We start from the raw sequence: 65412 nt of genomic DNA, 5'->3' as shown, positions 1-65412 counted from the left end.
CTTAAAAAATAAACTCTCTATGGCAGAAGGGAAGATTATAAGAAGACTCGTCGGCGCCCCTAAATGCATTAGCAATAATAGTATAAAAAGGGATCTTAAAATTGATGACATCAACGTCTATATAAAAAATTTAAACCAAAATTTCTACGATGAAGCAAAAACCTGTACCACCAGCAATTTTAACTCACTCCTAGATATTGAATTAATTGACGACAACACTAAATTTTGCCCAATCACTGCCTTTTTCCTTAGGGATATGACGTAGCCCTAGCACACGAAATACACTCTCGATTTGTAGTGCTAAGCACCACCTCTTCCCCCCATCTCCAATCCACCTCACTACTCCTCATCATCGAATTACTACTACAGATGGATCGGTTAATGCCGCTTCGCGGCAGCGCACCAAGATTTATGTAATTTCTACCATTCTACCATTCTATATATGATAAATTTCTCACATTTAAAATAGAATTTGGGTTCAAGCGGGTTTTGAAAATTAATGGTTTTTATAAAATCAATTTCAAATAAATAACGCAGTAAAAATTGTTTTCTGAAAAACTCACAAAATTTCGTTGAGGATGAATATACTAAAATCAGGTGTTGTGTTATTATCGCTGGTAGCTAAGAACAAGAATGTAATTTCTTATTATAGCCTTGTAAAAAAGATGTTCATTTTAGGTCAGTTGAAAAGTTAGTCAGAATAATTGAAATTACAAGACATATGCAGTCCCTTGCGGAATAGTTAGACGCATAATAAGATTCCATGTAAAATCTTAATTATCAGGCGATACTATACGGCGCTACTGTTTTTACGCGGCTGAAACTGGTTTACACTTGTTTATGTTCGTGTATCAATTGGTTAACATTGTAAGACCATACGGTAAAAATAAATGCAAATAGGAAGTATATAAAAAATCTCCTGAATAAAAACCCATTACATGTATGTTTAAATATAAAAATATTGCATATAAACTCGTGCAAAACACGTAAATATTAAAAGACTTCAGTGCCTCCAATAATTTGGTCTAATTATTACAATATACTAATATAATACTTGATATACTAAAATCATAGTATAATTTATATAATATATTGATATATTATAAAAATTAGACGGCGAATATATGATTTATTACATAAATAAATCGACGATATATAATATATCGTCAAATTTAACCCATTGATACACGAACGTAAGCAAGTGCAAAACGGTTTCAGACACGTAAAAACAATAAAGCTGTATAGTATCACCTGATAATTAAGATTTTACATAGATTATTACAGTGCGTCTAATAATTTGGCCAGGAACAGTAAATACATAAAATTTTCAAAGTTAGAGAAAAAACACTGTAACTCACTCACTGAGAGCAAAAAATTTACTCCCACATTCTAAATTGTAATAAACTGTTTTCTCAAAAATTTTATTTAAAATTTTGTCCCTAAATCAGTTTTCAAATGTTTTCATTGATTACTTGACTTCAAGATTATTTGACTTCAAACTAACACATCAAGTTTCAACTTAGTAACTGGTTCCCTTTTTAAACCCATACTAGCATGTGAATATTTATATTTCAGTTGGAATTTAAAGAATTCAACAATTCGCCCAGACAGTTATTGTAGGGTATCATTTGTCAATAAGTTTTGTTATATGATGCAAACTGAAATTTTTGGAGAGCCCTTTACCATTTAGAGCTTTCAATAAAAAGTACAAAAGCTACTTAGAAAAATTGCTCTGGAATTCTTTTACATTTTCTAGATATTTAAATCTGGCTTTTTTTCTTTACTAAATAAGCCTTGGAAAAAATAGTGGAAAAATTCAGATAATTTCTGAGCATCTGCAGAATTAAAAAAAAATTGCTTTAAATGCCTGTATTCCGCTCAATTTGCAGCGAAATGTTTAAATTTTAAAATATGTTACTCATTAAAAATTGCTCTAAGAACTTAGTTTTATTTCATTGAATATTTCTAAATTTTTAAGGAAAAATTGAGGCAAATTAAGTTTACATCTCCCCGAATATTTGAGCTAGGATTAAAGAATTTTGTGCAGTTATTGCATATAGTAACCAAAGTAATTCATACTAGTTGCAAGCTTATTTATTTATTTATTTTTTGCATAGGGTGTTGAAAGCTTTTCCGTTCGTAATTTATTGCCTGTTCTAATCTCTAAAAACTTTAAACTTGTTATGAATGAGAAAAATGTTATGCATGACCTAAACACTTAAAATAATTCGCAAAAAAATATTTCTTGAAAATAAAAAAAAATAATGAGAGAGTTCAATCTAAATTATTCTTGTTTCTTGATATCCAAGATAAAGCTTCCACTTACCTCTCTTTTTTATAAACAGCCGTGTTTTCCTTCGGTAGGTAAATTTGATGAGGCTTTGGTATTACTGACATCATATTTAAATCTGCATTAAATCTAATTTATAATGTATTAAAGATTAATATTTAAAATGAAATGATACATGAATTACGTTAATTAAAAGGGTGATGAAAATTAATATCTTTAGTTCCATTCCAGCTAACAACAATTAACTTGAAAGTTTTGAGGGATCTGATGACAGTTTTTATTAAGAGGGACGTCCTCGGACGTTCATTTGGGCGCGGGAGGTCTTTGAAATCGAGACAACTCTTAATGAGTGACAAACAATGAATTCAGTCACTTACTTCGCTTTATCATCTGCTCTTAAACCTTTCGTTACTCTAAATTAAAAATATTGCAGCAAAATGTCTCAAAACAGGACAAACACACAAAAGAAAGAAATATCATCAAATTTATGAAATATTCAATGTTAAAAAAATGCACATAATGATTGAGAAATAAATATGTTTGTCATGCGATCGACAAATAGCAACCTTGCTCAGGATTGTTCACATCTCAAAAATAGCGACGTATCGTCGGATACCACGAGAAGACCAAAAATTTCTTTTTGTGAATGTTCATAGAGCTCCTTCATTAAAAAATTAAATTTGATAACTGCCTACATAGTAACTATATACCCCATGATGTAATCTAACGAACATCTGCTTCCAGCCATTGGGTTGGTGGGGAAGCAATTAAAAATTTACAGTGCGTAACAAATTTAGCAGAATTTTGCCTCAAAACATTTTTCTACCTGAAATTTCAAGTCTTTATTATGGAATATAAAAATTAAGAATCATTAACAATCGTGCTTAGATAACTCAAAAATCAGTCTTGTCACTTTTTAAAACTTATGGAAGACTGCACAAAACTCAAAAACTGCAAAGATGACAGAACGAAAATTTTTAGAATATTAAAAATCAAGGTTAGACAATTTTCTTTAGGCAAGTATGGTTTTGAAAAAATGCATGGATGTGAGCAGGTTTTAAATTCTCAACATGATTTTTAGAAATTTTATTATTTATGCCAAACGCCAAAGTTTTCAGGCAATTTTAGCTTTTAAGAAAATTAAAATCTGAAATTTCTTTAATTTGCAAGAGCTTAACATAAGTGCAGGTTAGCTCCTTCAAAAGTAAATTCATTTCAAAAAAATTTTAAAAAATTAAAGTTTTAAATTTTGGAAAGTCAAAAATTTATACACTGATGCTTTTTAAATGAAATCGATATAAACAAATTATCGGTATAAATTGTCTGCTATGCATCTCAAACATGTCATAAAGTCAAAACATTGCTTAAAGAGTTTCCCACTATAAAAACTTCCTGAATAACAATACCAGAAAAAATTAAACTAAAACATCAATGAAAGCTAAATTAAAATATTAGTAAAATTAAATTAAGAAAATACATACCTCGTTAATACGTTTCTTGGACTAAAATAACTTTGGAAAGAATACATTTGGAAATTTAACTTTAGCAAAAGCAACATAGCTATTAAGCCTAGATAAAAAAGCAGCCTAGATAAAAAAGCTAGTGGATGAAAGTAACCATAGTTTGGCGCACTTCGGGCTCACAATTTAAGAAATTTCACGCAGGAAAAAAGTAAGTAGAGTGCAGAATAAAGATTTCACCCAGAATAAGTTGTTCCAATGATCAGATTTTCAGTAACTAGGTAAAGATCATAATGGTTTAAACTTGCGACCTCAATTATGTTATGTTAAGTGACAAATAATTAATAGCTGTCAATAATGAGCATAACTGAGGTTACTCTTTTTGAACCATTATGGTTAAAGCTCTGAAAATCTGATCATTGAAACGAAAATACACAATTAAATTCATTTTTCCTACGGTACAACATTGAAACGGAAATGAATTGAATCTTAAAATATTTGATCGAAGTTTAATAATGTTCCCTTATTGGAAAATTTTAATAGAACATTTAATCTATCCAAGTAAAATGCTAGAATAACAAAAAGACCAAAACTAAAATTACGTGTACAATATATTTATTTAGATCAATTACAAAACAACTGAAGTTGAAATTTCATGTAACGTAAAAATCTTACAAAATAGCCACTTTTACAATAGTACATCGAACAATTTAATACAATATCAAATATATCTAAATACGATATAAAAAAATTTACTAGGAATTTAAATTTGATGGAAAACATAAATGTCGCATTTTATTCCTTAACAAATCTTTCCCAGAAGTAATATTTTTCTATATCTGGAAAATATCGCTGAAGAAATTAGTTAATTCAGAGCAATATGAACGTCTGTACTCTACAATGCTAGTAAAGCGTTGGGTGGTGTTTCGGAGCACGAACCTGCAACCTTTTGTTCAGGACCTTACTCTAGACCACTTCAGCCCTTTAAAAGTTAATTTATCGAGAAAAACTTAGTATCTAATTTAACAGTTAGATTTCGTTGTACGCGGTACTTCAGGTCACGGATCTATCATCACAATCCAGGACTCTTACTGCACCATAGTCTGAAAAACGATTGGACGAAGTTCGAAAACTACCAATTCGGATTTCAGTGGAAGAGAGATTTTCGCTTCATAACACATTTCTCTAATACAATGACATATATTTGCCAAAAGTCAGGATTTCTTTTCGTAAATATCCAACGAAAGTGTATGTCCAAAATCTCTTAGTAGACGTTCATAGTGCTTAACATCCTCTATGATTAAAAAATTAAATATGAGCTTTCTGCTCACTTCGTTATTAATGACCCCTTCCATTATTTAACACACAGATATAGGCACAATCTCCCAACTATTTAGAGCCAGTGTGACTAATAAGAATTCATAAAATCTATTATTGTCAATGTAGTCGAAAGCCGATTGTTCAAACATTACCCCATAGTTCAGCTGGCATTTCAACCACCACTAAAAAGCCGTAAAGCTAGCGAGTATAAAAGAAAACAAGGGATTGATAACCGTAATAGAGATAGTAAGCAAGTTTGTGTCCTGAAGTCACTGAATAACATCAGTCATTACGATCTAGAAGCATAAATGAGCTTTTTATTGTTGTTAATATATGGCTGTTTTTAAGTGGCCAAACGGTATTGTCCGCCACACATTCTGTAGCGTGGAGGTATCTTTGCTGTTCTTTTCTAAATTGAACTCTCTGTTTTTCTACCTAACAAAAGCTTATAAGATGAGCACATCAGCTTTCACATATGTTTTTTTCTTTCAACAACAAGCACTAAACTTATTGTTCTTCATCATGGTTATTTTGCGTTGCCTGATGAGCACTTTGTGACCAAAGTCAATGAGGCGAGCAATATCACCCATGCCACGCTGTCACGTTCATAGGGTGGGCCACATTCACACATCATCCAAAACAGAGTACAGCACACAGAGAAACATCTATGACCTGAACGGGATTCGAACCCGCAGCCTTTTGTGTCATCGTTAGGTACGCTAACCGCTCAGGCACCAGGCCGGCGCCTGCTTGCCTGCCTGCTCATATGTGCACAAGTAAATAAAATAAACGCCTGTTTAAGAAAATGAGCATATCTCGAACTCCTGTTTAATAAAATGAACACAGCTCAAAATAGATAAGTAAAAATGATTCTCGAGACTCAATAAGTGTAAGTGAAAGCATAATGAACGTAAGTGTTTCAGAGCTGAAAATGTGTATTCAAAATGCGTATTTAAGTAAACAGACCTAGCATTTGATTCTGTTTGTCAAACTACTCTTACAAGCATTGTTTAAAAGAATTAACCAACGAATCAAAGTAAAATCTTGATGCGTAAGTAATTTAGTTTCTATTTTATTACGCATTTTATGATATATCTATTTTGTAAAGCACGTATTTTCTATTCCATTTTTTTTAAATTCTCATTTTGAGTTCTATCTGTTTTCTTAAACTCGAATTCTAAGCTATGTTCAAAATTAAAAGCTCATTGATGAAACACTTACAGCTAGATGCTTCACATGCACCTTTAGAGTTTTAAAATGTAAGAGCTAAATTTATTTTATTATTTTTTTTTTAAATATTCTTTTTTTGTTCTAATATTTTAGCATGTATTTACCCGGTATTTTCTCCACACTTGAGAAAATAAATCTTAATTGTAGAGGATTATTTGCCTGTGATCTCCGTTTAGTGTTGTGGCGTAATTACCACTACAATTACACAAGCCTGCGAAATTGAAGTTTTTGAAAAATACAAGAGAAGTTATTGTTGATTTATATGTTTTTTGATGTGCTGATTTCGAATATGACCTTAATTTTCCTCAATCACGTCAGGATTTTTTGTAAAATCGGTATTAATGTTTTTACTAAAATCCTATTTGGAAAGGAATTCTCTCAAACAATTTTGCATGTACTATCTGGTAACTGTCGTCTTCATTCATTTTGATCTATGTAAAATTTAATCTTGTAAAAGTAAATTGATTTTTGAGTGATTGGCTAATTTTTTATTGGTTTAAATGAATAAAGATTACTGTTGCCAGATCGCACAAGTAACGTCTGGTCGAGAGAAAAACAATAAGCTCCTTGAGTTTAAACTTTATACATCAGTTTCTAGAAGAAAATCACCAACATACATTTAATTTATTTTTATTAATATAACTGACGGAAAATTGACGATTGACCCAGAATAGCAAATATTGTGCACAATTTCTTTATAATCAGGATCCTTGTAGTTACCCAGAAATTTACTCACGAAATCTTTGAAAGTAATCCAAACTTCTTTCTCCGTTCCTGTCATGTTAATCTCAAAATTTTTTCATGAGTTTGTGGATATCTGGACCAAAAAATATTACCCTTTCAACTTGGCTTGGGATAAACCTGGAAACTTTTAGCATAGGTATTTTAAACAATTTCCATCTTTTGGAACAGCCTTGACAAACTGCCTCATTACACCCAATTTTATATGTAGCGGAGGTAACAATGCTTTTTTTGGATCAACTAAGCTGTTTCGAGTACCTGGGTCAAGATTTTGCCTTTTCGGCCATTATTATGTTGAGTCTTGTCATGGCTGTCCCATTCGCAAATTAAGCATGGGAATCTTGTAAATCCACGTTGTTGGCCAAGAAGCATGGAGATGACTTTCAAATCACAGCAAATGGTCCAACTGCGGTCGATATATTTTATTTTGTCCAGGATGAGAGTCAGGTTTTCATAGAAATCTTTTAAATATACCTTGTGTCCAACTGGTACAGATGCATAATGGCTCCCATGATGAAGAAGGACGGCTTTGAGGCTTCTTTTGGATGAATCTATAAACAGTCTCCACTCATCTTTATTGTAGATGATATGAAACTTGCTCATCAATCCAGGAACATCAAAACAATAGACCAAGCTCTCCTTTTTATCAAAGTATTTGATAAATTCTTTTTCCCGATTCCTGTACCAATAAAAAGATGTTCCTTTAGCTAATAATTTTTTTTCTTTCAGTCAGGAGCTTAACAATTCAGCAGCCTCTTTTGAAAGGCCCAGATCTCTAGTCAGATCATTAAGTACTATCTGAGAGAAGGGCTGAGGCGAACCGGCTACTGATGGCTTATATTCGATATCGAAGCCTTGAACTTCTGGATGTTGTAAGTCTGAAGACTTTGAAGGGATGACTGGCAATTCAGTTCGAGGCACCGGCACATCAGGTTCATGAGGAACGGGACGTATGACCAACGGAATGTTATCAGGAAAAGATATAAGACTTTGATTTTTTCGGTTATATCCATGAACATGACAGGAACAAAAATAACAATCAAAGCGGTTTTGGGGCTCCCTCCAAGTCATAGGAATTCCATATCGTAAAGCAGTCTTCTTTTCTCGGTAAGCGTAGATCATTGAGGCACTGCACACAAGCTTAATGAGGAGAAACGATTTGTCCTGGTATCCGAGTTTCATGCCAAAATATGTAAGATAAAGTTGTCTTGCATAGTCTGTAATGCTCCTCTTTCGATTTTTAACAACACTATATTCGCCGTGTATATAACAAAAGTCATCTGGAAAATTTTCACAATGTCTCGAACTCGAAGCCATGTTTTACGAAACGTAAAGAGAGAAAATCAGACGTTAAAAATGCGTCAGAAAAATGACTCCCTATTACGCTTGCTAGAGTTTCTGAGAGGTCAGCGAACCTAGATAAGAATTCTCGCGAAGCTATTGGTAGAGAAAGATTGGGACCGAGAGAGGGACGATGATCGAAAGATGTCATAGAGGGGTATTTTTATAGATTTAACCTAAGTAGAATGCTGGTCAGGTAAGAAATTCAAAAACGAAAATTTTGTATGGTAAGTATTCATAAAAATTCCAGTAAAATTGAATTTTTCAAGAAAACATGATGTGATAGAAATTTTTCATTATTGTTTTTCATTTCAGCACCAAAAAATACATAAAGTTCAGCTATCAGATCCCTTGTATTTTTTTTTTCATCGCAGGCCTATGTTATTAAACATCAATTCGCTAGTATGTAAGACAAGTTACCTCCATTATTTTCGGGGTACTGTCTCGAACTGGAATGATCGTAAAGACACGGTTCCCAGTAGGACACCGAAGTCAAGCGCTATTGGCTGTGGTCAGTAAGCGGATGAGTGACCACTTTGATCAACCAGCGAAGGGACAGAGGGTGCGCGATATCAGTTTCCGTTAAACTGTACAACCGTAAAGTTCTCGACTTCACGCGCAGGTCGTCGGGCTACCAAAGCAGGACAGCCATCCCGTCTGCAGAGGATAAAAATTGCGATGACATGTCTCCGGATCATCCTCAGGGATGTTTCCCAGACCGCCGCCAATAGCCCATTGTGCAGCTCTAGTGCGACGTAAATAAATTACCTACCAATTCTGGGATACTTTTTGTTAGATGAAGGTTGACATAGTCGAAGGATCCTTTCCCCACTTTGGTAACCTGGGGTCGTGATATGAACTCGAATACATCGAATGTAACGTAGTTTTATCTGGGGTAGAATTCGATGAATGGATACCACTAGTTGATTCAATTCTTTTCATCACAATCTTCTCTTACCACACCTTAGATCGAACTTTTCTGATAAAAGCTCGGTTTATTAACGGAATTTTTTCGATTATGTTTTAATGGTTCAAAATGCCCTCTTATCCAACGGTTTCAAATCCAGAAAAGTCCACACACGTTTGGGTGGTTGAAAAGCGTGGTGTGCAGGCCTGATAATTCATAGCCACCGAGAGTCAAAGGCCTCTCAATAGATTTGTGACGTCATCCTCTGAACGGCTAGCGAAGCATAAGTTAACCCGGTATTCAGATTTGTATTAAGAGAAAACTATAGTAAATAGCTCAAACTTTGGAGCACGTAATATATTTTTGCTTTAGCTAATTTAATAGCACTTAAATTTTTTAAGTGGTGAATTTTTAGTTTTTTAAGTTATTTTTAAAGTTATAACTCAATAAAATGAACATGTAGGAATTCTTGATGCTTTTCAATAGAAATGAATGAATAGAAATGAAATTTAATAAGAAATTTTTTACTTTTAATTTTTAAATCTTGATTCCTCATAACTATTTTTAATATCAAAAGAATAAACCTTATTTAAGTGTATAATTTATTATTTTCTTATATGTAATTATATATTAGATTTAATCCTATTTGAAAATAAGAAATGATACATTTTAATAATGAAGCGAATACGAGACAAATAAAAATATGTTGTTGTATCATGGCAGAAAAGAGACAAATAAAGAAATAATAGTTTTATTGGCACATTTATAAAATTTTTATTTTACATATACTCTTCCAGACTTATAAATCCATAAAAAAGGGAATAAAATGAGTATAGTACATATAATCTGGATCAGACTCAAAATTTATTTATCCCTAAGATTGCAAAAATCTAAATTTAAATTTTATTTATCTTTTTTTTTAAAAAAAAGAATGTTTCTTTTTTAGCTTTAGTATAGATTATTATATGGTAGTTCAAAAAATAATAAAGAAAATAATAACATAACAATTTGATAATATTTTTTTGTTGCCAGATTTGTACAAAAATATATTATACAGGGAGGAAATATTGATTGGATAATTATAGGGAAAAATAACATATCCTAAGAAATTAGAGAAGATTATTTAATATGAACTAACTACATTGAATATTAATTAAAAAGTTGTCTCCTTATTTTCTAAAATATACACACTCGCAAGTAACGGCAGATTTTTAGATTGGTTAGCATCGTGGAAAAAATTACAGGGTTCTGAAATTGTCCGGGTTATATATATATACATATATGGTGTTTTGGAGAGGAACGACAGTTTTTTTCGGTGATGGAAACATTTAATAAGAAAATGAATTATTTACACATATGATGATATTTAAATTTTTTAGAAATATTAAGTTGAAAAGTGTGGGCCGTCTGCCCCGATGATTAGAACAAGAAAATGGGCCGTCAGCTCCGGTTACATAAACATAAGCCCCGTCAGGGCTATGCAGTTGATTGTTCAGCAACAAAAAGAGGACTGAGTCTCTGAGTTCAAAAAAAAAAAGGAGAGGCGGTGGTGCGGGGAAGTGGTGATGATGGTGAGGCGGGGAAGTTGTGACACTGGAATCATGGCGGCAGTGGATTGGATGAAAGATGGATCTCCTCTACACTCGTTCCTGACTTCTTGTGTCCTCAAAAGCATGAATGAGTTTCTTGAAATAATAAAAAAAAGAAAGCAGTATCTAATTCTACATAAGCATTTATTTATTATTTTTTTTTTGATGATGCTGATTATGAAGTCCAAGGCTTCATGAAATTTACTGCAGTGGATGTGATGCTTGGCCCTTCATGGCCAGGGATTTTTTGGACGTCATAAAAGCCTTTAGGTTTCACAACCATCATCTGGTAGGGTCCAAGATATTTTTTTCTTAATTTAAGTCCAGTTCCGAATTGGATCCGTTTCATAGCAACTAAGTCTCCCTGTTTGTAGATGTTTGGTTTTTTTCTACGTTTGTTAAAGTTTTTTCTGTTCTCCTGTTGCATTTTCAGTATATTCTATCGCGCTTTTTCTCGTAGTTCGTTTCTTTCACTTATTATAAAAATCTCATATTCGTTGTTCAAGATTTCTTTGATGTGCAGGTCAAGATTGTTTTTTAGTTTTACACCAGTTAGCAATTCAAATGGCGTACAATTTGTGCTTTTGGAAACGGTACTGTTAATAATAGTTTGCACTGATGGGACAAATTTATACCACTTTTCAGGTTCATCTAAGGATAATTTTGATAATATGGGAATCAGTATTTTGTGTATTATTTCTACCTGTCCATTTCCTCTACTTACACCTGTTGTGATTTTATAATGTTCGATGTTTTTATTAGCACAATAAGTTTCAAAATCTTTTGAGGTAAAAGCTGAACCTCTGTCAACTATGATTCTTCGCGGGTTACCGAAAATAATTTGTTGCGTTGTCAATTTTGTGATTGCTTCTTGTGCTGTTGTTGTTTTGGATGGGTAAAGTCAGACAAATTTAGTAAATCCGTCTACTACAGTTAATATGTGCTGATAACTTTTATTAGTGGATGACCTATATAATCTACGTGATATGTATCGAAGGGAATATTATCTTTTGGGATGGGGTGAAGAAATCCTTTGGCTTTCCCTAACTTTCTATTACATAAAATACATTTAACGCAATTAGCAATAATTTTTTTGGATTTATCTCTAAGTTTCTGAATATAGAACTCCTGCTCAACTATTTCTTCGGTTTTATTAATACTACAATGACCTTTGTTATGTACATTTTCGAGCGTTTGGGGAACAATTAATAATTCTCGACCTTTTTCTATTCGATATAAAATTCCGTTTTTTATTAAGTATTCGTTATCGTCATTTGTTTCTACGTGTTCTTTTAATGATTTAATTAATTCGTCTTTTTCCTGAGCGGCAGCGTTTTTTGCTGTAACTTCACTAAGTGCTCGGGTAACCACTAAACACTGTGTTTCTGGAAAGGGCATCGACATGGGACATATGATTTGAACCTTTAAGCAAAATTTCATAGTCAAATTCTTCTAGTTGTAAGGCCCATCGCGCTATTTTCGGTGTTATTTCTTTTTTATTCATTGTCTGGGTAAACGCAGCGCAGTCTGTGTAAATTTTAAATTTTGCACCTAACAAGTACGACCTAAATTTTTTTAATGCTTATTATGGCTAAAACCTCTAATTCATAACTTGAAAGTTTTTCTTGTTGTGGTGAAGTTTTAAGGCTAAAATAATATATGGGATGAAATTTTTCGTCATCGCCCTGCTGCATTAAAATTGCTCCAAATCCTTTACTGCTAGCATCAGTATGCAATTCCAATTTTGATCCCTGACGAAAAATGTGTAAAACTGGTTTTTGACTCAAAATATCGTTTAACTTCTGGAATGTTTCCATTTGTTCTTGTATTTGACCGAAATAAAACTTCGCTTCCTTTCTTAACAAATCACTCAAGGGTTTTGCAATTTTAGAATAGTTGTAAATAAATTTGCGGAAATAAGAAGTAGGTCCTAAAAAACTTTACACTTGTTTAACCGATTTAGGGGTAGGGAAATTTTGAACAGCAGCGGTTTTAGAAGCAGACGGTTGTATCGTAGCGTTTTTAAAAAAATAACATAAAAACTTATTTTCGTTCATTAAAAATTCACATTTCTTAAAATTAAATTCAACTCCGTATTCTGACGCTACTTTAAAGACACGTTTACGTTTTTCGAGGTTTTCCTCTTGAGTTTCCGACGTTACGATTATATCATCGAAGTATAATTTCAATGGACCATCTTTAATCAAATCTTTAAACACTATGTTTATATGTCTTTGAAAGACATTTGGCGATGTACTTAATCCGAAAGGAGCCTTAAGAAATTCATTCATATTGCGAATTATCTGTTGAGAATGCTAAATATTTCGTACATTCTGGTTTTACGGGAACACTAAAGAACGCATCTCGGATATCAAGCTTACTATAACACGAAGCGTTTGACATATAGAGTCCGTCACTGTTTCTATAAGGGGTATCGGATGCTTATCTTTAACTAATTTTTTATTAAGTTTGCGAAAATCAATGCATAATCAAAAATCACCTGAATTTTTTCGACAAACTACAATCGGAGAATTAAATTCTGAGCACGACTCTTTAATTACACCGTTCTTAAGCCATTGTTGTATTTGTAAATCAACAAAGTCGTGTCCTATTTTTGCCAACCTACGTGATTTCAAACTTATGGGTTGTTCATCTGTTAGTATCACATTTAATTTAACATCTGTGGTTTTTATTTGAGATGGGGAATAATCATTTATTAATTCTATCAGTTGGGGTTTCAAACGCTGTTTCACATGACTCAATTCAATCTCATTAATACTTATCGCATCTGCTAAATGTCCTAACGGCGTAGAAAAATGTTTTGCTTCGTATTTGTTTTGGGAAAAAATGAACGATCGGCTTTTAAAGTAGAATTTCTTTTTACTCTAATTGGAAGGCAAATGTTTTGGGAACCTCGAATATCAAACGAAGGAGGGTTAGGATTGTTTAGATTACTCGAGCGTGGAAAAGCGTCTTTATTAGTTTCAGTTTGGATTCGCGCATAATTTATGGGTCTAACATTTTCGCTATTTACTTCCTGGTTGGATGTTGAGATCTGAATTTCATTATTAAAGAAAGTAAAGTTCAAATTTTTTAATACATTAAAACACAAAATCATTTCATTTGTCAAATTTTCTAGTACATAAAAATCAACAGGTATTAATTTTTTATCTAAGGTAATTTCGCAATGAAAGAAAAACCTATTGGTTCTATTGGGTGATTTCCGTTAACTCCCGTTATCTTTACATTATCAAAACTTATACTGGGACTGTGAATTTTTTCATACAATTGTTTAGAAATAAGACATAGGTCACTCCTTGTATCTATTAAACATTGACATTCTTTACCAAGTATTTGAACTCTTTTAATGGGTTTTTTATTTTCAATTCTAGTGGCATAAGAAACTTTAGTTTCGGTATACTTAAATTAACGTTACAGTTCTTAGCGGTATGTCCAAATTGTGAACAAATTCTGCATTTTACACCCTCTCTTTTGTATTTACACTCAGTACTTTTGTGACCGTAGTTTAAACATTTATAGCACTTTAAATAATTAGAGTGATTAGCATTATGATTATAATTACCAACATAAAATTGATCATTTCTTTGAACGTTTTGAGCATGAATTACTGGTGAATTAGGATTATTTCTCGAATCTCTATTGGGGAAAAATTGACGTGATGTATTCTTATTATCCCTAACTAATCTGGTTTGTATGATAAATCTCGCACATATTTACTCGTTTCTTTTTTAATATGGGATCTTGCAGTTTCATAGTTATCTAATTTAGATGTCAGTTTTTGAACATCTTTTATCATCGGTAATTCATCTAACATATTGTCTCTAATTTCGTTCGGAATTTTGGTCAACGATCATTAAATTTTGAAGTTCATCAAAAGATTTAACTTGCATAGTTTTTAAATATTCTTCGACATAAGTGGTAATTTTAAATCCGAAATCTCTCCACGATGTTGTAGCTTCTCTTTTTGAGTTACAAAATTTATTTTTCAGTTGTTCTGATGTCAACTTAAATCGGTTTAATAAATGTTTCTTTACATAATCAAAATCATTAGAAAATTGTTCGGGTTCACGTGCTATTAAGTTAGCTATATCAAGAGGAAGTAATCCAACTGAAAAATTAACCCAATCTTCTTTTGGTATTTTAGCTTTACTTATTTGTTTTTCAAAGAATGACAAATAAATTGCAATATCTGAACCGCTTTCGTATTTATTAAGAAATCTTAGCATTTCTGTATTTGCTGTTTCCGCTTTAGGTAAATAATTGCAATTTTACTTTCTAATTCTAATTTCTTAAAATTATATTCACATTCTTCTTTTTCTAGCTTTTCTGAATTCTCCCTTTCAAAAGTTATTGTTGTTAATAAATTTTTCACTAGTTCCTCATCATAATTTTCCGATTCCGTAATCGTCTTAACTAATTGTGGCACTTTAGCATTTTCTGGTGCATGTAATTCAAGTTCAGGAAGTAAGTGAATCAAGTCTTTTTTTCTAGCTCTACTAAGATAGGCCATTTTAAAAATAAAATGATGAATGGGCTAATTCTGATGAATAAAATATGAGGCTAATTCTAAAATACCTTTAGTTGTTATTTTGGGGCTGAGTGTGTTTCCTTGGTAAAGGTACCTGTCGTACATTGCATTTGTTCCCACTACTCTAACCAATCTAAAAAATCTTGCAAAAATATATACCTATCATCAGAATTAGTTAAAGGAAATTTAAATTTATCATTATTTCTTGTGCCAGCATTTGGAGTTTTAACGTTCATAATCTTCCACCAAGTTAAAATTATATTTATGAATAAAGAGGTGTCTTCATAGTGTGGTATATCGTTTTTTTGGCCCACCTCTAACAATGCATTTTTAACAAAATCGTAAAAAATTTGTAATACCAGCCACACATTTTGTCTCTCTAAGCTAGGAGGAAAAAGTGCTTTTAATGTGAGTAAAAAGCCATATTTGGCAAGATTATTTAGTTCAGAATTGTGAAGGACATAAAAGATGCTGTGTGAAATGTTTTATTTGTTAATTTTGGAAAACTAGGGAAAAACAGGCATTTACCTTCATTTTTTTTATTTATCCAATTATTTCTGATTCCTTTAATTTTATAAACAGAGTCAATTAAATAAAACAATGGTCTGCTAAGATCACAAGGATGAGGATAAACGTATTGTAGCTTTGGACGGTCTAAAAACTGAGTCATTGTTTTTCTATTATTATCAGTTATATCAGTTTTATCAGTTATATCAGTTTTATTATCAGTTATAACAGTGATTTAAAAAATCCTATGCTTTCTAATTTTAATATTACCTTTTTAATCATATTATGTAAATCTAAATAATTAATGGATTTTACGGGCCATATATAAGCGACATCTTCGTATGAAGATGTTACACTCTCTATCACGAAGACATGCGCTGATGTTGCTAATGTATCATTATTTTGCGACAAACCAACAATATTTCCTTCTTTGTAATCCAAGAAAGGTTTAATGTGTATTTCATCCAGTAAAAGTGCGATAGTTTTATCTGAAAGTAATAAATGAGGAATTTTTTGCTCCAAATAATGTAAAAAATAATTTCCTGTCTGTCCTAAATTAGGAGAGACATTACTGGCATTACATATGTTTCTAATTGTAGATGGATGGGGTGGGGTAGGATTATATTTTTGCTATTCCTCATAAAAAGATAAGCATGCGGTGACAAAGTATAAAGTAAAGTACTAACTATTAACATTTCAGGTGAATATGACATCCTTTTCATTGATTTGAATGAGGTTTGCTCTCTTAAGAATTTAAAAAGCTGATCATACTTATTAAGTTTGATTAAATTTCGAAAAGCATTTGCGATTATTTTAATATTATCATATTCTAAATTTAAACTTAAATTTCTGAAGAATGTCGGATAAAACATTTAGTTCATTACATATCAGTGGGACATTGAAATTTCCAATTTTATTTTGCTTGACATTAATACAAAATACGTTGACTTGTAAATCTGCACTCAAATGTATGGAATATATTTATTTGAGGCACAACATCCATATTTATGTGTATGAAGAGTATGGAGTCTTTTTTAAAAATTACATCCCAAAACTCCCCTAATTGTAAGAAATCTAATTTTGATTTTAATTCGTCAAGCGAGGAAAATTTTGTTCTTACATCGTACTCTGATTTAGTCGAAATACTGTCTTTTATTGCCTTGATAAACGTTTCCTGTTCGTTTTGTATTTTTTTATCTTCTAAACTTAGTCGACTTCTTTTTCCACCACTATCTAAGTATCTGTAAGTAACTGATAACTATCTAAGTAACTATCTTAAGTAACTATCTAAGTAACTGATGGAATGACATCCAATTTAAGCTTTTTAATTTTTAATGGGGCCACAATTCTCCGACCCAATTTTTCATCGAATCCATGGGCTTCTCTTATAAAATCTTCATCACGAAAATGCCTTTCATAATCCTTGTCAAAAAAGTACAAAATTTTGTCAATGTATTTCACAAAATGAGGGAGAAAATAATACAAACAGTACGAGTTTTAAAACGAAATTCAACATAAAATATATATTAGTTTGCAGAACTGTCCTGAATTGGTAGGAAATGTTAATTTGCAGCAATATTTAATATATATTTTAAAAACTTTTGTCGATAATTAAAAAATTTATTCAATTAGAGTTGCTAAGGAGGAATAAGAAAACGTTATCGAAATCTGCCTAATTATTTTTATATAAAAAAGACAGATTTCGATACTTTTTATTTGCCATTTGTGGAATACACGGTATATAAAAATGTGAGAAAAAAATTTTTTACAAATAAAATGTCAAAATTTCAGAATTCAAAACTTCAGAACACACCCAGTACGTAATGCAAATGAAACTACTTTTTCATTTACATTTGAAACAGATTAACTTTAATGCCAACAGATGGCGCGCAGACTGAAGGAATATTAATGTTTTTTATTTTGTTTCAGTTTGATTTCTATAGCTTTGATGAAAGATGATCGTTTATGTATTGTCCGTCCTCTTCTTATTAAATTTGTTTTATCATTAGAGTTCGTTTCCTTTTAAAAGCAAGCGATGCGGTATCGAAGTCCGAGGTAAAAAGATTGATTCTACTCTATTTCTTCATGGTGACGAAAACACCGGGACTATTACTGTTTATTGCTTGCTGTTGATAAGAATTTGAAAACGAAAATGACGGACGAAGCGAAACTAAAAACGAGAAGAGGTGGTTTAAGAACAAGTGCCACTAAACTCATGACTAAAATTGACGAAGCTTTAGAAAATTCGAATTTAGAATGTTTAGAAGTAGCACTTGTACAGTTAAACGAAAAAGAAAAACAAATAATTGAACTCGATAAACTAGTTATTGATAAAATCGAAGACTGTAAGCAAATAACAGCAGAAGTTGAATCAACTGAAGAATGTAGAGATAAAATTATTCTCTATAAGTTAAAAATTGAGAAAATTCTCAAAAAGGCTGCCATCGAAAAAGAAACTGTTAGCGTCGAAAGCTCAAATACCTGTTAGAGACTTATTCTAAAATTCAGAAGCTCAAATTAAAATTAAGTTACCTAAGATTTACATTGAAAAATTTGATGGCAATCCTTAGAACTTTTAAAAATTTCGGTCTCAGTTTAATAACGCGATTCATGATAATCAAAATTTAAATAAAATAGATAAATTCACATATTTAAAGTTTATTGAAATCAAAAGCTCAAACCGCGATACAGAGATTATCATTGTCTGAGAAAAACTACGATATTGCAATTGATATTCTTGTAGAGCGATACGGCAAAAAAGACATTTTGATTAGATCGCATATTAATTATTTATTAAATTTGTCGCCTATTCGTAACACTTCTAACTTAATAGGGCTCCGCGAATTATACGATACGTGTGAAATTCAAATACGTAGTTTAGAATCATTTGGCATCGAACTTGAAAGTTATGGTAATTTGCTTTTCCCAATTATAACTAAACTAATGCCTAATAGTTTAATTTTAAATTATAATCGTGAATATAAAAACGAAACAGATTCATGGAACGTAACAAAATTGTTAGAGTATTTAAAATCCGAAATTGAAATAAGAGAAAGAACATTTTCATTTCAGAAAAAAGAATCTAATTCTTTTCAGGGTTATTCTAAAAATAGAAATGAAAGAAAATTTTCTGGTTTTGAAAATAATAAATTCCCAAAAATGAGATACGATAGGAATGTGAGTGCTGCTGCTTTAAATGTTATTAGTAATGAAAATAAATGTGTATTCTGTTCTAATGATCATAAAAATGATGAATGTGAATTAAGTGTTGCCGAAAAGAAACAATGCTTATTACTTCAAGGAAGGTGTTTTAATTGTCTAGAAAAATTTCATATTGTCAGGCGATGTGTTAAGAAACCTGCTTGTACTATTTGTCGTAAAAAACATGAAAACATATGCGATAAACTTCTCGAATCAAAACATGAAATCCCCCAAAATGAAACTATTGTGCCATCTGTTGCAGAAAATAAAAACTCGAGCAGTAATATTTTACTCCAAACCGCGACGGTATTAGCAGAAAATAAAAACAAACAAGCTGAAATACGAATCTTATTTGATTTGGGTAGTCAAAAATCATTTATCGAATCGGATCTTGTTAATCAGTTAAAATTAAAAACGATAGGGAAAGAAACTATAAAAATATATCCTTTTGGTTCGATAGAAACCCAGAAAGAAACAATAGATAGTTTTTAGTAAATTTAAGAAATATTCATGATCCTACGAAAAAGATACAATTAGAAGCGTTAACTACCCACGCTATGAGCAATGCAGTTATTCATCAGCCAGAGAGAGATATAAGAAAATTTAAGCTGCGTAAATAATTTTACACTCGCAGATGAATTACCGTGGGAGCGAATTGAAAGTTCTCCTTGTGTCAGACTACTGATTGGCGCGACAATTATTGGAATATTATTTCTGGTAATACATGTAGGGTTGATTCCACATAAGTCTCTGGTTGCAATGGATAGTCTTTTCGGATGGGTCTTGAGTAGGACTGGGCTATAAATCGATGTATCGAAACATATCGATTTAGCGCATATATCGGCAAGACGATACAGCGACTTTCATTCAAGGCGAGTCCCGCAGTGGACTGATCGTTAAGACACGGTTCCCAGCAGATCACCGAAGTCAAGCATCACTGGCTACGGTCAGTGTGCGGGTGGGTGACCACTTGGATCAGTCTGCGTAGGGACCGAGGGTGTGCGGTATTGGTCCTCGTTAAACTGTGCTACCGTAAAGTGCTCGACTTCGCGCGCAGGTCGTCGGGCTACTGAAGCGGGGGTGCCATCCCTTCCGCAGAGGATCAAAATTGTGATGGCATGTCTTCGGATCGTCCTCCGGGATGTTTCCCAGACCGTCGCCAATAGCCCATTGTGCAGCTCTAGTGCGACGTAAAGTAACAACAACAATCATTCAAGGCGATGCATCAGAAATCTGATTTAAGCCGGCGAGTAAAGACAACGAGCGTAAAACGATATAAGACACGCAAGGATATAAGGTAACGATATAGCGATATAAGACTCTTCTCTTATGTTCCGATGTCGACTCGAGCTGTGGAAGACGATGTTCGTTTCATTATGTTGAAATGGCCTTGATTGGTGAGTTGTAGAATCAGAATCAGAGTTTTGAGAACACATATCGTTATATCGCATGTTCCTTTTCGCACCTCCTAGCTTTTTTTTTCTTTGTCGCGACTTTTCTTGTGGATTATTTTCAGTGGGACTAACTTCGTGATCGCCGATGTTACCTTGTTTGGAAGGCAATCTATTATTGAAAAGAATAAATAAATAAGAGTTTCTTCATTAATTCGATAAGTTTTATTTAAAAAAAAACTTCTTCTTATTTTTAAATGTGAAAAGTATCGGCAATCTAATTTAGGCGCCCATAAAGAATAGAATTTGTTAGGTTATTTTTTTACTTTCTTTTAATTTATTAAAAACTTTTTGGATGAAACTTCTAATAATTTAATGAGTTTTTATTACTGATTTTAAATTTATAAATCTTGTTGTTTTTATTTTTAGAAATTAAGTTAAACAAAATTTATTTTTGTCATTTGGATTTGGACATAAGTCAATCAACTTTGTTTATATAAAAAAATTTGAGAGATTTGCGTATTTTATTCATTTTTCTAAATCATTTAGCACTTCGTTTTTTTAGAGAGTATAATAATTTTTTAAAAAAAATATTCTTTTCATATTATTTGTTAATTAGCTAAACATGTTATCGAATATCAAAATTTTTTTATTTTTAAGAAATTGAATCTTACTTTGTTTTTCGTTCACAATTCGGTCATTATTTAATTTAATTTAATTTTTTATCTGAAATGATAAGGTCCCGCAGTGGACTGATCGTTAAGACACGGTTCCCTGCAGATCACCGAAGTCAAGCATCACTGGCTGCGGTCAGTGTGCGAGTGAGTGACCACTTGGATCAGTCTGCATAGGGACCGAGGGTGTGCGGTATTGGTCCTCGTTAAACTGTTCTACCGTAAAGTGCTCGACTTCGCGTGCAGGTCGTCGAGCTACCGAAGCGGGGGTGCCATCACATCTGCAGAGGATCAAAATTGTGATGACCTGTCTTCGGATCATCCTCAGGGATGTTTCCCAGACCGTCGCCAATAGCCCATTGTGCAGCTCTAGTGTGACGTAAATGAACTATAATAGAACTATAGTAACTGAAATGAACAACTTATTATTAAGTCTGCAAAAATGAATATTAAAACATGAATGATAAATAACACTTACTCGACTATTAACGGTTATTTGATAACTGTTTGATGGAATTAATCTATTTTTTTTTTCAATTTCCTCACATTTCGGAAACCTAAATACTGATACTTTAGGCCCATTTTTGTAGTTCCCTTTACATCTTGGAACTACACACGAAAAAATAAATAATTGTTAAAATCTGTAAAATAATATAATAATTGTTAAAATCTGTAAAATAATGCAACATATATTTTTTTAAAGTCGTTTAAAACGACACATCCGACGGACAAACGACACTGCTATTGAATGAAGGACAAATATTTGAAATCGTATGTGACGTGACTAAAAGATGATCTCAACGGCCTTATTTCTCGGTGACTATGGATAATTACTACGTAAAATGTGGGAGTGTAGTATACCAGTATCATCATTGAGAATGATTTTCCAACCATCTCGGTAACCGAACCTAATTTAATGATTTTTCTCTCTAAAAAGTCACAAAGCTGATTTTTATCTCATTTATTTCTGTCTTTATTGTGTCTTCAAATAACGCTTCTATTTTTCGGACAGAATGAAAAATGATTTCCACCCCAATGATTCGGAAGATTTTCATGCTAGAAAAAAAAAATTTATTTTATGAAGTTTTGTGACATTTTAGAAATAATTGAGAAAATAGTTTGAAAATATATATTTTTATTTCTTTGAATTCAAAAGCGAACGCAAATTTAGACCGGTTTGTTTACTTAATTGTTCTGTTCGAACAATTACGTAGAAGACAAAATTTTCAATAGTTAAGACTACTCCTGTTGCATGAATTTGTACATTGAATGATGATAAAACGTGCCGTATTAAATTTAATTTGATAGGGAAATTTGAAAAAGATAAAATGATATGAAATTATTTAAAATTTTGTAATAAGCATTTGCTGGTCTTCGAAAGCATAAATAAATGCTTCTCTCAACTTTCGAATGAATTTAGTTTCAATTAAATGGCTATCTGTTGAAAGATTAGATAACGTGTAAAGCTGAGTCAGCTAAATACCTTTCAAGATAACAGAAAAGGAACTCTGTTCCATTTAAAGATTCATCTATTGTGGCGTGTGTAACACCTACATACCAATGAAATTGTGCAAATCATTTCTAAACCACTCTTTGAAATAAGTAATATTGAACGTTTTCCACAATGTTCTCAAAAGCTATTGGTCATTAAATGACACGTGTTCACATTTGTATGGTCTAACCCAGTGGTCGGCAAACTTATTAGCCAAAGAGCCAAATATGAACATTACAACAATTTGAAAAAAAAATTGAGCCAAATCTGCTTGTTTAGTAAACTTTTATTACACTAAATAAGTAGTACACTAAATAAAACTAAATTTCATACTTAATAATTATTTATTAATGCGAACAATGTGCTTGCATCTCCTTAGAAAGTTTGAGTAAGTCAGGTTTGTATGTTGTTGTTTTTAATTTTAGGCATGATTCCAAGTTCTCATCAATAAGAGGACTTCTCAGTTTACTCTTGATAATGTTCATGCTTGGAAAAGATTGTTCGCATATGTATGTAGAACCGAAAAGGGAAAGAACAGCAAACTCGAGCTTTTTCAGCTGATCGTAAGAGTCTGGAATACTATTCCAAGCGTTGAAAATGATCATGTCTTCCTTCTCCAGGTCATTCAAAGCAGACCACTTGTGTTGTGAACTAAGATCAAATTTTTTCTTCTCCAATATTTCCAATTCATATTCGTTCGAATTTAGAGAGCCATTTCTCCTTGTTTTTTAAATCCAGCAATTGTATTTCAAAGCCACAAATGTCATACAAAGCTACCAATGTCAACATACGTAGCAGGTGTAATAAAATCGTATAAAAATACCTGTAAGATGTGCAGCTAGATAGAAAAATACAACAACTTTTTAATGAGACAGGACAACGGCAGACATGGTAGATAAGACCAAACTGTTCCCGCTGCAACTGCTGGTCTGTGATGCCAATTTGTACCCCCACTACTTTAGAAAAAGTATGCGCGCATGCTTGTGGTACCTTTGTATCACACCGGAGTACGCCGAAAACATACGAACAATTTCAGCCGGTAGCTTGTACATGCTTTGTGTTTACGTTTACGAAAACTAATAAAATTAAACTCGATGCTCGTTAGGTATTTTTACAATAATATAAAATTTTAATTACCTATCTGTCTTTTAACTTAAACAAAAAATTATACATGTTCTCGATTTATAGAAGAATTTTAATTTATCATAATAAGATTTTTTTCTTACCAAGTTCTTTTTTTAAATGAAAATATTATTGCGCCATCCGTGGATATTTGTGCCAGAGCCGCACTTCAGGTGCGAAAGAGCCACATGCGACTCTGGAGCCGCAGAAATTGGAATGATTTATTATAATATCATTATATGGTTTATTGATTGTACGACCAAACCTATAAATTGAGGGATTCATAGATACAACCCGCTCATCAGATTATTAAAAAAAAATATATTAAAATCTAGTTTTGTGGCACTTAACCTGGGAAATATACTTAGACAAGATGCCTGGTTTTCGAACAGTAGTTCGAAGTGTAGTAAATTGTGATGGGTGCAGGTTAAATCCATATTCCCATGACAAATTATACCTCTGGGGGTAGTGAATTGGTTCTGTGGGATGACCTGCACTTGGTCATATTCTTGGCCATAGATGGCTCCATTTGAAAACAAAAAGAACAGCTTGTTTTAATGGCCTACGACAACAACATATAAAAGCGTATATGAACTTGTATGTAGCTGATTTTCTTTAAAACAAGTTTAATATTGATAATCACTGTCTGTCTTCTCAAAACATTTTCCAATCTATTTGTTTTGCCCAAAATTTTTAAACTCTTTCTAAACAACAAATAAGTATACAGTTCCTGGCCAAATTATTAGACGCGCTGTAAGATTCCATGTAAAATCTTAATTATCAGGTCATACTATACAGCTTTATTGTTTTTATGTGGCTGAAACCTGTTTGCACTTGTTTACTTTCGTGTATCAATTGGTTATATTGTACGATATATAATATAAATTCGACAATAGTTTAAATTCTATTCTGTAAGATTCTATGCAAAATCTTAATTATCAGGTCATACTATACAGCTTTATTGCTTTTATGTGGCTGAAACCTGTTTGCTCTTGTTTACTTTCGTGTATCAATTGGTTAAATTATAAGATATATAATATAAATTCGAAAATAGGTTAAATTCTATTCTGTAAGATTCTATGTAAAATCTTAATTATCAGGTCATACTATACAGTTTTATTGTTTTTATGTGGCTGAAACCTGTTTGCTCTTGTTTACTTTCGTGTATCAATTGGTTAAATTATACGATATATAATATAAATTCGACAATAGGTTAAATTCGACGATATATTATATAAATATAGAATATTTATTATATCAGGTATTATAGTAGCATATTACAATAGTTAGACCAAATATTAGACGCACTGTAATGTTTTAATAATTGCATGTTTTGCACGAGTTTATATGCAATACTTTAATATTTAAACATACATGTAATGGGTTTTTATAGAGGAGATTTTTTATTTACTTCCTATTTGTATTTACTTTTAACGTATTGCATTACAATGCTACCCAACTGATACACAAACATAAACTAGTGTAATCCGGTTTCAGCCGGGTAAAAACAATAAAGCTGTAGAGTATTACCTGATGATTAAGATTTTACAATAGAATCTTACAGTGCGTCGAATAATTTGGCCAGGGGCTGTAAGTCAGGTACACTCAAATAATACTATGGATGCATTTTCTGGGATATGTTTATTTTCAAGAAATAACAACAAAAATTTTAAAAAAAATAAGAGACAAACAATAAACACAGACTAGAGTTATCGCTTTCATACAATTACATTCTTTTGAATATGAAACAACAAATATTAAAGCACACTACATAAATGTGTAAAAACTATCCAAATGAAATGGCAACCCACGTTTTGATACTTTATTTAGTGGTCTTAAAAGATTTTCGAAAACAATAAAAGTTTTACAAGAGATTATTTTCATCTAGAGACTCTTTTGGACTAAGAGAACAAGTTTAAATCCATTAGAACTAATATTTTTAGGATTTATTTGGTGTAAAAGTAGTTTTCCTCAAGAAGACATGATTATAAAATACAGATTCTTCTCTTGAAAGGGTGGGAGTAACAAAAGCAAGGTCTTGTAAAATGCACTGTACATCATCACAAGGTGGGGAATGCATTCTTTTGATGCAATACTTTGAGTCTGCAAAAATATTACTTTATTTTATTTATTTATTTTCTTTTAATGCACTCGCTAAAAATATTGAATCCGGTTACCGCGATATTAATAGACGCACTCTAAGATTCGATGTAAAATCTTAATTATTAGGTGCTTTTATTACAGCTTTATTGCTTTTACGCGACTGAAACCGGTTTGCACTTGTTTACGTTCGTGTATCAATTGGTTCGCATTGTAATGCAATACGTTAAAAATAAATACAAATAGAAAGTGTATAAAAAATATAAAAGTATTGCGTATAAACTCGTGCAAAACATGTCTTTATTAAAAAACTACAGTGCGTCTAATAATTTGGTCTTATTATTATAATATACTAATATAATACCTGATGTAATAAATATTCAATATTTATATAATATATCGTCGAATTTATCCAATCGTCGAACTTATATCGCCTAATTTAACCAATTGATACACGAACGTAAACAAGTGCGAACCGGTTTTATTCTCGAAAAACAAAGCTGTATAGTATCATCCGGTAATAAAGATTTTACATAGACCCTAATAGTCCGTCTAATAATTTGGGCAGGGGTAGTTCACTGCGCAAAATAGAAAACGGATCACCCTGATTAACTTTTGATCTAATGTTCGGATCTTCACGTTCTAAGACGTTCACGTTCTAAGATTGTGGTCCGTGCATTTTTATTGGCCAGGAAAATCACGTGGTAGGATCCAGTTGGTTGTCATCAGAATAAAATTAGTAAAAGTCATAAAGGTATTGATTTTCTATAAGTATTTTTATCTCTAATTTAAGGTTATTTTCCTGTACTGCTTTTAATTCGAGAGTTTAAAAATAAGAGAAATGTTTTTATTTTTATCATTATTATAATGTAATTCTGCGTTATTTTTTAAGCTAAAGTTATTTAGGAAGACGGTCTAACCATTTTACAATTATTATTTTTGTGCAAATAACATTAATATACTGTTATAAATTACAATTAAAGCGATGTGTGAAATGAACGATCAGCTTCCTGCACAATGAGATGCAAGCAAAAATAGTATTTTATTAAATACTATTTAATCCGCCCGTTTAGTAAGCAAAAATATGTTTGAAGTGCTATTTTAAACATGATAAATCAGTTTAGAAATAGATAATCCAAATAGATATTTGGAGGTGGGAGACAATAGAGTAATTTTTCTTAGTATTTATATGTTAAGTGAAACTGTTTTAGTAGTAAACAATTATTGAGAATCGGGGTTGGGGAGAGGCAAAGAAACATTTAAATAATATATTTCAAAAAATACTCGTGTAATCGGTTCAAATTACAGCTAAAATAGATAACAATTTTTTAATACTCAAAAACTAATGTGTCCCGCAGTGGACTGATCGTTAAGACACGGTTCCCAGCAGATCACCGAAGTCAAGTATCACTGGCTATGGTCAGTGTGCGGGTGGGTGACCACTTGGATCAGTTTGCGTAGGGACAGAGGGTGTGCGGTATTGGTCCTCGTTAAACTGTGCTACCGTAAAATGCTCGACTTCGCGCGCAGGTCGTCGAGCTACCGAAGCGGGGGTGCCATCCACTGCGCAGAGGATCAAAATTGTGATGGCATGTCTTCGGATCATCCTCCGGGATGTTTCCCAGACCGTCGCCAATAGCCCATTGTGCAGCTCTAGTGCGACGTAAAATTAACAACAACAACAACAAAAACTAATGTATGGTAATGATAGTATAAAAATGATGAACATACTTTTCAAATGGTTGCCCCCATTCTTATAAGAGCTATAAGTGCATTCACTGCTTTCTAGAAAGGGAAACTATAATTACAATATTTCATAGAAAACATAATTTTTATAAAACAGATTATACACACATTTAAATATGCATTTATTAATTGCAAAACAAGTTTAAATAGACATTGCTTGTCTTATTATATAACAAGCGTTGAACCCATTTTTTGGGTTATCAATGTTTAACTTCGTAGCCTTATAAGTTTTGAACCCGACAAGGAAACTCCTGGCATTGGGACAAATTAACCTTCGTGGAGGATTCGTTTAACGAGCATTTCCGTTACTCGGAGAAGAAAACTACGATAACCTCCCTTGGCTAGTTCTGCAGCAAGGGGATTCAAATCTATTATTCGTCTTACAATGAAAACAATTAATGTCAACTTTGTTTTCGGTGCGAGCTGAGAGCAGAATTCGCATCGCTGGAAATATTTTTTTTTTCTATAAAAATATTTTTATTCTTTATGAGAAACATAATTTTAAAATTTGTAAAAAAATTTGCACGTAATATATTAAATAATGTTGGGTAATATGATTAAATTAAGTTACACAAAATATTTATAGAAAAAATTTTAAAAAAATTTTAAGTAATTTGTTAAGTAAGCAAAAGCGGCATGTGTTGGTCAATGTTGATAATGCTTTTTAAACAATTTATCAAGAATAGTATTTTTGGGTTAATATCTTGAAGGACCAACTGCTTAATTTTTTTACATTGTTGCATTTTATTTTTTAAAAGAATTTTTCCAAAAATATTAATAAAAAATCTAGTGGGGGCATTAATGACAGTTTTACTTGCCTCAATTAGCATAAAAATTAAATAGTTCATCCTGAGTATTTGCGGATGTGTGCAGATTAATTTCATTAATAATTGGAATTTAAAAAATTATGTTTACCGAAAACCAAAATGGCAGCAACCGTGTTTAATAATTCCTGATTAATTAAGTAAAAACCAGCTACTTACCATTTAATAAAACCTGATACGCAACTTTAATTAATGGCATAAATGTGATTTTTAGATAGAAATGTGCAGGGAAAAAAATAATGGATAATAAATATAAGCACAGCAGCTAAATAATTTGGGCTCTCCTTGGATTCACGAATCTTGGCTTAATAAGAGAGCCTATATTGACCTTATGTAAAAATGTCGATTCACCCGAGATTTTACAGCCATTTTACAACCAATATCGGTCTTATGTTACCCTATATTTTATATTGAGCAGTGATGGCTCAGGGGATAGAGCCTTCAATGAGGTGAGCCGTTTTCGAATCCCAGTGAAGGCTGGTCGTCACGAATTACCATATATGGCAGTACTTTTACTTTCGTTACTTGTACCGCCGGTACAAGTAAAAAGTACGTATTTTTACTTGTACTTCGTTACTTTTTAAATTTGGTACTTTTACTTGTACTTTCGTTACTTTTTTAGGGAAAAAGTACAAGTATTTGTAACGGAAATGTCGAATGAAATCGTTACTTTTTCCTAAAACTCCTCGGTAAGCTTTCTAAAAAAAAACAAGTTTTGCATTTTTTGGGGTGTTAAATTGCAAAGAATTGTCCAAGCTGAACACTCTGCTGTAACTAATTACGTAGCAGAAAAAACCCCAGGGATTTTAAATTTTCTAAAGCTGAAAACATCATGCCAATCACCAGCTACAGAAGAATTTATGGCATACATGAGCTCAAATGTCGAAACGGAAAGCATATCAATTTTGAATCGATATCCAATCGTAAAAAAATTATATTTGAAATATAATACTGCAGTACCTTCTAGTGCTCCCGTGGAGCGCTTATTCAGCGTGGCTAAGCACGTTCTGAGAAATTCTCGCAGCAGACTCAGTGACACCACTTTCGAAATGCAATTATTTTGCAAAATGAATAAAAATATGAATTAGCAAGTTATTTTCATTCATTTTCGAGTTTTATGCTTTTATTTAACACATTTTAAACAAAAAATGTTGGATTTTGTTATTACGTTTTTCAATTTTCTTTTTGAACTCACTAATAATACATTTTTGTCTTAATACATTTTTTACTAAATACATTTTTAGTAGTACATTTTTTACCAAAATTATGTTTTTGCCCGACCTTGTCAAACAACGCCCAGTCAAATCTCTAAGAACTTCAGAACTATTTGTGCCATTGAAAACTATTATAATTACTATTTTAACTCTTGAAAACTCGAAGGTATTAATTTAGCCGCTGATACTAAAATTCGTTTACAAATTTTAACTATCCCGTTTGGCAGAAATGTTCGGAAAATGATTTTCTCGCATGACTTCAGCATTAGCTATTGTTACAAATAAAACTGTAGACTGTTCTGTTTCAACTTATACTGCACATTCAATTATTTTTTACTAGCTCAAAGATCACAAAGCTATCTCAAACCCCGTGTTTGCTTTGTTTATGTTTGTGCTTTTAAAACGCGTTTCTATAGAGTAAAACAATTTTAAATCAATGGTAATTTAAATAAATAAAAATAATAAACTAAAAATTAAAATCAATTGATAAAATCTATCCATAAAAAGCTAATCCATAAAAAGTTTGATATTAAAATTATATTTGATTTTAAAATTACATTATACGATTATATTATAAAATTATATTATAATATTCTTCCGAATTTAAAAATAAATTAATGTCCATAACTTTCAAAATTAAAAATAATTAAATAAATAACAACAGTTTTGAAAAAACATTAAAGAACATAAGAATATTATTCAATAAAATTTTAGGTTACTTTGAATTTTCGATTTCCTAGAAATGTACTTTTAAATCGTTGCTTTTTTGTTTAGTACTTGTACTTTTTACTCGTTACTTTTTAAACTAAGAACTTTTTACTTTTTACTCGTTACTTTTTTAAAAAAATACTTGTACTTTTACTCGTTACTGTTTAAAAGTAACGTTGCCATATATGCGAATTACGCTTCCGGTTTGCACCGATCACAGTGCTGACGTAAAATATCCTCAGTGGTAGACGGATCACGGGTTAGAGTCCCCTTGCCCTCAGGCTAACCGGGTGAGGTTTTCGTAGTTTTCCTCTCCATGTAACGCAAATGTGTGCTAGTTAGATCAAAAAGTCCTCCTCGAAGGCAAATTTCTCCCAATTCCTGATCTAGAAGTTCCCTTGTCTTCTGGATTGGGTACAAAATGAAAAGTCTACGGAGTTGAACATTAGTAGTCGTAAACCCGAAAATTCGGGTCTGCTGTTTGACGACGATTATAAAATAGAATAGGTTATTTTATATTTATTATTTAGCCAATATATGCCTTATATTAGCTCGATATAGGCCGATATTGTCCCATATAGGACTAATATTTAAAAATCAAAATATTCCGCTGTGCATGTTCATTTAGGGCCCATATTGTGCCCAACTGGGCCCGAGGTGAAATGGTTGCTAGGGAAATGTCAAATAAAATATTTTTTAAATCTTCTTTTCATTTATGCATTAATAATTATACATTTTAATCTTTTGCATTCTTTTTTAAATATTCTAGGATATTTTTGTAGTGTATTTCTTCATATTTTGCTAATAAAGCAAAATGTACTAGAACCAAACAATAAAACATTTATGCGCAGTTAAAACGTTTATTTTATTGAAATTTCGCACCTTTCTAATCAATCCTATACTTCTCTAAAGCTAATATAGTTTTTAAAAACAAAAGAAAAAACTCCTATTTATTATATTAGTGATATCTTGCAGCAATATCCTATAACAATATGTCTAATATTACAATAATAGAGATATTGCTATGAGAATATTTAAAAATTAAAAATTTGGGAGGTTAAATTTCTTATGAGTAAGAATAGATTTTATTTAAAGATAATTATGACTTACCTGCCACCGTCTTCTGATCACGAACCGCTTTAGTTTTTTCTTATCAATCGTAGTTTCTTGTTTCTTTTTATCTCGCTACAAAATAACATGATAATTACCTTCTTTTACAACATTATGTCAGACAAGTAATTAGATTATGAAAAACATTTCCCCATATTTTCATAACTTTACTTTTTTTCTAGTGCCAATAACAATATTGTTTTCTGTATTTTTAAGTTTTGTAATTTAATTGACATTTTCTAAAATAAGTTTCTAATATTTTAGAACTTTTTATTGCCTTTTTTTATTTAGTGTCAGAATATATTATTTGAGGCAACCACTCCCGGAAAAATTATTTTTAAAAAATAATGTAAAGCATACGAAGTAACTATCTTAAAATAAAATGTACCAAAAAAATAAAAAAATTTTAACGCGTTAAAAATATTTGTGACATTTTAAAAAATTAATAATATATTATAGAGCGAATTAAGTAAATTTATTTTACAAATTAAAATAATGTGTTGAAATATGTATTTGGATATAGTGATTGAGTGAGCAGGCAATTATTGAATTTCAAAGTAAAGAAATTAAGGCCGGAAATAGGAGTAATTAAATTAAAAGGGAACATACTCACCCCATACAGGAGAAATAACATTTATTTATGAACAAACAGTAAAAAATATCTTTTGACACATTTTGTAAGAGGCCTAGAATTAAAAATGGCTGACAAGAGAATTTAAATAAAAACAAAATATAAGAGAACTGTTGAAAAGATAAGGAAAGAAAGCTTGAGATTGTCTTTAAGGCATAATAATGTCCATTAATTCCTTTTATATCATAAGGATTGGGAATGGTATTGCAATGACGTTAAGCATCCATCCATATTAGGATTTCGTGTTTCAGCTCTTATTAAGTATTACAGTTCAGTACTTATTAAAAAAAGAATGAATTTTTACAAGTTCACGTGGATTCGAATATACTGTCATAAATTAAGGAAAAATCACAAAAATAACGATATTTTTTCCAAAAATAAGCTAAGCCCATTGAAATTTGAATATGTGGTTAAATAAGAGTTGCTAATTAAAACTGCAATATGTAAATTAGTGGTGTTGCAATAGAATGGCGTAATCTTCAATGACCAAAACATTATATGCGCGAATTTCGTTGCTTCTGAAATTCGAGATGGCCAATTTGTAACAATAACCTCCAAACATCATTTGTCCAAACAACTGCGATGGAGATCTATTGGAAGATTAGAGGTAGGAAACAGTCACAGAGGAGTAGCCAGGTGGTCAAATGGGAGTCCTTCTATGGTTCATAAACTTTGGCAACAATTTCTAACCAAAGTGCGGGGAAGGTTGAGCAAAAGGGCGGTCAAGTGACAAGGGCCACGAGAAGAGGGTGTGTAGGGGTGGTATCTCTTTCGGAGGACGCACAGACCTGAGTGTCTTTCTACGTGGAGCTGTAAATGCTCACGTGTTTATGTGCGTCTTATGCCGGTGTAAGAGGTGATGACTTCGTGCTAACGCAACGCCGCACGGGGCTCGCATCGTGGATGGTCATGTTCAGCAGCAAAAAATTCAGTGCATGGAGTGGCCAGCTTGATCACCGGACTTGAATCCTATCGAGCATGTTTGGAGGCTTTAGAAAGACGTGTAGCTGTTTTCAATCTTTCTCCTCTGACCTAGTAACCCTTGCAATTACATTGCAAAGCTTTGCTTGGTTCGCACTTCCAACGGAACTGGTAGACCAGATAATTGAAAGCATCACACATCGTTGTGTGTACTGTATTACTAGAGGTAATCATACTCCATGCTGAAGGTACTTTTTCTATTCCAAACTGAAACATCTGATTTATTCATTTCATACACATGCTAATCTCTGAAACATCACAATTGTCTGGTTAATACTTTTTATGTTATTTTATTCATTATTATGTGTACTATAATGTGTGCCAGTTTCAATAAATTCTATGCGTAACTTTATGAGTTTGGTCATCTCTTTTTGATTGTTCCTTAAATTATGATAACCAGTCTATTTTATCCTATGGGAAATACAAATGGGGGATTGGTTTGCCTTTGAATATAAGATAATTATTTTCTTTTACAACAAGCCATTCCAAGGTCGAAGTCTGTTATTTGTAAGAAATATTTATAATAGTTACAGTTTCGTATCAAAACTCTTGTAACATTTGCTTAAAAAGAACTATTACCACTTTCATCTGAGCAATAGGGGGGATAAGGTGAAAGTAATTTCATGGGTCTGAGGGTTGATTTATACGGGTGGAGATTAAAGTAATTATTAACAATTGAAATTTAAATATGCTTTAAAATCTAACTTACCCTTAACCAAGTATGTTGCAGTGCTTGCGTTGAATCTAAACGTTTCCTGAAAAGACAACATATTGTATTACTGAATACATTTTTTATATCTATGTATAGTGTTAGTCAGGGTAAGACAGGCTTTTTGGAACAAAATTAGAGGAGTAAGACAGGCATTCAAACAATGACGTTTTGAATGCATTATCCTCTTATCATCTTCCAATCTACATCTCAATTGAGATATCCTCGAAATTCTTATTATTGAGTAATACATACTCTCGTTAAGTATGTATTTACGAGAGTACGCACACTGGGGCATACTCTCGTAATTGTACTATTAAAATATCATCGTAATTCTTATTACTGACAAATACATACAAAGTATGTATACTAGACATACTCTCGTAATTCTTATTATGGACAAATTAGGTTGTATCATAGCGTTCTATAAAGTGAAAATGAATTAGGCAAAAATATTAAAAAAGTAAGTTCTATTTATTTGTTCAAATAGTGTTTAAAATGCGGCACTGTTACCTCGCACCACAAAATAATACACCAATACATTCAGCTGAACAAGTCGCTTTGTCTTTGGGATATTGCCTACCACGTAACTCCGGTAGTGAGATCTACACATGGAGGTCGAACTCACACAATTCAGAACTGGCTTTGGCATAGTGGTAAAACATGATGGTAATACTGTTCACCGGATCTCGTCCAGAGCGTCTGACCACTGCTCAATCTTTGAGGTCGAGCTGATGGCCTATGAGATGGACTTCAAACAAGGAAGACAGTATTTTTATTGATTCACTCTCCTCACTTCATGGCTTGGCTGAGCCCACTCACAAAAACACTACAGTTAATGAAATAAAAAAACTATGGCATAAAAATATTACTTTCAATTGGACCAAAGCTCATGTGGGGACACGGGGTAATGAGGAGGCCAAGGAAGCCATCAGACTCGATCGAGTGGATTTCACTGCCCAACTAACCCCCATACAGGTCAAGTCGATAATCAACGAACATGTTATGATACGGTGGAAAAGCGAATGGACAAACAGCTCCAAGGGACGTCAAACTTTTAAATTTTTCAAAGATCCAAGGGTCACCAGACAGCAGGCAGATTTTTATTTAAACCAATTTCTCACAGGCCATGGCATGTTTGGAAACCATCATTCTTCGGGAATCTGGCCTGCGGGATCAGCAAAGTGACCCTAGAGTGTCCCTCCACCGTACCTTTTACCTTACTCATCTTAACTACTGACTTTTTTACACCTCTTATTTTATCATGATGTTCTGTTCATTTTATCTTTATTGGAATCTTGTCATTTACAATTTTCGATCATCTTTTAGTTTCTCACCGACTTTTTAATTTGCTCTTTTTAGCCTATCTCTTTGATTTTTACTTGTTTTGGGGCCTTTCCCAGGTTTCAACATTCACATTTTGTACCTATTTTAATTTAGTGGACCTTTTCCACTTTATATTTTAACTATTGCCTTCTTCTGGTGTTTATCTTATATTATACAAACTTTTAAAACTGTCAAATTTTTAACACTGTCAGAATAAACTAAGTGGTTTTTAAATTGATCTAATAGAGCAATAAGGGTCTTTCGACCTGCTCAACAGCCTACAGACTCTTTTAAACTCTGATATTTTTAAACTTTAAAAATGCTTAAAATGGTATAAACTGCATGTAGCAGTTTATACCATTTTAAGCATAAGATGGATATTTGTTGACCATCGAATGAATTTTTTACTGATTTTAATAAATGCCCCCGGGGGGGGGACTTCGCCGGGTCCCTCGACCGGTGAAAGTTTCGCGTTTAGGGGACCTGTCTCGGCGACGAGTCGAATATTTCCCTTATACCCATATTGGGAGGATCGGGGTTAACCTACTTCCTTAATATATACCTGTTAAGAATCTAAAGATACTCTGACCAAATGTGCCTATTGTTGTGGTCCTTCAAATTATAAACAATGCCCGAAATCAGCGCTGGTGAAATCTAGAAGCAACTACAGGTTCAATCGCCAAAATTATAAAATCCACCTTAAGAGAACTGTTACATATGCCTCAATTTTAATTCAATTTATGCCAATTTAAAACGCATAAGATTATAAAAGCTGATTGCTACCACTGATGCTTGGTTTTGCTCAAAAGTTATAAGATGGATTTTATGTCCTCTCATACAAATGCTTAGTCTCAGTGATATGTAATAGGATCGTGATTACGTTCATTTTAACGATTTTAGAATCCTCTGCATAAATGAAGTGAAAAAAATATGTACATGAGGGGTTACCATTTTTTTAAAATTTTTTATATATGCCACCAGACAAAAATTGAACAGCCGACAAAAGTTTTTGGATTTATAAATACTAATGTTCAACCCCGTAGCCTTGTAATTTTGAACCCAATCCAGAAGACAAAGGAACTCCTGGATCAAGTTTTGGGAGAAATTTGCCTTCGTGGAGGACTTTTTTTTATGGAACTCACCGGCATCGTTACATGGAGAGGAAGACCACGAGAACGTCCCACGGTTAGTCTGATGGCAAAGGGACTCTAACCCATGATCCGTCTACCACTGAGGATATTTCACGTCAGCACTGTGGTCGCTGCAAGGCGGATTCGTTTCGACCAGTCATCGCTGGGAATTCGATCGTGGTTCACCTCATTGGAAAGCGACCGCTCTAATCCCTGAGCTATCGCGGCTCTAGGGGTTACAAGTTATCATCAATCGAGGAAAAAAAATAAAATCAAAACTTGTTTTAAAGCCTGATAAAAAAAAAACCCAAAAAACAATCGAGTTCAAAGCGAGAGATACACCACCATATTTCGAATGGCAATCAAATTTGTTTTGAAGCCCCATTTTCCTGACAATCAGTGGTAGAAATCAGCTTTCAGAATTAAAAGAAAAGTTATTTAAGGAATTGTTTTTTAATTTATTTTGCACACTGTAAAAATAAAAAAAATAAAAAAAAACTATAAGAATGCATTAAAAATGCTACTTACAATCTTTCTTTTACAAGTAACTTAGAAATAAAATCCTTAGCATCTTCAGAAATATCATCAAAGCTTTCATCTTCAAAATCCCATTCTGCTCTTGTAACATTTGCCATGGTCTCCATGTCACTATCTCCCATAAAAGGAGATAATCCGGACAATCTAAAATGGACGCATTCATTTTGACTTTTCACTCAAACAATTGGGAAGAACAAAAATCATTTCATTTTAGCATGTTTTCGGAATATACATGACTAACAGTTTCTTTTTATTAAAGTTATAACATATGTATAGGCCTTTTTTTTTACTCCACTAAAAGTAAATAGTTATGAATAGTTAACCGGTAATTTTTCGCAGAAACCATATCTTGTCATTTTGTAATTGAATATGAAAGTAAAGTAAAATATTCTAAAATAAACTCTAATAAATTTTGTTTATAGTAATTGGATATCCCCCAGGATTTCGTAAATTGATAATGCAAGTATAATGAACAGGAAAGTGCTGATTTTACTCCACACTGAAAACAAATGATTTTACAACCTTTTTTTTTCTATCTTACTTTCTGCTCAAGAAAGACTCAAAAGACTTTTTTACTCAAACCAATGCTTCAAAGTAATTTTATAAAATGAGTCGCTTTAGATTAGTACATATTAGATTAGTACATATTAGTACATAATGTATATATTATAAATATTAGCGTAATAATGTCATGTCCAATTGTGGGCAAATTGTTAAGACTCTTTTCCCAGTAGATCATCGAAGTCAAGCACCACTGATGATCAGTGTAAGGGTGGGTGATCACTAGGATCAGTCTAAGAAGGGGCCTTGGGTGTGCGGTATTTGGTACTCGTTAAACTATTCTTCGCAGTTTGTCAAGCTACTTAGGTGGGGTGGGGCGCTCTGCAGATAATCTTGTAATGGCATGTCTTCAGATCATCCTCAGGGATATTTCCCAGACCGTCGCCAATGGCCTATTGTGCAGCTCTAGGGTGACGTTAATAAACTACAGCAATAATAATTTAATAATGTTTAATAATTTAATTAAATATTTCTAATTAAACACTGAAAACAAAGCTGTCGTAACTCTTAATATTATATTTAATATGTGTCAGAAAAGCATTTTATTTTGAAGCTTTTATAGTTTGTCTTTGTATAGCACTCCCCTAGCTTTGTCTTTGTATAGCACTCCCCTATGATTATGATGTTTAACTATTTCAAGTAGTCCATTATTTTAAACAGATTTTGACTTGGGTCGGCGAGAAAAAGAAGCTCCTCTCTTTCAGATTTCTTGCTTCCATAGCAGCAGAACGACCTTAGACTTCGTGGGGAGGGGATTTTTTTCTATAGACAAACTATATCCGTTTCAACAGGTACAGACTAGTTTTAATTGGTAGAGGAGGAGGATCAGCTCCTTGTTCGTTTTCGAACATTCGAGGAATAAAACATTTTTGTCACCCGTGAAAAGTTCCATTCCGATGGATTGCTATCAAGTTAACTTCTGTCAAACTGAAGGGTCCTAAAAAATTACTTTTAATAAAAATTTTAAGTTTTACAAGTTTATATACCTTTTAAAGTGCGGCACTATTGAAAAAAATGAAAATTAAGAACTTTATAAAATGGAGTATTTTAACTTTTGATAAAATTGATACAATTATGCTTTAAAAGATCCAACTCTATTAAATCTATATTATTATCTTTAAAAGAGTCGTATGGTTAAAATTTGATTTCTCAGGAACTATTCACCCGATTTCGCTCAAATTCTGTATTTTGCTATGTAAAATTAGATACTTTAAAATTTTGCAAAAATTTATTTGCCTTACAATTCTAAGGCTTTACGACTGTATTGAAGTAAAATAATAAAAAATAGTAAATATTTACTAAAATGTATTTTTTGCATTGAATTGTCTTTGGATTATCGAATTTTATTTGTATTTTATATGCGCAAAGAATTTTTAATTCGCTTTAAAAGTTCTCGAGATACGGCAAAATACGCAAAAATTAAAATTAACATTAGGGGGTCCAAACTTTGAATGGCTCTCCTTACCAAACTATGGGGATCATATTTCCCAGATTGCGGTTACCCCTATATTTTGGAGGTAAAAAATCTGAATCCGTTGAAAAAAAGGTATGTTTATTCAGGGAAAATACGTTTTTGTGTCTGATTTCGTAACTTAAAACATCGTCTGGATGAACTAATTTGCATATTTGTGGTCATTGCCCTTTGACCCATTAAGATTTAGTCCTAAAACGTGAAAATCCAACCAATAGATCAAAAGTTATTCAGGATAGTCCTCTTTTTGAGAAGAAATCTAAAAGAAGACATCAAGTACATACTTACAGAACATAACAAATAACGCCAACGCTCCACATATCAGTTTGGTAACCAATATTTTCAAAACAAACCACTTCTGGTGCTACAAATTCTGGTGTACCAAATAGTACTTTCAATTTCTTCTTTGGATCGTATTTTCTAGCTAAGCCAAAATCAATAAGTTTGATTCTGTTTCCTGTTCGACTGATACAAAGCACATTTTCTGGCTGAAAACAGAGAAACATTCTCAGAGATTCAAAAAATTCTCAAGAACAACTCTTGCAACAACTAAGTTTAATTCATAATAAAAATGCAAATTTATAATTTTCTCTATTATTGTTGTCGTCGGTTATTAAGGCTGAGTCTGTTTTCCAGTGGCGCCAAAAATTCTGCTGCACTCATACGTCACACCCGTTTATAAGGCGGACACATTCATTAATCCACAGATCGTAATTTTGACCTGAACCAGGGAATGATCAATCTCCAATTCAGTACCCCCAGAGGTATTGATTTGTTATGGAAACATGGAGGACTTGGTGACCCGACAGATTTAACATGCACCAGTCACCATTAACTACACGGTGAGTCTTCGGCTGGCTGGATTCTCACAAACGTGAGTCCAGGGTCCTGCCAACCTGGCAATCCCGGCCTTAATTATCTCTATCGACAGGAATTAACATAAATTACTGCAAAAATACCATATAGATACTTTAAAAAAAACATTTTTTTTCCAACGACAAGTTTTTGACATTTATGATGTAATATATGCAACAATAAGAAATCTTCTCAATGCAACAATAAGAAATCGTTTTCAAATAATGTTTTGATTTTTACAGATAAACAAGAGTGTACAATGTTACAAATAAATAAGAGTGTACAATTAAGACAGTTACTTGATAATATCATTAACAAATAACAGCAACAAATCAGTAAGTTATTGTGAGACTGACTTTTAGAAAAAAACAATTTACAGATTTTGATGCAGGTCTAAAATAGTAACGTACGATCAGGTGATCAGATCGGTTATAGATCCGGGCCATAAATTAAAGTACTTTAAACTTATTAATACATTTTTAAAATAATTTTTCAAGTAATTATTTTATTTTATAACTGTTATTGAACAGCTTGGGTTTACGACTAATAATGTTCAACTCCATAGTTTTGCAATTTTGTCTCTAATCCAGAAGGGAACTTCTGGATCAAGTAGTGGGAGCCTTCGTGATGGTCTTTCTAATGGAACTAACCCGCATACGCGTTATATGGAGAGGGAAACCACGAAAACCTCCCACGGTTAGTCTGACGGGACCCATGATCAGTTTACTGCTGAGGATATTTTACGTCAGCACTGAGCTCAGTACGAGCTGGGTGCGGAATTCGTATTGACCAACCATCGCTGGGATTCGAACCTGGCTCACCTCATTGGAAAGCGAGTGTTCTATCCCCTGAGCCACCACGGCTCTTTTTCAAGTAATCCTCATGTTTTCATGAAATATTTCAGTCATAAAATGTGATTTTCTTAAATGTAAAGTACATGCTTGTCAAAAAAGAGCCGATAAGGCTTTATCGTTAGTTAATTGTTTAAGATAATCTGATGCAAAAAGTTATTAAACTGTTATTTTTTTAATAGAAGCGTTTATTGCATCAGTATTGAATATTTTCTTCATATAACAGAAATGCCTGTAAAATTCAGAATTAACTGCTTTTCTCTTACATCTTCAAATTAATTTCTTTTACCAGATTTTAATTAACGAATATGATCGGGTGTCGATTTGAGTTCATAACACAAAGATCTAATATAATTTTCTTAGCTTTTAACATTGTTGCATTCTTCACGATTTTAACAATCTAAGTACAAATCATTATTTCTGCGCAATCTATGAATTATTTGATATATTCAGTGTATCTGAATGCGTCTTAGATGGTCTTCGAATTGCCTTACGCCATCTCGTGCTCATACTGGGACTATAGAGGAATTTGAACAAAGATAAGTATGGTGATAAAAAATTTATAATGATAAAAAAATGATAAATCATAAAAAATAATGATGAAAAATGCCTTACCTTACTGATATAAAATGCCTTAATGATTAAAAAAAACTGCGATGTTAAAAAAATGCAATTGATTTCGTTATTCATTAATTATCTTACCGAAATTTATTAGAAATTTTAATTTTTATTTAACAAACTAAATACTTTATGCTTCGTTTTTAAAAATTTCTTTTTTAATTGATTTCGTAAATGTCCTATTCTAGAATATTGAATCTGTTTGTTACAAATTATAGAATTAATTTATTTGTCCCATTATTGTTATTGTATATTATTACATAAATATCAATTATTATATTTCTAATTAATAATAATATTAATAATAATATATGTTATAATAATTATTAATATATAATAATTATTATTATAATATTAATAATAATATAATTAATATTTGGATAAATAAATTAATTATTATTAAATCAATTATAATATAAATGTTTCATTGCAATATATTTTATTATATTAAAAAATTGAAAAAAATATTATATATATATATATATATATATATATATATATATATATATATATATATATATATATATATATATATATATATATATATATATATATATATATATATATATATATATATATATATATATATATATATATATATATATATATATATATATATATATATATATATATATATATATATATATATGTATGTATATATAACTTAAAAAGCATCTATTAATCTTTTTAAAAACCTATTAGTACAACAAGTTATGGATAATTTAAAAATTAAGTCGTAAACATTTTATTACATAAGCGCTAAGTCCGTATAAAAAAGAAGTACAAAAAGTATAGACATTTGAGAATGCTAATTAATATAAGTCACGAAAAAAACTGGCGAAGTATATCATTACTACTAAAAACTACTAACAATATATACACAGGTTTCTATAAACTTCATTTCATGTTTCCTCCAAATATTTTCTAAAGTATTCATTTCAAACATCCTGTATGCATATATTATGAGTTGAAAACTTAAAAATGTTAAAACCTGACAAGTCGTTAACGATTAAAAATATCAGCTGACATTAAAAACATTTCGGGGAACAAAGTTTCATTTGAACTGGCAATCAAACTGGTTTTGGATGTCTCCGTTTTCCTTTAAAGTAATCCGTTATATTTCGATGGCGGGTTTTCATTTGTCCCTTCTTAAATATTCCTTAGCGACTTAGTAAAGTGCTCAGTGCATAGTTGTTTGATTTAATTTTTTTACAGGATTGTAAAAATAGTTATTGAGTTTGGTGATTATTAAAAACATCCTTTATAGTTTGCTTATCAATGAGACAAAAATAATTAGCAACGCCTTTGGAACTATGAAATCTGATTTTAAAAGTTATTTCTTCATTTCACTTTTTATAAACATTGAGAATGAATGGTTCTCGAGGATTTCACTGAATTTTGCTCAATTATTAATTTTTTAATTGAATGAATCACCACTGATCAAATGTTTTGTAAATAATATTTCTTACTGCTTAAGTACATGTAGCTGTCCTAGATGGCAGCACTAAGAAGCGCATCTGATATATTCAGATGAAAATGTAATTGGCTGGAAAAAAAATTTAAAAATTTGAGAAGTTTCTCTAAAACGTAGTAAGAATTCATATTAGTGAAACGAAGTTCTAAGTATGAATTTAAATATTATTGAGTATTAATTGCAGTAAATCTATACACTTTACTAATATATATATAATTAATTTGCAGATTTATTTCAGATTTTTTAAAAATAAATTATTCTGTTTTTCAAATAAACAAACTTTTTCATAGATAATTATTGTAAAGGTTAGTGGTGTGGAAACCAAGAAGACTTTTAATCGACGACTAAGGATCCTAAATAATGAAATTTATTAATATTACTTTTATTGTAAGATTGAATTATTAAGTAATATTAGACTCAGGTAAATTATTAGACTCAAGGAAAATATATTACTAAGAATAAAATCTGATATCAAACAAATTAATGAGATTTAGCTCATTAAATTTTAAATATTGCTTCAGAAAAATCCATAATATTTTGTTGGAAATTGATTTGAAATATTTTTTCTAACCTAGATATGTAGAATATCTAATAGAAACCTATAATCGACAAATAAGGACACTAAAAATTTAAATATCTTAGTATTTTTAAATTAAATTTCTTATAAGGAAAATGTTTGGCTCAAGAAAAATGTTTTTCCAAGAATAAAATATGATTTTCAATTATGATTATTTCTTATATTTTAGAAAAATAGAAATTATTTATTTGAAATTATTTTTGAAATTATTTATTTGTTAAATTTCCTGCTTACCCGGATCGAGTGTTCGATCCGGGTGCGAATCCCAGCGATGGCTGGTTGATACGAATTCCGCATCCGGCTTGCACCGACCACAGTGCTGACGGGTAATATCCTCCTTGGTAGATGGATCATGGGTTACAGACTCATATCTGCCAGGCTAACCGTGGGAGGTTTTAGTGGTTTTCCTCTCCATGTAACGCAAATGAGGGTTATTTTCATCAAAAAAAGTCCTCCACGAAGGCAAATTTCTCCTAATACTTGATCCAAGAATTCCCTTGTCTTCTGAATTGGGTTCAAAATTACAAGACTACGTAGTTTAACATTAGTAGTCGTTTATTTATTAGTGAATGTCTACTCTCATTATTATTTTGCTAATTTATTTATTTTTAATAAAATGTTATTAAAAATTGTTCGTCTGGGTTTTTTCTGGCCCCCCTGTATAAGATATACGAGAACGGACTGATTTCAAAATTTGAAATCTCGGCAACAAAGAGAAATAAAATATGTTTATTGTGAATGCTGTAAAAATTCTGACCAGCTTCGAGTACCCACTATAAATACGGGTGTCTTTGGATTTTGTTTCAGGTGTTTTATAAAGTAAAATTTCAGAAACTGAAGGAATAAAGTTGCGTAAGTATTTCTACATTTAATTTCAGTGTAAAAAGAAATGAAAGAAAATTAATGGAAGTCAGTCATTTGGCTATTTCTAAATTGTTTTCTTTATTCTCACAATTATTACAAAAAATGACAATTTAAAAATTCAAACAATAATTTTATTTTAATCTTGAATAAATCTTTAAATAAAGTTTTAAATAAAGCTACCGTCTTATTTTTTTTAAATCAATGATGTATAGCTATATATTAAGATTGTAAGAAAATAATATACATTTCTTAATAGTTAAAACTCAATCCAAATGAAAATATAACTTTACAATATTTTGTGGTAATTTAAAATTTTTTTCAACAATCTCCCTCTCCCATTTACAATGAATAGTGTTCTAGGAAAATTTTTTGTTGCACTATAACCCTGATTATATACAGTTTAAATGAAATTGAGTAGTAAATTTTTTTTTTATTACCGTCGTTGAACAGCCGACCCAATTTTGGGTTTACGACTACTAATGTTCAACTCCCCAGCCTTGTAATTTTGAGCCAATCCAGAAGACAAGGAAACTCCTGGATTATTACTCCTGGAAACTCCTGGTATGATTTGCTATGGGAACCTGGAAGACTTTGTGACTTGACAGATTTAGCGTGCATCAGACACCATTTACTACACGGGGAGTCTTCGGTGGATCGAACTCACGACTTCTTGATATGGGCCCAGTACCCTCGAACAGAATCTTCGATGTAAGGAATGGATGAATTCAGATGACGCCAATGAAATTAGATGACGCCAATAAATGGCGACTAAAACCATATGCACATGATGCGTATATTACACACAGTTTGTAAATAAATAAAATATTCTGTTATTCTTTGCGATGTTATCTTTCTTTTTACTGTGTTATAGCGTCACCTAAAGACGAAATTAAAACTTATTTATTTATTTTTTACCAAAAATTCGGACTATAACCTAAATAGCAAATATAGTCGGACTACTATTTAACGAACTTCCATTTTGCAAATTTCTCTATTTTGCGAGTTTTTTCGAGGAACCTCGAGCATTTTGGAAATTCCTTCGTAAAATAACTTCCATATTGCGAAGAGAATTTTCGATTTAACGAACTTTTTTTTGAGATCTTCTTCCCCTATTCCTTAAAATATTTCAGAACATTTCATACTTGTTAACGTATTTTATGGGATTGATTTTCGAATTGACAGGACTCTCAGGGAAAGTATTAAAGTCCCTTTTTGTTTGCGTTTCAAACGAGAAACTCAATTAAACTGAAGAACGCATGTTGTAATGCGTGGAACACATGCAGTATATTTAAAATTACTTTATATGCAGCTATAATTTTATCCATAAATTAGTTTTTTTTTAAGTTAATAATGCATGTAGCGTGATAGTTTAACACTGGATAATGTTTTGCTCTATTCTTGCAGCATTCCATGCAGTTTTCTTTTATGGTTAAGCTTTATAAAAACTACTTTACAAGATAAAGGTGCATAAATTGCTATTTCAATTATGTCTAGCGTTTATGTATTTAAAACCTGTTACGTGTTGTTTAAGTATTTCAAAAGGTGATTTTCTATTTAACGAATTTTCCATGTAACGAACTTATTTTTGGGATTTAGCTACTTCGTTAAATCTTTCAGTAGAACTGGAGTTTCAAATCTCATCAATGTTATTATAACAATCACATATCTAAAATAAATACTACCTTCATATCGAGATGAAGTATGTTTTTTGAATGCATGTATTGAACTCCTTCACATATTTGTCTCATAAATATTGTAACTGCTTTTTCAGTTAGAACAAAATCTTCATCAATGACCCTTTCGAAGAGTTCACCACCTTCTATACTGCAAAACAAGAAAATCTTATTTTAGACCATACAAATATCGCATTCCTTTATATTTAATAATATTTTCAAAATTTGATCGCAAATTTAGGTGATTATTTGTTTGACGTAAATTTCATTTTTAAAAAAAAATTGAAAAGTAAATTTATAAATTATATGATACTTATATACTGATGGTTGAACGTGTAAAGCTAAGCACAGATTAATTTTTAATCTGAGATTTCAAAAAAAAAAGTGCTATCGAGACGATGTATGCAATATATGTACAAATAATACATATCCAATAAGTATTGATACAATTTGAATGCAAAGGAACTTTGCAGTTATAATATAGAAATTTGTTTGCCAAGGATCTCGGCAGAAATTCCTTCATGACCTTTGCAGCAACAAAATAGAAATATTATTCTGCAATATATACATTAATGCATATTAGAGTGGATCAAAAAAATTTATTTTTTCATTTTAAAAGACTTTATTTAGAAAAAGTATTGTATTAAAAATCAGCATCAAAAATTTCAACTTCGTACGCAAAATTAACAATCTTTTTTTTAATTTTATGTTGGCTAACACTTTTGAAATAAACACGCTTGATTTTTTTATGCTTGTTTGATGGTTCGCTTATCCTAAATAAATTAAATTATTTTCAAAAATTTAATTTTTGTGTTTTACCCGTTTTTCGTAGCTTTCCCTGTACAACTCTTCGCCCCTTTGTTTTAACAGAACGAACTAAAACGCAATCCTATGAAAATCGTCAAGTCTACCCTCACTCTTTTCAACCAATCAATGGTATTTTTACGCTATATTTTCTTACAAAGATTTCTAAAAGATTCCTTGGCATTGTTAAATTTCCTTTTTTGTAACTACTACACATTTAAAGCGTTTTTGTTGGAGATTGACTTGAAAGTAGGTCACATATGTGCATCGCTAGCGTACTTTATTTGAAGATACAAATTTGACACCTTATACTCATAGTGACACTTTTCTAATACTCATAGTGTGAGCCGTGATGGAGCGTCCAATGAGGTTCGAATCCTAGCGATGGCTGGTCGATACGAATTCCACCCACCACAAGGCTAACCGTGGGAGGTTTTCCTCTCCATGTAACGCATCAATTGCTCAATTTAGGTTTATAAACCTTCTATATTGCTTATTGTTGACAACCACGTACTTTGGTTGGAGGGAAAAAAATGTTTCAACTTTACTTTGAAATCATTGATTCTTGCGTAGTAATCCAATTCTTCTAGACTTAATTTTATTAAATTACTTATGATACTATGCATCTATTTAAGCTTTCTTGTCATCAGAGAAAAGGTGTGGACTTTGAATGTGAGCATGAAAATACAGATTCGAGCAAGTCTAATTTTTGCAAATATTTGAAAATACAATCACACGAAAAAGTTGGATGGTTGATTGAATAGCAAATATTTTCACCGTTTATCAGCTGTCAAATAGTCTGTTGTTACAAATATATAATTGTTAACCTTTTAAAAATGAAGAATAAATAAAGTGAATGAATTACATTTCCAAAATGAGACACATTGACTTTTTCCCATCATCAAAAGCATCATAAAGTTGTAGCAATCGTGGGTGTTGTAAAACTGTCATTATTTCTACCTCTCTTTCTACATCTAAACGATCTTGAGCTTTCATTGTTGTTATAAATTTTGCTGCAAATACTTTTCCACTCTTCTTTTCAGTGCACCGATGCACAGTTCCAAATTTTCCCCTGAAAAACATTCGAAAATCTAAATTAATATCTTAACTTGGGATTCGCATTTTTCAGTTCCTACCATTACTTCACACTCTCTCTATATCTTGATCAAATTTTTAATCGTTAATAAAATACTTTATATTCATTCACTCAAAGTCAAAAACATTTTTTCACGCTTGATGTTAATGCAGTTTTTTTCAAATATTAATTCATTCATTAAATAGGAATGAGCGAAAAACGAAATAGAATTTTCTGATTGGTTAAGTGTTAGTCATTGCTTTAAATTTTAATATAAGCGATTCAGTTTTTCACATATTTCAAAGATAAAATCAGTGAAAATTTCTATCTTATGGCTCTAATTGAACAAAAAAGAATAAATAAATAGTTTATTGCGCGCATTTAAATATTTAATTATTTTATATTCGCTGTGTTAGATAAATTCAATGGATAGTTTTTTCAATAGAAATGTAAACAATAACAATCTCGAGCTCGGCACCTACTCTAGTTCCGATTAAAAATTTTACAGCTGCTTACTACATGTTATTCTGATAGGCGATATTTTCAAACGGATAATTTTGTTTTCAATAAAGGAAATAAATTAGATAATTTCTGAGCTCAAATCTGCCATATTTCATAAGATATTAATGTTAATAGTTCTAATAATAATGTTAATAATATAATATTGTTAATAATTCTGGTGAGTTTGAAGTGAAAATTTGTTTTAGTTTTTTAGAGATATATTGTTAAAAAAGGTGACATGGTTGCTAGATTTTGAATAACTCGCTTTTTTGGCAGTCTTGATATGGCCTCTTTCCATAAGTTTATTACTGTTTGTTCTTGTTGCAAGCTGTGCACCATCTTACGTTAGTGTTAACACTTTTAGCATTGTAAACACCAGTATTGTTAGCATTGTAAACACAAGTAATAAGTAATCAAATATATTGTTTGCATATATATATATATAGTTAATAAAATACTTTATATTCATTCACTCAACTTCAAATACATTTTTTTAAGCTTGTAGTGGAAGATGTGGTGTAACTACCACTATGAAAGTTTAACATCATTCACTAGTATATAAAGCATGCTAACTTGATTCTATCACGAGGTACCTTTTGATAGATGAAGGTTGGCATGGTCGATAACTCCGCCCCCCCACATTGGTGACCTTCGGACGTGATTTGCTCATGCAAGTAACGCCCACTTCGCAATCTCTTAATGGTAACGCCTACTTCGATGTACAGTCCACATTGAATGGTTGACTTGCTATTTGTGAATGCATCATTCACCTCCTGCGCCGTTGCTTCTCAGTCTCGTCTCGAACATTCACAAATCGCCTACACTCTCGACTGCTAATGGCAACACAGGAGCGACTTCGACTGTGATGTTAATACACCTCTCACATTCAGCACTCAAAAAATCCGGTGACTCTCTCCCGGTCTTTCACAAGTACAACAACTAGTGAGATCTGTTCATCGAATTATATCTCTGATAAAATTCTGGTGGGGGAGTACTGTGGTGTAACTACCACTATGAAAGTTTAACATCATTCACTAGTATATAAAGCATGCTAACTTGATTCTATCACGAGGTACCTTTTGATAGATGAAGGTTGGCATGGTCGATAACTCCGCCCCCCCACAGAAGACACTTGATATCAATACTGTTTTTTCAAATATTAATTCATTGAATAAATTTAATTAATTAATTTTATTTTTATATAGGAGAATTATTATTTAATAAAAAGTTACTGAAATAAACTTTTTCTTTGTTGACTTAAGTAGGAATTGATTATTATTTTTTATATTACTTATTAAGATGCTATCTTTACTGTTTAAGTAGGCATAGATTCTAAAACTGCTAATATATAAAGCGAACACAAAAACAATCTTCCCCTGAATAAGCATATGTACAAATATTTTTTGAAACTACTCAATCTGGAAATTAGCTGGTCAGAATAGTTTTAGCCATTTTTAAGTTCCCTCACCTATGTTTCTGTTTGAAGTAGTTCTCAAAATGAAATGTAGATGGCAGCACAAAATCACGTAATTAGTAAATGTTTATTTTTATGTTTTATGTAGTTTAGTTCTTTATGTGTTTTTTCTTAATAAAGTTTTGTTATTAAAACAGGCATGGTAATTTCAAAGTGCTTTTTTCCCCGAGAAGAAATTCTATTACAACCTGCAATACTCGATAAAAGTATTACGTCTACTAATACTGAATTATGAATAACCTTTGATTGGTTTTTATGCAGTAAGATTTAATAGTAATCTTAATAAGGGTTGTAATCTTAATAAGGTCTTAGTAATCTTAAGTAAGGGTTTTAATTATTGCAAACGATATTTTAAGTTATGAAATCAGAGACAAGAAGGTATACTTTCTCTGAAACATACTTTCTTTTTTCAACCGATCATTGTACTTCAAAATAAAGGGGGTGGCCACAATTTGAAAAATATGGTCCCAATAAGTAAACCCTTTAATGATAATTTCACTTTTTGTTTCTTTCTCTTTACCTCAAGAACTCTTTACATCGAGATTGAAACATTTCACACACAGCTAGAAAATTATTATACGAAAAATAATTTTTAATAGTTATTTAAAATAATTTTTATGAATTAATTTATTAATACTCGAAAATTTTTTGAATTGTAAGGCATAAATTTTAACTGCATTTTGAGGTAAGCAATTTCAAATGACACTGCATAAAATTGGTCGAATAGTGTCCCATAAATCAAAATTTTAAAATTATGTCTTTTTATCGGTCGAATAGTTTTCCAGAAATCAAATTTAAACTGTTTAAAATTATAAATTCAGGATTGATTCATCCGATTTAGTTCAAATTTTGTATTTTGTAATTTAAAATTACATACTTTAAAATTATGTAAAAAAAAAGTGTTTACCTTACGATTCAAAATTTCTTTTTAAATAAATTATTAAAAAATAAATATTAAAAATTGTTATTTTTTACATGGAATTATCTTTGGATAAATGAATTGCTTATAAAAAGTTTTGCTTAAAACGTTCTCGAGATATAGCATAAAAACAGAAACTGAGGTTTCCTAATTTTCAACTGCTTATACAATTGGGACACTATTTTTCAGATTGCGGCCCGAATTTTGAAGAATTCCGCCGGAAAAAGGTAAGTTTATTCACTGAAAGTGTGTTCCTAATTTCGTGACTTTAATTAAGGTTATAATTAAGCTTATTTAAGGTTATGCCCTCAAAACATTAAAACTAAGTACATGAAAATTCGATCATTAGATCAAAAATAATTCTTGTTATTCTGGGGACTTTCTTTTCGCATAATTTTAGATTGAATATTTTTTTGTACATAATTAGAAAGTTCGTTAATTATGAAGATAATCCTATGCATAAAAAAATAATTATAATTATTTTTTTGAAACGATTCAAAAAGTTTAAAAATAAAAATTTTTAAATGTCAAGCAATCACTATCAGCAATCTAAAAAAGAAATCTGCCAGATTCCTGATTTCATGAGCAATAACATTTCAGATATGTTTTAAATGATTCTATTATTTAAGTTGACGTACTTAAAGAAATTGTTACATTTGAAAAACTTTGTCTCTATTTACAATAAATTAAAATTGCTTACGAAGAAAGATGACTTTGGAATATTACAGAGAATTTTAACGGTAATATTAAAATATTACAAATCATTACGAAGAAAGGCAGAACATCAAAACCATGTTAATTGGAGTAGAGGGCGACTAGAAGATACTTCTTTTTTAGTCACTCAAACATGTTTCAATTCAAAATTGTCATGTTAATTCATCAATGTTTTTAAATTTACAATAATTTTTATGCTTAATTTAGAGAAGGAGTTTTGGTTTAGTGTTTATAGAATACGTTCATTAGGTCAAACAAGTAAGCTTTTTAAAAAACAGAAGCTTACCTTCCTAGCTCTTGATTTAATGTATATTCTGTCTTTACATCTTTACCTTTTTTTACAATAATTGTTCTGGCTTCAAAATCAGGCTCTGGATCTAAAATTCAGAAATACTTAAAACATACTTTCTTATATGAATTATTCAAAATAATTCTAAATTATTCTATTTAAAAAATACCTATGGTAAAGAAGAAAATTGATGCATTCTATTTTGTAGAATTAAGACGAAGCACCTTTTTAAGAAATTTCACCAAAAACTTATTTTTGAGAAATTGCGGATGAAAACTAATTTTAAAATCTTATAAAAATCCATCTTCCGGATCTAGATGGCAGCATCATCTGAATTAGTTTTTAAAACTGATACAATGATGATACCGCAGTTGACATTGCCATTGATACAACAATGACAATGAGTTCTTTACACTATGTGATTACATTATTTAGTGATCTATAAAATCGTTCATATGATGTATTAATTAATAAATTATTTGTTAAACTTACAAATGAATAGAAGAAAATTCAGAAATACTTCTTGTAAAACTTATATAATGATTTTTAAACCTTTTTATTCATTTTTAGCTTTCACATAAACTTTTTTATAAATATTTGGCAAAATTGCGAACCATATGTGTTTCTTGTGTTAAATAATGAATTTCTTTTTTTTTTACTACCTTATTAAAAAATTAATAAATAAGTTAAAATTGTATAGTGGATCATCAATGTCTTAAAAAATTCTAAAATCGTCAAAATATTTTGTGGACTTTAAGATCTGATTAATATATCAGAAAGCAAGTAACGTTGTTCTGTTTAGTAAAATTTAGTTCATTATTCAGTCTTAATTAATATGAGTTTGTGGTAGTTACGATCTGTATGAATTTTTAGATTTATCGATTTTTTTTTTATCTGAACGTTATAATAATAATTTTGTAACGATAATAAATGCGTGTTAAATACATAATTTTTTTGACAATTGACTTTTTTGAGAATTTTTTTTATTCAATTTACAATAACAACCGTTTTATTCTAAAACTAAAATCATTCTTAAATCTGCGTTTTGAACGAATAAAATTTAATAAATTATGTTCAATAAAAACAATGGTAGTTTTAAAATTTATAAGGATATACCTTAATATTGATATATATCTGATAAAAAAATATTTTTTAGGTTTTTGTAACTGATATTCAGTTGAATAGGTATCAGTTTGTAACTGATGTAACTTTAGGGGGAAAAAAAACGCAATTTGTCCTACTCTGTAACGAGAGTTATAAATAAAAAAAAAAAAAAAAAAAAAAAAAAAAGGATTTAGTAATTATTTCTTGATGAACAAATTTAAGAGAAGTTTAATAAAAATAATTTTTGAACTAGTTGTTTCTTTTCTTCCTACAATATTTCTGTCACATCTTATAAGGAAGATATCTGCGTGGGATTCGAACATCAATTGGAGTACTTTTATACCGTCAGTATTTTTGATTATAAAATAACATATATGTAAAATCTTTTATCTGTTTCGCACTAGTTGCAGATATATATATATATATATATATATATAATTAATAGTGGTAGTTCCAGCAAAAAAATTTGTAACGAAATAGAGAAACTTCGCCAAATGCACAGTAAAAAATACAGTTGGAAAAAATCACGTTAAAAGTACAAAAAAATAATTTTAAACAATTTCTCGTTATAGTCCTAATTCAGCTAGTTAAATGTAATTAAAAAATATTTGTAAAATTTAGAATTATACAAGAAATTTAGGACTTATTATTCGAAACAGAAGAATTTTTATTCTAATTTTATAATTCAATCTTTTAAATTTAGCCTTTTAAAATGCAAATATTATAGTTTCCTATTTTGCGGAAAAGCTTTAAACTATTTATTTATAACAATGCTGCATTCTGCTGCGGAATAAATGCAACTTGGTGACGTCAATTAAAAATTGTAGTTTTTGGGTGTTTATAACTTATAAATAATTACTTTGAAATAGACAAAAGGTGCTGGGGTAGCCTGGTCCCGTTTGAGAGAACGTGATCCAGCCGGCCGAAGACTCTCCGTGTAGTAAATGGGGACAGGTACACGCTAAATCTATCGGGTCACAAAGTATTCCATCTTGCCATATTAAATTATACGTCTGGCAGTACCGAATTGGATCTATCTCTGGTTCTGGTCCAAATTGCGATCTGCGGATGAATGACCGCATGTATAAATGGGTCCACCCTATATTTTATAACCGTCGTTGAACCGCCGACACAATTTTTGGGTTTACGACTACTAATGTTCACCTACGTAGCTTTGTAATTTTGAACCAGCAGACAAGGGTCCCGCACTGCAATACTGATCGTTAGGATTCGGTTCCCGGCAGATCACCGAGGTCAAGCGTCAGTGTGCGGGTGGGTGACCACTTGGATCAGTCTGCCTAGGGTCTGCGTAAGGTGTGCAGTATTGGTCCTCGTTAAAACTGTTCTATCGACAAGTGCTCGCTTCGCGTGCAGTTCGTCGGGCGACCGAAGCGGGGGTGCCATCCCCTCTGCAGAGGATCGAAATTGTGATGGCATGTTTTCCGATCATCCTCAGAGATGTTTCCCTCACCGTCGCCAATAGCCCACTGTGCAGCTCTGGTGCGACGCAATTGAACTACAATTACAACAACAGAAGACAAGGGAACTCCTAGATCAAGAATTGGGAGAAATTTGCCTTCGTTGAGAACTTTTTGATGGAACTAACCTGCATTTGCGTTACATGGAGTGGAAGACCACGAGAATCTCCCACTGTTAGCCAGACCCATGATCCGCCTACCACTAAGGATATTTCTTGTCATCAGTGTGGTCGGTGCAAGAATGCGGAATTTGTATCGACCAGTCATTGCCATGATTCGAACCTGGTTCATCTGATTGGAAGGCGAACGCTCTATTCCCTGAGTCATCGCTGCTCGTGTCCGCCCTATAAACGGGTGTGGCGTATGAGTGAGGCAGAAGTCGACCATGAATGGCTACTGGAAAACAAGAACAATCGCACTACTTGCCGTAATGGTATACGAGAATAGCAATAGAGAAAAAATATTTTTAATACGATTTCAGAACTATGAGTAAAAAAGAAATTAATTTTGATTGGTATGTGAGATTTTGGGTACCTTCTCTATTTGCCATGAACAAAGATGAGTGAAGTATACTTATATGAATGATGCTCTACGACTTCCCTAATATTCCATTAACAGTTTCGTATACATAGATTCTACTTAAACTATACCTACAGACATTTAAAAAGATGGATAAGAACTTTTAAAGGGTTAAAATATGAGTCATCATCATTTTAAAACAAACTTAGTAAATCAAAAGAGGCATATTAAAGCGTAAAGTTTGCTATCACTTAAATATTAATATATAATCTTCCCGAAAATCAAAAAAGTTGACAGTACAATAGAACTGGGCAATGTAAGAAATTTTATATCGTGATGCATGATGCATCGTCTGTTAGACATCGCGATATAGCGATGTATCGCGATTTAGCATATGTTCAAAAATTATCTTTCAGAAGTCTTTAAATTTATCAAAAATAAATAAAAGGAATAAATCTATTACGAAACAAAATGTATTAAGTAAAAACAAACCCAAGCTTATTTTTTTTTAAAAATAAGCTTGGCTAATTTTAATAAAAGCTAATTTTTTTTAAAATTAAAAATGACTTAAGATTTATTGGTTTAAAAATAATAATAAAACTAACAAAATATTTTACATACCTGCATTAAAAATTAAAAGGAAAAAAAAAACGAAAGTAAAAAAACAAACTAAAGAAATGTTCACTTTAGTAAAACATTTTTGAATTTGTTGAAAAAAATCGTCCTTTTGAAGCATTGTTAGACATTGTTTAATTTATTTATTTAAATTAATAAAGTTGCATTAACTAATGCTCTAATTCTATACTTAATGAATGTAAAAGTAAATTAAAGTTTTTTATTTATTTATAATTATTATATATTTTTTCTTTTTTTTTTTGAAAATAAAATAGACTAAGGATTTATTTGTTTAAAAATGATACTGACTGTCGAACAAATTATGAAACAAACAAGTATTGAAAGAATTTTAAGAAAAATTTAAAAAAAGAAAAACTTTTAAGTACTATTGTTAAATTATTAAAAAGCGTCAAAACATAGCTTAACTTTTTATTCAATTAAAAAAAAAATATTTGTTTTAACTAACAGCCAAATTTTTTTTATAATTAAAAACGACTGAAGATTTATTTGTTTAAAAATAATCAAATTCTATCAAATTATTATACTCACGTGCATTAAATAAATTTTAAAAAAACTAACTTTTTATAATAAAGTTGGATACAAAATACCCCTATTAAATTGTATAGCTTAAAATGAAAAACAATAATTTAAAAAAAACAATGAAGAATTATTTATTCATTTTTTCTTTTCATTAATAGTTAGATTTCAAAACGAAAATTTAAGATGACAAGCGATTGCGCAACGATCGCCAAGTAACAGTAGGTCTACTAAAAATAATTGACAAGAATCGTTAAATCCCGACAGACAAAAAAAAAAAAAAAAAAAAAAAAAAAAAAAAAAAAAAGAAGAAGAAAAAGTGACGAAATAATGCCCAATGAAACGATCGCTAAGACTCACTGAAAATAATTTACAAGAAACGTTAAATCCCGACAAAATAAGGTGCACAGCGATCACAAAATAGCTAAAGTCCAGCGGAAATTAATCTTCAAGTAATCTTCCTAAGACAAAAATGGCGCATAAAGAAACTATGCATAGCGTTCTATTTCACCGCTGATCCTCGCACGAACCGAGAGTTCTGATTCAGTTCGCTTTTCGTTATTCAACATAACGAAACTAATATCGTCTTCGTAGCTAGACGCTATCAACAGCTCCGCAGTTAGACGAAATCAAAATCGTCTCCGTCAGCTCGGTGACAGCGTTAGCGTAGGCAAGGATTCGCACATGTTAAATCGTTAAACCGCGAGCATTGTCTTACATGACGACGGCTTAAATCAGATTTCTGATGCATCGAAAATGAAAGTCACTATCGGCGGCTTAAATCAGATTTTTAATGCATCGCCTAAAACGAAAGTCATTATATCTTCTTGCCGATATATGCATTAAATCGATATTTCACGATGCATCGATTTATAGCCCAGTCCTACAGTACAATTAAAAATTATATTTAATATTTTAAGAATCACTTTAGCGTGGACCCAGTCTTCTTTGTACAGTCCTGGTAAACCTTAGACACTCATTTTGGTCGAAATAAGCCAAAAGATTTTTAAAATTAGATTTCACTTGAGAATTAAACATCAAATCTTCTGATTTCAGATCTAGATCTGAGGCAATTCAAATATACTAGTAGTGAAAGACTTAACAGAATGTAATATTCTTTATCTTAATATTGCAACTATTTTTCAATTTTTTTTCTAGATGCGTACGGATCAAATTTCCTGACTAGCGCAGTCATAAGGTGTTAATTACATTTTTTCAATGCAATTCGCTTTCTTGGTTACTTAAGCTAGATTTGTGAATGAAATGCTTTCGAGATCTTTTAAGAATTGTTCCGTAACATCTCACAACAAAAATAAGTTGGAAAAAGATTTGAACACCAAGAAGTTTTACGAAGCAGTAGATCCTAATTAAGTAAACATTAAATCCATGAAAATAATAGATTTGTTACTACGAGGAAAATTTAAGACATCATATGGTCTTGTATTGTTGCCAAACAAAAGCAACTTCATCTACTAAATTATTATTAATATAATATTATTACATATATGTTGGTAAATTGAAAAAGTTCTTCAGTGTACACAATAGAAAAAAAATTTTTCTTTGCTTTTGTATTTAAAAAAAAACATTACCAATTCAACTTTCAAAAAAAATTCCTACTCAAAAGTATTTTCTACGAAATTGAAAATTTTAATCATGAAAACTGCTGCACCCCTGGGCAATAGGTATTTGGTATAGCTACATTATTTTTTGATTATTCATTTTCAGCTAAGAAGAATGATGTCTGACTAAACCAATACAATACATGATTTCAATCCTTCCTTTGATTTCTCCAACATCTATAATTATTTGATTATTTAATTTCTCATAAGTATAATTTGTTTCATTTTTTAAAAGTATTAAAAAAGTATTACGGAATATTCTGTGCATGAAAATTGAAGGGCATTAATATTTTCTGTATGTAGTTATGGTGCTGTTAATGAAAGCTTTTTAAAAATATTAATTTCTAAATAAAATATTTAAGATAAATTGCATAATAACGATATTTATATAAGAACCTAATATTTAAAGAAGACATACATAAATTCTGCTCTGCTAATATCTAACACACACAATATATATATAAACTTATAATTTTCTTTAATAAGAGCTGTTTGAACAGTGGTTATTTTTCTATCAATAAGAAAGTATTTTTATAAAGTAATTAAAAAAAGTTCACCTTCACCCGGATCTGTTTCGTCCACATAAATTGACATAATTTTTGATAGGAACCTGAAATCAAAAAAGAATTTATTATTTTAAGCAGATAAGAAAAAATGAAAGAAATAAGTTTTATTTGTTTTGATTTATTTGAAATAACAAGAGTAAAAACTCCATATGAATTTTGAGAATATGGTCCTTAATGTTCGGATAGGAAAGAGATCGAAAGTTTGGCTTTTTCATGTTAATTTCAATTACTTAATGAGATCAAACACAAGTCGAATGATCAAAAAGTTAAAAAGGTTTTGTGAAGAAGGTACATTTATACCCTAATGAGACACATAAAACCTTCCTAACTGTAAAGTTTACCGAGTTGATTCATTTAATTTGGCATTAAAAAAGTACACAGAATTGGATATTCGTATAATGGGAAAGAGTATTTTTTTACTCATTTCACATAAAATTGACCCTCGTGGCAGAATCGTGGCGACATTGTCGCATACCGAGTTCTTGCAGAAAGATTTCTCCTTTGGGAAGTAAAAAATTTTGGTTTTCGTTTCTGCAGAAATTTTCGTTCTATTTTTTTATGCAATTATTACTATTGATTTCGATATAACTTTTAAAATCCAATATTTCTAATACTTCATTACTTATTACAGCAACTGAATCTCAAAATGAAAATACGCATTTAGTAACTCCTTTTTCCGATTCATGCGGTGTAGCCGTCGTTTTTTTTTTTTTTTTTTCTCGGTAGTTACTGCAACGCATTTCACGATTTTTTTATTATTTTTTTTAATGTGAGGATGATTTACAAAAACCAATTAAAGAAATAATTCGTGTGTTTTACCCCTACAAAATGCAAGAATATCGGCATAATATTAGAATAAAAAAATATTACATATTCAATTAATAAAACTATTTTATTGATTTCGAGAAGTTTTCTTTTCTGAAATCGACGATTCTGTTACTTTAAATTAGTAATATGTATATTTGTTAATTTTAAAAGTATCCTGTAGAAAGATATTAGTATTAGAGAGGTATATCGCAGAAAGTCCGAAATGGGGAAATTACCCATAAAAATCTCGATGATTTTCCATTGATGAGCCAACTTACATCTTGATGGTTCCATCAAAACTGCCGAACATTCCAATTTAGGAATAAGTTGGCTCTTTTAAGTTGGCCCAACATAGCATACCCAACATGGTATGATAGATTTTTATGTTGGACCAACATAGTATAATGGATCTTTATGTTCGGCCAGCATAGAATACCCAACATGGTATGATAGATTTCTATGTTGGACCAACATAGTATAATGGATCTTTCTGTTCGGCCAGCATAGAATACCCAACATCATATGATGGATTTTCATTTTGGACCAACATAGTATAATGGATCTTTATGTTCGGCCAGCATAGAATACCCAACATGGTGTGATAGATTTTTATGTTGAACCAACATAGTACAATGGATCTTTATGTTAAACCAGCATAGAATACCCAACATGGTATGATAGATTTTCATGTTGGACCAACATAGTATAATGGATCTTTGTGTTCGGCCAGTATAGAATACCCAACATATTGTGATGGATTTTTATGTCGTATATAATTTTCCGATGAATATTTTTCATTTATTGTTTAAAAAGCTGTAAGAGAATATTTTAAACTAAATATCGGAAAAAATTGTATTTTTTAAAATGTTTTTTTTTTTCACTTTAGAATAGAAAATAGTTTTATACTTTTAACTGTCGTGAGACAAATATGTTTAATATTTGCTCCAATGAGTATTCTGTTGGGAAAAAAATCGTTAAACAACGTCTTAAAAAAATTCCAGGGTTAACTGTGTTTGGTCATAAACAAGATCTTTTCTCATTATTTTGTCTCAAGTTTTTTGTTAGTAATTTTCGTTTACTTTCTGTACTGTCAAATCAACTCGTTTAAATGTTTTTAAAAGTTCTCAGATATTATACTCCTATCCAACGTTATTTTTACAAGTCTTGAAAGGCTATTTCTTATAAGTTTTGTAAAAACTAAGAAGTTTAATGAAAATTAAAGTGAAATTAGATGACTTTTTATGGATGCACTTGGATTATTTTCAATTATTTAAATTGTGAAGTTGTTTTGGAATTCAATTTCAGTGTTTGAAAAATCGTGCAAATTTTATTCTTTACTAACCTACAAAATAAAAACTATTTGAAAATTTTATTCGAATTTTAAAATTAAATTCAGAATTTTTACAGAAATAAGGCGAAAAATACACTTTCAGAAAATGCTTAGTCAAAAGTACCAAGCAGAAGATGGTAAAATTTACCGTGTTTCTTGCTTGATAGGAACACCAAAAAAGAGTAGTAATTCTTACGGAAGCCCATTGGGTATGATTTTGGTAAAATTAATGATAAAATAAGGTTTTATAATAAATGATAAAATTTTATAAATGTGGTAAAATTTGATAATTTTACCATGATCCCTTTAAAATTATTTTTATTAGAATTTAATATGAAAACCATTTTTTTGGTTAAATTTACTTTTCAGTTATATTTTTTTAATTAAATATGTGATAATTCTGAAAAACAGAATTTTCGGTAAATTATTACCATATGGTCAGAAAAATTACTAAATCACTGGTTTAAATACTGTAATTTAGTTACCGTGTAAATGCTTTAAGAAAATATTTGCTGTATTGTTTTCTCTGAAGAATTCTGAAAAACAAAATCTTAACAATTTCCGAAAACAACCAGATTTAGTTGAAAAAACCAAGACAAAAACAGTATTTTTTGCTTTGTTTTTGGGTTTTCTTGAGAATAAAAGAAACACAAAAAATCTGATTTAATGTGGCTTTTTTCGTCAAAATCTGACTTCATTTTGCAAACCCTGAGAGAAACTGACATTATTTAAAAGTTTTTATTTTTGGATATATAGCAGTTAAAATAGTATAGAATAATTTTTAATTAAATTTGATCAATCCTGTATTGTACTATTATAATTTCTTAATTTTCCATAGATTTAATTTAAAAAGTATATGTTTTGTGTAAATGGAAAGGTATCATTGCGTTTTACAAAAAATTATCACTGGTTGTTTGCTAATAAATAAACTTGTTTGAAGTTCTCGTTAGATCTTAAAATAAAATCATCCTTACAACACTTAGAATGTCTTTGTTCTTTTGCCAAGAATTATTCTTAAAGTAAATGATAGAACAATTTAAAAGAGGACACTTTTTTTCTTCTTCTTCGTTAATTATTGGTTATTTCTATTTTTTACTAAGACTTAAACATTTGGAAAAATAATTATAAGTAGTATAATGTTGAATATTTAGTTAAAAAGAAAGAAGGTGAAATTAAATAAAGTTTCAATAAGGCTATTATTTTTGGAACATCTGCTGTCAGCCTTGAATGCTGTGCCAAATAAAACTACTAAAGCAACCATTTCAATCTCGTTTTCTTTTGAAAACCTTTTTTTTAAATTTATTGCTCTGCTTTAAACAAAAACAAAAAAAAAAGAATTTTTTCAAGGCAGAACAGAATTTGTTAATAGAGTTGCCTTTCTTAAGTTTAGGTTCAAACCAAATAAGTGAACCCCTCTTGACTATTTTTTTTTCCTTTCTGTGTTCTTCTTTGGTTTCCTTTGTTTCTTTGTGGAATCTACTAAATTTATCACTGGATAATATACAGTCCTTTTTTATAAAACTTATTTCATAGTACTTTTATATAAAAAATTATTAAAACTAAATCATTTACTTGCTCAAGAAATATACAATAAAATTATCTTGTAGTGTATAGAATAAATTCAGGTAGCAGCGAAAATTTTAATTACTCTTGCATTTCTATATGCTATAAAACTCTTATTCTTTTATCGTTACTAGTAGTTTTTTTTTTTAAAAAAACGTATTGTTATGTTACTCTTTTAACAATAAGTTTAACTCTTTAATGGGCCATTTTTTTCTAGTATGGGTAAATTTAAATACTTTTTGAATTTAGAGGAAAAATTCATTTAAATTCTTTGATAAAATTAATTTGAATTTTAACAACATTTAATTTGTTTTAATATGTTTACTACTACCCAACAGGTGTTATAAAAAGTAACAAGTTTAATTACTTTCATTTATTTTTATTTGTAAAATAAATTTCATAATTACTCCAAACTAAAAAAGGAGTTATATATTAAAACTTTTTATACATTCCCTTAAATCAGGCATATTGTTTCGTCACCAATTTTATTCAATATTACTTCATCAGAACTGAAGTTAATAACAAATGGCATATCAAAGTTACAGTGGAGGTAAATATGATTACCACTGCTTTAGAAAGGGTTAAAGTAATATTATTTTGACTGGGAATGCAATCATTAATTTAAAACATTTAAAAAAAAAAACTGAAAAAAATTTAACAAAAAAAAAAGAAAAAAAACTGTGCATTTTTTGTCACACTTTTTATAAAATCCTTATCTAGTTTGTAATAGGTTTATTTTTGTTCCATTGCATTGTTATATGAAATGAATACAAACAGTACAAATATACAAAACATAAATCAGTATAATCACTCTGCTGATAGATTTAAAATTTATGCATGGGAAAAATTATGTTAATACTCTGTTGTTTAAGAAATATTTAATTAAAATATATACTTGAAAAAATATCTAAAGGTATATAAATAAGTTTATAATACTTAATTTAATCTTACTTTTTGCTAATATGAAAAATACATTTAAGTAAAGTAAAATTAACGCACGGTTTCATAAGTTATTTTTTTTTTTTTTTTTTTTTTTTTTTTTTTTTTTTTTTTTGGATGCGAAATTACTTTTGCTAAATATTATTTGTCAAAGATATTACCAAGTAATCGTCTTATTGAAACGTTGTACTCTTATTTTTATTTGCAATCTGATGCTATTAAAAATTTTTTTTTCTTTGTGTTACATTGGCTTAGTAAACATCATGAATATCTAAAATGTGCCTTTATGAATGAATTTGTTTTTCAACAAATGGAAAATATAGAATTATAATAGTATACACGTAGAATTATAATAATTTTTTTAATTATCTACGTTGATTCCTATCACTAGACATTATTGTAAATTTGCTTTGAAATTTTTACTATGAATTATTAACATTAATTGCAGTAAGGACTGCGTTATAATTCCAACTTTTAAGAATTACCCGTAGAGTTATTTAAATTTTAGTTTCAGAAGACTAATATGAGTAGATAAATACGAGAGTAAGTAAAATGGTGTCTCTTACTACCTTCTTTAGTAATAAGGACAAGAACAAAGAAGAAGAAATTCCAAATAAAATGAAAGGCATAAAAAAGGAAAAACACAATTTTAACCATTATAATACGAGAAAAGAAGATTAAAAACGTAATTCTGAATTAAAAATCAAAACACTGTCTTTAAAAGGTTTGTTGTGATACATACCTCCACTAATGTATGATATTCCAAATATGTGTGAAATTATCTAAAATAGCGCTGAAGAAAGTACAAAGACGATGTTAGGGAAGAAGAGGATAAAATAAAACCCCAAGTTCAGATCAAGAATAAACGAATGAAAGAATTTGGCTTCTTTCGCCTCCAATTGATGGGGGTAGAAGCCAGATTCTGGCTAAGAATTCCTCAGCCACCCTTTTTGAACTTCTTGGCATCGATTATAAGTTTCTTCTCCAACGATTCCTTTCAACTATCAACAAACAGTTCAACCTTTGATGTCATTAGCTTTGTTATCTTATTGTTTCATTCAATTAAATATCATTTCAATTATCCAGTTTATCTTCTTTTTTTAAACATTCTTATTAATTGAACTGAATGTTTATTGAATTCAACTATCTACAAACAGTCGAACCCTTAATGCTATTAGCTTTGTTATCTTATTGTTTCATTCAATAAAATATCATTTCAATTATAAAGTTTTTCTTCTTTGTTTAAACATTCTTATTAATTGAACTGAATGTTTATTGAATTCAACTATCTACAAACAGTCGAACCCTTAATGCTATTAGCTTTGTTATCTTATTGTTTCATTCAATTAAATATCATTTCAATTATCCAGTTTATCTTCTTTTTTTAAACATTCTTATTAATTGAACTGAATGTTTATTGAATTCAACTATCTACAAACAGTCGAACCCTTAATGCTATTAGCTTTGTTATCTTATTGTTTCATTCAATAAAATATCATTTCAATTATAAAGTTTTTCTTCTTTGTTTAAACATTCTTATTAATTGAACTGAATGTTTATTGAATTCAACTATCTACAAACAGTCGAACCCTTAATGCTATTAGCTTTGTTATCTTATTATTTCATTCAATAAAATATCATTTCAATTATCCAGTTTATCTTCTTTTTTCAAACATTCTTATTAATTGAATTGAATGTTTATTGAATTCAACTATCTACAAACAGTCGAACCCTTAATGCTATTAGCTTTGTTATCTTATTGTTTCATTCAATAAAATATCATTTCAATTATCCTTTAATGTCATTAGCTTTCACCTTTAATGTCATTAGCTTTGTTGTCATTTTATCTTATTGTGTCATCCAATAAAGTATCATTGCAATCAGTTAAACTGCTTTTTTGGAAAATGTTTTAACCCTTTAATGGTCTATTTATTTCTAGTAAGGTTACATTAAAGTACTTTTAGAATTTAGATGAAATAATTCATTTAGATTAGTTGATAAAATTAATTTGAATTTTAACATTTTTTGTGGTAAATATATTTACTACAACCCAATAGATGTTATGAAAAGTAAGAGACTTAATTACTTTCATTTCTTTTCGTTTGCTAAATAAATTTTATAAATACTTCAAACTGAAAAAGGAATTATATACTATTACTTATTTTACATTCCTTAAAAAGAGACATATTGTAACCAATTTTATTCAATATTACTTTATCAGAGCTGAAGTTAATAACCAAAGTTATAGTGGTGGTAAATATACTTACCACCACTCACGGTTAATTCATTGTTGAAAATTTCCGATACGTGTAAGCTCATTTGAATTCGCTACTCACTTTATAGAATTAGTTTTGTGTCTTGTTCTGTATTTTCTGTTTTTTTTGCTTGATATGTTTTATTTAGTATATATTTTTACTTAATGTGCTTTATTTCCGTTTTAATTTTTTGAGTGCTCCTCACACTATTGCATTGATATATTTTGCTTTAGTTATATTGATACAATATTAGAAAGCCCTCCTTTTTGCGGATATAATTGTGTGAGCTGATGAAGAAATTATATCTTTTCATCTATTTTGTTTTCCGGCTTTTTAATATTTTTTTAAGCAAATTTTTTTTTCAAAATATTTAATTTTTCTTCTCCTTTCATTAATCTTAATTATTTTCTATGTTTTTTCTTAATTTTAAACTTATTTTACTTACTTGAAGATTATGCACAGTAAATGAAACTTATTAATTTTCTTCGTTTTTCTCTTTTTTTCTTTTTATCCTTTCTGTCTTCCTATAT

General features: G+C 30.6%; 1 protein-coding gene across 1 annotated transcript; it reads right to left on the bottom strand.

Moving 5' to 3' along the window:
• Positions 1-25438: 25438 nt before the first annotated feature.
• On the bottom strand, positions 25439-63591 carry LOC107439970 (myosin light chain kinase, smooth muscle). The gene is made up of 11 exons (XM_016052732.4): positions 63370-63591; positions 57980-58032; positions 51548-51638; positions 47444-47650; positions 45784-45925; positions 39151-39350; positions 36822-36974; positions 33838-33883; positions 31517-31591; positions 27646-27699; positions 25439-25917 (listed from the first exon to the last, which is right to left on the bottom strand). The coding sequence occupies exons 2-10, from the start codon at positions 58014-58016 to the stop codon at positions 27649-27651; spliced, it is 1002 nt and encodes a 333-aa protein (XP_015908218.1). The 5' UTR covers positions 58017-58032; positions 63370-63591; the 3' UTR covers positions 25439-25917; positions 27646-27648.
• Positions 63592-65412: the final 1821 nt, after the last annotated feature.

The sequence above is a fragment of the Parasteatoda tepidariorum genome, chromosome 11, assembly GCF_982258835.1.
Source record: "Parasteatoda tepidariorum strain Cologne lab strain chromosome 11, Ptep-v5.0, whole genome shotgun sequence".
NCBI lineage: Eukaryota > Metazoa > Arthropoda > Arachnida > Araneae > Theridiidae > Parasteatoda > Parasteatoda tepidariorum.
This window is presented reverse-complemented; position numbering and strand designations above follow the sequence as displayed.

Coding starts and splice junctions, on each gene's coding strand:
- LOC107439970 (XM_016052732.4), bottom strand. CDS start 58,016: ATGTCAATTTATGTGGACGAAACAGATCCGGGTGAAG. Junction 45,926..47,443: donor ATGTGTCTCATTTTGGAAAT/GTAATTCATTCA, acceptor CTTGTTTTGCAG/TATAGAAGGTGGTGAACTCT. Junction 27,700..31,516: donor TGATCAGAAGACGGTGGCAG/GTAAGTCATAAT, acceptor TTCCCTTTCTAG/AAAGCAGTGAATGCACTTAT.